Below are 72,089 nucleotides of genomic sequence, written 5' to 3' on the forward strand. Positions count from 1 at the left end.
ACCACACTTAAATTGTTGTATATACATCTTTTATAAATATAAATTGTTTTCAAAATTTATGAAAAAGCCTTCACTTTTTATGAGTCTGAAATAATTTAGTAACATTTCATTTTAAATACTATTCATATGTCATAAGATTTGCTCTCATAGGAATAGCACAGTAGTTCCACATATAAGATGCTGAAATAAGAAATGTTTAAAGGCATCTGAAATTTTGGTTTTCTTTTTCATTTCACTTTCTTTTAAAAAATCAAGTGATACCTGCAAATAGGTTCTTTGTGCTTGGAACATACTGCTGGATTTGTTGGGGTTAGTTTAGTGTTGTTTTCAGAGATAATTACGTTTGTTTATTTTATATTGTTAACAGATTTTAATGAAAACAGGACTGCAAAACACCATGATAAAATATAATCAATCATCCATTCCATAGTAAAATGGCTCTTTTTTGCTACTAATCTGTTTTGGAAGAATGCTAACTCTATTTTCCTTTTGTCTTTAAAGTTACGGTACAAATTATGTATTTGAAAGAGTAAAACTTGTATACTTCTAGTACTAATGTAAAACAATTACTTAATCAATGTGATTTTTATTTTGAATAAAGACTAGTCTATACTATTTCTGAAACTGGAAAGTAAACCTACATGAAGCATCTTTCACTTACACATTGAATGAAAATGTACATAGTCTCATTCAATAATTTTCAAAAGCATTTCAATGTTGCATTTAAAATAACAACAACCTTTTGACAAAAAAGGGGAGAAGAATGGGTTACCACTGTTAATCTTAATTTTTCCCATTAAAATATGAGAATATTCCTTCCATTTAAATATCCTCAGCCTTCAGAAATTTTAGATTATAAATTACTTTTAAAACATATCCCTATGCTATTTGAATATATTCACAAAATATCACTTGATTATTTATAGTTTAGGATCACAACTATTAATTACTTATACAATGAGAGTTTCCTGATAAATAAATTTAGCACTTTATATGACTTGTAAATAAAAAGAGTATATGGACCCAATCCTGAATAAAACAACAGGTACAATAGAGGAGGAGTGAATTATCCATTATGAAAATGTAAATATAAGGCCATTAAAGGAGAAAAGGGATGTATTATACAGTATAAAGTTATGCCAAATTACTGAATATGTTGAATAATATATCTTAAAATAGAAGATTAAATACTTTTGTTTTGATAAGCTGAAACTTTTTTACACGTATACTGCATAAAATGTGTATCTTGCAAGTACCTCTTTATATTCTGTGCTTGTATGTAACATACAACTATATGCTCTCCAAAAACAGTCTTTTAGTTTAAATAAGCTTCCTCAGATGATTTTTATCTTCTTAGTTATACATTGAGTCATATCATGAGTAAGATCCAGATAAAGAAAGTTGCATAAATAGATGTTTCATTTTAATGATCTAGAAGAATTATATTAAATAATGAACTCTGAATTGTCCTTTGTATGACATCTTTAGTCTTAAAATAAAATAATGTTGTTTAGGTTTTGGTTTTTTTTTTAGCTATTGTTATTCTGAAAAATAAGTACTCAAGAAACATAAGCCAACTATAAAATTAAAGGTGTTTACCAAGTAATAATAAAACATGTTCTTTCCCATTTCCCATCTTTTCTAGCCTCTGAATAGTAATTGTTCAGAAAAGAAAATTGACAACTGATTAAAGTGAAATAGATTTTAAGAGATTTATTTGACTTGGAGATCATGTTTTAGTGAAAAATTAAAATTACGTTAAAATATAGATTGATGAAATGACACCAATATGTAGTTACAGCTATATATGTTAACATAAAATACTTATATTATTTACTATTACAGTTCATTAACTACATGTATTTCTTTTAACAATATGTTTCTTTTGAAATTCCATGAGAAAGATAATTTAAAATACTCTGGAACTACAATTAACATTTCAAATATACTTGGCTGAATAACAAATTATTTAAGATTAAACAAAATAACCAAATAATAACTACAGTGTCTTAATGAAAAACATGTTCTAATTACATCATTTTTCCCACGTGAAGTAAACTTTCAGTTAGCACTTTGTATCTAAGGCACATAAAGAACCTGTGGTTTGAAATCTGAAATGATATATTGGGTTTCAATTGCTATTTTAATTTATTGTTTCTTCCTTTCAAAGCATGAAATACAAAGCATCAGTACAGCATTCATACTGAGCTAAGATGCAATCATTCTAGGCTCAAGTGAGGGTCTCATCATGCTATCACAAGATTGCAAACAGCTCATTATGCACTAGAGCAGTATGGACATCTTAAAAAAAGAAAGCTTTTAAATGGTAACCATGCTGAGCTTAAATGAGACAATTATAGGTTTAAATGGATCTTACTAGTAATAAGAAAAGTATGAACAGTGAAACCAAAAAGTCCTTCCAGGGACTAAAAATGTGGAGTATTTTATTGCTAAGATATTTATATAGCTTCGTTTTTTATTTTATTAGCATTTTAAAAATATTTGATAGGTCATTTCTCAAATATAGGAAAACAAATACATCATGAGATTTCAAAGATAGTATGAGAAAACGTGTTGTTGATTAACTGTTGGTTCTTTTTAAAATTTGAGCGTTTTGCACTTAATCTTCATACATCTGCAATTTTATAGGGAAGAATGGATTTTTCATTATTTGCTTTACTAGCGTGGTGAAAACTTTCAGGCCTCCACCCAGAGAAGGCTCTTTTGATTTCTCCACAGAGGAAAATGGAATGGCTTTCCCCTGATGCCCATGAATTTTCCATTTTTCCATTGTTTCGGTCATGTTGCATAGGATTTTTGTTGCTGTTTTCTGAAACATTAACTTCAGAATGCTATGCATGAACCTTGAATAGCATTCTTCAAGCATTTTTTGAGTATGCTCACCTCTGTGGGAATTTCATATGTAAATAGTTTCTAAATTTTACCAACCTGAGGATTTACATAGTCTACAGGATCCTAGAATTTTTTTAAATTAAATATAAAGAGATTTTTTTAATAGCATAGTCTTATCAAACATTTTTTCTTTTATTGAAGTATAGCTGATATACAATATTATATATTACAAGTATACAATATAGTGATTCAGAATTTTTAAAGGTTATACTCCATTTATAATTATCATAAAATATTGGCTATATTCGCAGTGTTTTACAATATACCCTTGTAACTTATTTTATACCTAATAGTTTGTACCTCTTGACCCCCTACCCCTATATTGCCCCTCCAACCTTCCCTCTGCCCACTGGAAACCACTATTGTGTTCTCTATATCTGTAGTCCTAGAAATTTTCAAGAGTCAGGGGAAAATATTGGTCCTGCAGTCAAAAAGACATAGATTTCAGGACTATCTCCTACTTTTCTGAGGAAGTTGGCCCCATTAGGTAGTCTTTTTTTTTTTTTTTTTTTTTTTTTTTTTGACTTAAAGTGATTAGACCAGACTGGATTTTCTCTGACTTCTCATATTGGTCTAACATACAAAATGCATTTGAATTGAGTTACTCTATCAGAAGAAAAATAATTCAACTTTGGGATTTCCTTCCTAACTTTTTCTTTTTCTGTTGTATCAAGTACATGTGAAATATTAGTACTTCATAAAAGTCTTTGGAAAAAAATTCTTAAGGTTTAGGCAAATATGAAAGGCATAGTGGAAGATTTGGGAAAAGAAAAAAGACATGATGTTTAGATGTTTCTCAGCAAAAGAGAAGAGGACATTCTGGAAAGGCTCAGGAGTCCCAGCCCACTCTGAACTTGGGTCTCTGGTAGGAGACTCCTGGGCAGGTTGGTTCCAGGAAGCTATAGCATGGTTAATGTGTCCAGGCAGAAATGCAGCCTAATTTGTTCCTTTTGGTCTGCTTCAACTCCTGTGTGGCCCAGATGGTGCATGGAGAGCCAATGGACTTACTGCCCAGGGAAGAAAAGAAGCAGAGCAAGAACCCAAGCTACACTGTTGTTGGGAATGTAGTTAGGTGCAGCCATTATGGAAAACAGTATGGAGATAACTTAAAAAACTGAAAATAGACTTCCCCTATGATCTAGCAATCCCATTCCAGGGCATATATCTGGAGGAAACTCTAATTTGAAAAGATACATGCACCCCAATGTTCATAGAAGCACTATTTACAATAGCCAAGACATAGAAGCAACCTAATTTTCTATTGACAGATAATTGGATAAAGATGCGATACACATACACACAGTGGAATGCTACTCAGCTATAAAAAAGAATGAAATAATGCCATTTGCAGCAACATGGATGGATCTGGAGATCATCATTCCAAATGAAGTAAGTCATAGAGAAATACAAATGCCATATGATATCACTTATATCTGGAATTTAAACATTTTTTCTTAAATGAACTTATTTACAAAACAGAAACAGACTTAAGACATAGAAAACAATTTATGGTTACCAGGGGAAACAGAGTGGGAAGGGATAAATTGGTAGTTTGAGATTTGCAGATACTAAGTACTATATATAAAATAAACAACAAGTTTCTACTGTATAGCACAGGGAACTATATTCAGTATCTTTTAGTAACTTATAATGGAAAAGATATCAAAAAATATGTGTGTATATACAGATGACAGAAGCATCATGCTATACACCAGAAATTGATGCAATACTGTAAACTGATTATACTTCAATTGAAAAAAAAAAAAAAAGATCCTAAGCTAAATGTAAAAGGAGGAGGATATGCTGTTTAAGAAAGTTCTGAAGCACCAGTGGTGCCCTGAGGGTCCGATGAAACTCTGACTTCGGAAACAGAGGCTGTAGTGTATCTAAAACTGCAGTGATGCTACGCGTGAGTAATAACTTAACTAAAATATACAGTCATAGAAAATGGCTCTAGAAGTCCCAATTTGTTAACTAGTCATGGTGTTAATTAGTCAAGCAAGGAAAAACATTGATTATGCCAGGAGTAGAATTTCCTAAGAAGGCCCCGCGGGCGGTCTGCACAACACTACATCTTCCGGGCTGCGGCTCACTGTCCCTAGCAGGGACGCTGAGATGGGTGGGGCTGTGACACTCCACAGGCACCGCAGGACCTAGTTCCCCAGCTGCACTGTAGCCCAAGTTCCCAGACAACTCCTGTGAATAGCAAGACATTCAGACTAAATGGCACCAAGGAGTCACGTGGGCCATTTTTTTCACACTGGAAGAAAGACACAGAGTGACCTGGTGTTCCTCAGGGCCAGCTGCACCTGAGACTCTGGTCCGCACACGCCACTTTGTTGGATGATGTGGTGACTGAGGAACTACACAATTCCTTGTCTTACTGATTCTGCGCTTGTGATTTTTCTCCCTGTATCAAAAAGTCCTGTTCCTTAACCCATGTTTTCTGACTCTGTAGAAGTCTCCCTGACTCCTGGTCCTCATGGCAGCTCTGAACAGACCTACTGAGAACAACATATTTTAAATCCTAACTAATAAAGTTTCTCTAAGTAGATGAATTACTGTTTCAGTCACTGAATTTTGCATAAACCTATTTGAAGAACATTTCTTTGCAACTTTGCATCTGTTAGGGCTTATTCAAAAATAAAAAGGAATTTAGAAAAGAGACGAATATTTAAAATTAGTTAATTCTACAGTTCATTCTATTCATTGTGTCAGTGCTTTCCAAAGAAAATATCTCTAAAGGTAATTATTGCCGAGTGGAAGGCGTATGTCAAAATGAACTTCATTTTATAAAATGTAGGGAGAACCACACACTGGGAGGACACGTATTTGATCACAAGCATAAAATAAACAATGTCCAACTGTCTTTTTCTCCCTTTTTAAATATAATTTTTCTCCACATGGTTTTCTTTGCATTTGCAGGTTCTGGACGTGAGAACAACATAATGTCTTAGCAGTCATTTTTACTTAAGAAATGAGACACTTTTTAGCTAGCGAAAAATCACACTATGTCCTCACACCAACCCTATGCTACCTCAGTTCTGAACCACACACCTCTAATCATTATTATACTAGATACGAAAGTTTAGGGCTGGAAATTCCAAGGAGTAATGGAAAAATCCTGAGGAATTAACGTTTTATTCAGGATATTTTAGACTTTTTAGATTAAACAGACACACTGCACTATTCCAAAAATGGCTTGAGCTTTTGGTGAAAGACGTGATATACTTGGATTTTTCTGATGTGAGTCTGGATGAAGTAACATTATGTATGGTGTTTTCATGATAACTACCCATCAGTATCTTACTTCAATCCTTCTGATACCTAGCTATATTTTTCAGAATCACATAAAGCACCTACAGAGCTTCAATCATAAACTTTAATTAAAGGTTATTTTAAAGATATTATCTATGTTGGTAACCATTACTAAAATTTAAAATCCACCTTGTTGATTAGGGAAGAAATGACAGTGAAAATATCTGATGGAGAACTCTTCTTTACAGTTTATCTCAAAACATCAACAATAAAAGAAGGTAAAATAAGTTGAATCTACAGAGTAATGTTGTATCACTTCACTTCAGTAACCCAATTTCAGCTGCATTTTATGACTAATTTTTTAAATTGTTATTTTCATGTCATACTATTAGATTTCCCATTTTAATATGTAAGGCTGTAAGATTAGAAATCAGGATTATAAGCAGGAAAAATAGCTTTTCTATTATGACATTTTGAAGAGAAGCAGTCTCATTGAACTGTAATTGTTTATTTGTATCATCTGCTTAATAAATAAAAAATATACACCCATCAATACAGGCAAAAACATATTCAGAGACAGTTTTAATGTCACAATTCAAATAAAATAAATTTCAAAAGGGAAATGAAATTTCTTTTCGTTGTTCATAGCACAGATAATAAATTTAATTTAATTACTGTAGATATTTCAGTGTCTTTTCCATCTATTTTCTTCCCAGACTATGGCTTGTCTGCCAATTTTCCTGTTAAAGTCTACTGACGAGAAGATGTTATTAATTTTAATTATATAATGCTTATTAGTTATTTATTTTATGGATCATGCTTTTGGTGTTATGTATTAGCCCTTTAGTAGTTTGAAGTAGTTTTCTGGTTTTTAAAATTTTTTTTTAACTTACCAAGGACTAGTGACATTAAATATAATTTTGTGTGTTTATTTTAAAGAAGAAATCAAAAAATAGCTAGAGAAAATCAAAATGAAAACATGATGATCCAAAACCTATGGGATACAGCAAAAGCAGTTCTAAGAGGGAAGTTTATAGTGATATAAGCTTACGTCAGGAAACAAGACCTAAGCTTACACACAGAGAAACTAGAGAAAGAACAACAAGCAAAATCCAATATGGATTGGTATTACGTATTATATACACATAATATCTATTTACTCAAAGTGTAATGAGTTATTCTAAGATAAAGTTAATAAAGATAAAATAGTAATAATCTTTCCTTCCTATAATTATAATGGAAAAGAATCTGAAAAAGAATATACATATATGTATATATATAACTGAATCACTTTACTGTACTCCTGAAACTAACACAACATTATAAATCAACTATACTTTAATTAAAAAAGATATGTTTTTGTATGTTTATTTACCATTCTTATATGGTCTTTGGTGAAATGTCTGTTCAAAACTTTCACCCATCCTTTCATTTAGTTGCTTATATTTGAGTTGAGAGTTTATATACTATGAAAACAATTATTTTCTCAGATATGTGTATTGTAAATAATCTCAGTCTGTAGCTTGTCTTTACATTTCCTTACCAGTGTCATTTGAAAAGTAGAAGTTTTAAATTTTGATAGCATCCAAAATGTATCTTTTTTATTTATGAATCATGCATTTGGTGTCATAACTAAGGAATTATAATCTAACCTAATGCCAATAACCAATTTTTCACAGGTATTTTCTGTTGAAATATGTAAGTTTTAGATTTTACATTTAGGTCTATTGTCAATTTTGAAGTATGGATCAGAGTTTTTTGCATATTAATATCCAATAATTACAGCATCATTTGTTGAAAAGACTATCTTTTCTGCATTGAATTGTCTTTGTGAATTTGTTGAGAATCAATTTTCTATATATATGTAGGTTCTATTTTTGGATGCTATAGTCTATTCCATTCACCTCCATGTCTATCTTTTCCTCTATACCACGTTGTCTTGGTCATAGAAAGTTTACAGAATAAAGTCCGGAAATCAAGCAGTTAGAATCCTTTAACTTTGCTATTTTCCAAAAAATTGTTGATCCATTGAGTTCTTTTGACGCTTGATATAATTTTAGAACTACCTTGTCTATTTCTAAAATGAAACAAACAAAACCTGGGGTGTTTATTGGAATTGCCTTGCATCTCTAGATCACTTTGGGAAGAATTAGCATTTTAACAAGAATTATGTCTTCTAATTATATACGTCCATTTTTCAGATCATGTTGGATTTGTTTTATTACTATTTATAAGGGTTTTCTTTTCACACATCTTTCACTTACTTTGTTAGATGTATAACTAAGTATTGTACATTTCTTGATGTTATTGTATATGTGTGACATCATGATACAGTAAGAAATATATTTTTGTCTTCATCTGTGGCTTCTGGCCAGAACTCCTAAAATCCTTATCATTTCCTGAGCAATAAAAGTGCCATGAGCATATTTTGTGTTAATAGTTAATCTTTGACCCTGGTTCCTGACACAGAGCTCTTAAAGTTCTTGGAATTTCCTGGGTGATGGAAGCATTTTCTTTTTCTAATGGGGCAACTCGTGGTGGGCTCCTGGATAGCTTCAGGACGGAGGCTGAAAGACCATACCACAATTAGAAATTTGGAACTTTCGGGGGGGGAAGGGTTGAAGATTAAATTAATAATTGATCATGCCTAGGTGAGGAAGCCTCCACAAAAATCCCTGAATGCATTGATGAGTACATCCATGTCCTGGCAGCATGGAACACCTCAACTCACAAGGACAGAAGCTCCTGCACTCAGAACACTCAGAACCCTTCCAGACTTTGTGCTATATATCTCTTTGGCTATTCGCTCATGCCCTTTATTACATCCTTTAACTATATAACAAACTGACAAGTCTAAGTAAATTTCCTCTGAGTTTCTGTAAGCCATTCTAGCAAATTACTGAACTCAAGAAAGCAGTTGTGGGAACTGAGATTTAGCCAGTCAGTTGAAAAGACAGGTGACAAACTGAGACTCTTGACTGGCATCTGAAGTAGGGGCAGTGTTGTGGGACTGAGCCATTCTTTAACTTGTGGGATCTGATGCTAACTTCAGGTAGATAAAAATCAGAACTGAAATAAACTGTAGGACACCTAGCTGGTGTCAGAGAATTGGTCAGTATGGGTAAAAACAAACAAACAAACAAACAAACACATGTCTGGTCACAGAAGTGTACTGCTATGGGTAGTAGAGGAGAAACAGCAGTTTTTTCTACATGATATGGTACCATTTTTAATTTCTAGTTGTGCATAGCTATTTTAGAAAAAGTAACTGATTTTTTTAATATTGACCTTCAATTCTGTGATATTGCTGAACTCACATTTTAGATCTAGTAACTCTTTTTGTAGATTCTTTGGAATTTCCAACATAAACAAGTATGTTATCTGAGGATATAGATATTTTAATTTCTTTTTTTGAATTTGTCTGCTATCTATCTATCTATCTTATCACAATGGCTAGAACCTCCATCACTGCTGAATAGAAACAAGGGGAGCAGGTTATACTTGCCTTGTTCCTAATCACAAGGAGAGCACTCAGCTATTTGCCATCAAAAGTAATGTTTTTTTAAGGATGCAAACAAAAATAGTATGCTTTAACTTTTTGCAGATGGTCCCTATCATATTAATGAAATCTCCTTCAATTCTTAGTTTTCTGACAGCTTTTTTTAAATCAAGAATGATATTTAAACTTTTCTACTTAATTTTCTGTATCAGCCCAGTTGTTTAGTCTGCTCATAATGGTGAATCACAGTGACTGTTTTCTGACTGTTGAAACAACATTAAGTTTCCAAGAAAATCCAACTTGATCATGATGAACTATTTTCATATACTTCTGAATTGTTACTGTTTTTAAAAAACATTTTTCATCTTATTCAAGAGGGCTTTTGGTCTCTAGTTTTCTTTTCCTGTAGCATCTTTGTATGACCTTTGTATCAAGATAAATAGTGTTCATTTCACAGAGGTGATACAGACCCTTGACACCCAAAATTTGGTTTGTATATTGCATCTGATGGTGTCACATACAGACCAATTCTAATACACGGTTATCCTACAAAATATCTAACCAGTATTCCTCACTAATGTCAACATTATCAAAAACAAGGAAAGTCTGAGAAACTGTCCTGGCCAAGAACTGTTGGCGTAAGGAGATATAATGACCTCAATTAATGAGGTGTCCTTGATGGGGTCTTAGACTAGAACAAGGATATTAGGCAAAATTAAAGGAAATATGGATAAAGCATGGCCTTCAGTTAATAATAATGTATCAATATTGGTTCAGTAATTGTAACAAATATGCTATACTAAGATGTTAATAATTGAGTATGAGGTAGATGGAAACTCTGTACTATCTTTTCCAATATTGTATAAATCTATGGATTTACAGAAATCTATAAACTGGGGGAGGGGGTGAGAAGAGATAAATTAGGAGTTCAAGATTTTCAGATACTACTATATATAAAATAAACAACAAGTTTATGCTGTATTGCATAGAGAACTATATTCAATATCTTATAGTAACTTAAAATGAAAACAAATATGCAATGAATATATGTATGCATATGTATGACTGAAACATTATGCCATACACCAGAAATTGACATAACATTATAAACTGACTATACTTTAAAAAAGAGAAATCTATAAACTAAAACTGTTATAAAAATAAATGTAAATCTATATATTTATAAATCTATAGATACATAAATCTAAAACTATTTTAAATAATAAAGTATATTTCAAACAAAGTGACTTTAACAATACACAGCAGAAATATTTGCTTAATAATAGTATGGTATATACATGCCTTTATAGGGATACAACCAGCATTCAACAATTAATTAAAACAAGGTGAGGTGAGAAGAGAGTGAGGAAGAAGATACGTATGTATCTCAAATGTAGACTGCAGACTGAAGTTACGAATTCTCCAAGTCTCTGCAGATACACTCAGTCTAGGACAAATGGAAGACCTAGGGTTTGGTGCCCTGCAGTCCATCAGATCATAGCTTTAGAATTGCAAGGGACTTCTATCTGTAATAAGTGTTTCCCCATCATCTTTTTTACTCTTTCCTTGGTAAATGTTCTCAATGACATTTGCCCTTAATAGTGGAAGCTGCATTTCCATCTCATTATATACATTTATCTTCTTTCTCACAGAAGACGATTATGGAGCTAAACTTTTGTTAAAGGCAACTTGTGCCACTCATTATGCCAAGAGTGAATTTGTTTTTGAAAATTTCTTTTGGGGTAGCAATGTGCTATAATTATTCTGGTCAGGCATCAATAATCACATTAATTTTGTATGAAATGAGAAATAAATATATATGCACAATTACAGGCTTGTTATACAACATAGCATACTCTACAAAACAACTCAGGTTAAATAATTTTAAATTAATCCCATTTTTGGTAGTTCTGGCAAGCTGTACTATTTCTACTATTATTCTTAAATATTACATAGATTCTAGTAGCTATAAAATAATCAAGTGTCAAAAAAGTTTTCTTTAAAGCTTGTTTATTTATGTTTTGCCTCAAAGGTATTAAAATGCAGATTTTTAGAATTTAATAAGAAAAGCTTTTTTCTAACGATCAAGTTAAAATATGCTATTTCTGAAACAAAATAGCCACCTTAAAAAACTCTTCTGCTTTCGAATGACCTCATTTAATTCCAAGACCCCATCTAGGGGTCTTGGAACAGAAAACCCTTGGAACAGAAGACCTTTGAAACACATTAACAGAGTATATTTGAACTAATATACAAAGATATTTGAAGACAGTAAAGAAATTTTTTTAAAACCTGTAATTTCTATCAATATACATCCCATTTTAAAATGATCCATTACATATATAAATCTCTGAAATTTCTCTGAAAATAATATCATGCAGTCCTTGTTATGAAGCTTGCTTTGGACAGACCATGGATCTTTATGGATGCATGTATCCTAGATTCATGCACAGGTAGAATATTGATTGGTTCCCACAAATATGCTCAAAGGAAGGTTGGTGGTTAAATTGGATCTAACTGTAATACAGGCAGAACTGGTATCCAATTAAATGATATTCTGTGATGGTTTTATAACTTTAATGCAATCATTTCCACATTTATCAATTTCACCAATAAATACCCAACCCAAATGGAAAACATTGTGAAATCAGTTATTTGGAAACATGTAGATGTAAAAAATATCTCACATTTATTTCAGTAATTTAAACTGTTTTATTTAATTCCGTTTAACAGTTTTGACTAGGTAAAATAAATGAAAGGAAAACAAACTAGACTATTTGCTGTGAAAAAAATTTATCAGTATAAAAATTGAGAGTTGGTCTGTATAAGTAAATCTGGGCAATTCAAGATAAACTCTTTTTTTTTGTCTTAGAATTTCTTATTTAACTTCTAAAATAGAAAAGATTTCCATGTAGATGCATTATCTTCTATCAAAATTAGTGAGTCTGAATCACTAAGGCAGACTTTTCTTCAAGTTTCCAAATGATTCTAGGAGCCTTTTTTATCTGCACTGAAAGAAACATTTGGATAAAACACTTTGTAAAACTGAACCAGTTTGTATGTTATGAAACTAACACCCACTTCCATATGTTCATGTTAATTAATTTCCAAAGTGTTAGTTTGCTGTCATGTAGACAGATCCATAAAAGAGCATACACTACTCTACCCCCAAGATGATGAATGACAAGGCCGTGGCAGCAGATGGTGACTAGGTCATTTCTTCTTCCATCTGGAATCATACCTGACTAGATTAGAAAACACTGAAATATTATTAAAAAAAGTATTATCTAGTCTTGATGCTTGGGGCTGCCCAACTCAGAGCAATACGTAGAAATGTCTACACAAAGTCACATACATGGCTAAAGACGGTGGTGGAAATCAATGCAATTGCTACTGAACTTTTTAATAACTTCTATTGAAGCTACCATTGACTTTTGTACCATATTTTAGTTGGGCCAACTGATGAAAATCAGATTTATTTTCTAATGTTGAGGAAAAAAATCACCTGAAGTCTTATAGCAAGTTAGATCAAAAATAACTTCTCCAGCTCTCTAATAAGAACTAACATGGTGAGAGTCAAAAGGGCAGAGACTTCCAGAAATTATTAACAAGTAATTAGCAACCTGATTCACAAAATAAATGAGAGTTCCATATGAACCTTGATCATCTAGATCAATGGTCAAAACTATTTATAAACACATAAAGCTAGCACAGCAAAGTGTTTATTTATACCTAATTTCCACTAAAATAAAGGGGCAAGTGAAGAAAATAATGGATACCATTCATATTGCATATAATAACTGAAGACAAAACAATTTTATGAACGAATCTCATTGAAATGTCATTGACTTAAATGTAGCATGCAATTAATATTTGCTGACTTGATTAAATGAGTTAGTTTCTACAAGTGGTTAACTGTTAATTCTTACAGCAAGCATTCATGCATCAGCTTTCCCCTTTCAGGTTTAAAAATATTTAATTACAGTTAAAATAGAAATTTAACTTGCTTTTACTTTTGTTGATAATTTTTTTAATTGAATTGCTTAAATATATCTACATTTTCTTCCTGTTGTCCTTCAGTATTTGCTTTATTGTTTGTTGTTTTATTACATGCAGATGTTTTGTTTGGTCTAGGTGAATTTGGATGTTAGAAGTCTAAGTTAGTAGTTTTCTAAGTAGAATGCCATTAAGCTCATTTATATTATTTAGCAAGAAAACTAAAGATTAGTGTATAAAAAAATAAATGAAGGAGATAATACTGACATGTGGAATAGAATAATCTATTTCCTAACAATTAAAATGTCCGTAAGCTTAAAATATGCACAGTATTTATTGATCAGATAAAACCCCTTAAGAATTATGTCTCTTTTTAGGGTTTTCATAATGAAAATATAGATCTAGGAAAGTGCCCTTGTGAATGGCATTTAAAAACAATCTAAATATATGAGTCTATAAGGAAACTACATGCTAAATCAAAGGTGCTAAATAAGGAAGACAACATTTACTTTATACTACACTATTACTTTATACTACACTATATAGTACTATGTTAATATTTATGATAAACATAAGATGAGTTTTAGATTTTATTAACCAACAAGTCTATTTTGTGTTATAACATTTATAAATATAACACAAAAGAAAGATTTTTGCAACTAAAATTAAAATTCAAGGCAAATAGCAATTACATAAGCATCATCAGTACATATTATCGCATGCAACTTTGCTGAATTGTGTTTTCACTTTGTTTGACAACAGTATCAAAAATTATAGTATTGAAAAATTTGCTTAAAAGTATGCTGAAACTTTACCTACACAAGTGTTGGTATTTGTGAGAATGTATTCATCAGTTATGTTAAATCTGTAAAAAAATCTTCCTAAGATATATACCTCAGTATTGGATTATAAATGTTCTAACATAGACAGTATGCTCAATTATAAGTACTTATGTAATAATAACAAGGATTTATTATTTATATATAGTGAAACTAAAAAATAAGGTATGTTAACTTTAAATTCTCACTTCAGAGCACAGAGATGTAAATGAGGCTGTAAATAAGAGATAATATAATTCTTAAGTACTATATTGGTCATTTTAGAAGAAATTCAGCAGGACACAAACCAGAAACATGTATATACAAATTAAGAGAATTTTTTTTTAAATGTCTTAAGACCTGGTCCACCTGTTTATATCCTATGTCAAGAGCTAGTTTTTAGTGGCATAAAGTATGCTTTTAATATATGAAAGGGTCTTTTTCTGTGATAAAACTATAGTTTTGCTTAATTTTACTTTTTATATAATTTTCAACAAATATCCAAATCGATTGCCTGTTAAATTTGTTTCTTGGTATATTTGTTATATATATGTATTTATTTAGTATGTTATAATTATAATTGCCTGGCTCAGTACCAATAATATAATCTTTAAAGCATAATTTAAATTTAAATAACTTCAAAATATCTCACTTATGCTGAGTGTATTAATTCATTATGCTTACATAAAATATAGTATTTTAGAATAAGGACTTTTAGAGTAGAAAAAAGTGAGCTATATCAATTCTATAAGATATTTAGTGTGATTTTACTATTCAGATCCATCATGGAGTTGATTTTGTTATTCAGAGCCATCATAGATGTAAAATGTTAATCAAAAGAGGGATTAATAATTATACAATGATAAAGAGGTCAAACCAACAAGAAGATATAATACTTGCAAAATTGTATGCATCCAACATAGGAGTACATAAATAAGTAAAGAAAATATTCACAGACCTAAAGAGAAAATTAGACAGGAATATAATATTAGTAAGGTACTTCAATCCCACTTTCAATAATGGATAGATCAGCCAGCCAGAAAATCAACATAACATTTGACTTAAACTACACATTGAATTAGATGGACTTCACACACATTTACAGAATATTCTATCCAATAGCAGCAGAACGTAGATTCTTCTGAAGCACACATTGTATATTCTCCATGACAGATTATATGTTAGGCCACAAAGAAATTCTTAATAAAGTTAAGAATATCAAAATATCAAAAATCTTTTCTGAGCATAATAGTATCAAACGAAAAATCAATTACAAGGAGAAAACTGAAAAATGCACAAATACATAGAGATTAAACAACATGCTACTAAACAACCAATAGTTCAAAGAAGAAATCAAAACAGAAGTTAAAAAGGATTTTGAGACAAAAGAAAATGGAAATACAACATACCTGGAGCTGGGTTGCAGCAAAAGCAGTTCTAGGAGTTCCTAGCAATAAATGACTACAGTAAGAAAAAAGTAAGAGCTCAAACAATCCAACTTTACATCCAAAGTAAGAAAAAGAACAATCTAAGCACAAATGTAGTAGAAAAATGAACATAACAAAATCAAACCAGATATAAATAAGATAAAGAATAGAAAACCAATAGCAAAGATCAATGAGACTAAGACCTCCTTTTTTGATAAGATAAAGAAAATAGACAAACCCTTAGCAATACTTACTAAGAAAAAAGAGAACTCAAGTAAATAATATTAGAAACTGAAAGGGAAGATACTACAACTGATACTACAGAAATACAAAAGAATACTGACTACTATGAACAATGATACACCAACAAATTAGACACCCTAGAAGAAATGAATAAATTCCTAGAAACAGATGACCCATCAAGATGTAATCATTAAGAATTAGAAAATCTGAGCACTAATTACCAATAAGGAGATTGAATCAGTAATCAGAAACCTTTCCAAAATGAAAATTTCAGTATCATAACTTCAGTGCTAAGTTCCACCAAATAGCTAAAGAAAAATTAACACCAAACATTTTAAAACTCTTCTAAAAATAGAAGAGGAAGGAAGACTTCCAGTTCCATTTATGAGGCTAGCATTATCCCAATACAAAAACTAGGCAAGCACAATACAAGAAAAGAAAATTACAGGTCAATATATCTGATAAATATAGATACAAAATCTTCCAAAAAAAAAAAAAAAACCCCACTAGCAAACCAAACTCAACAATACATTAAAAGAATCAGACACCAAAATCAAGTGGTATTTACTGCAAATCAACCAATGTAGTATACCACATTAACACAATGAAGAGTAAAAAAAAAATGATTATTTTAACAGATGCAGAGGAAATGTCTGACAAAATTCACCACTCTTTCATGATAAAAACCCTCAACAAACTGGGAACTGATGGAATATAACTCAACATAATATATGATCAACCCACAGCTAACATCATACTCAACAGTGAAAAGCTGAAAGCTTTTCCTGTAAGATCAGAAACAGAGCAAGGATGTCCACTCTCACCTCTTTTATTTCACATAGTACTTGCTAGCCAAAATAAACAAGAAAAAGAAATTACTCCAAATTGGAAAAAAAAAAACTGTTTATTTGCAAATGGCATATTATATACAGAAAATCCTAAAGATTCCACAAAAAAAGTGATAGAACTAATAAATAAATTTAGTACATTTTCAGGATATAAAATTAATATACAAAAATCAGTTGAAGTTCTAGATACTAACAACAAAGTATCAGAAAAAGAAACTAATTTATAACTGTATCAGAATAAAGTAACTAGGAATAAATTTAACCAGGAGATGCAAGATCTGTATATAGAGAACTATGACATTAATGAAAGAAATTGAGGAAGGTACAAACAAGTGGAAATACAACTGACCTTTGAACAACATGAGTTTGAACTGCACAGATCCACTTCTATGTGGCTTGTTTTTCAATAAATACATACTACAGTACTACACAATCTGTGGTTGGTTGAATTTGCAGATGCAGAATTGCAGATACCTAGGGCCAACTGTAATGTCACATGTGACTTTTCAACTGCACAGAAGTTGGTGTCTTTAATTCCTGTTTTAATCAAGGGTGAACTGTATATTCCATGCTCATTAATTGGAAGAATTAATATTGCTAAAATGTCCATGCTCCCCCAAACAATCTACAGATTCAATGCAATCCTTACCAAAATTCCAATGGCATTTTCACAGTAACAACAACAAAAAAAAAAACAAAAACAAAACACTAAAATTTACTTGGAACCACAAAGACTCCAAATAGCTAAAATAGTCTTGAGACAGAATAACAAAGCTGGAAATATCACAGATCTTGATTTCAAGCTGTATTACAAAGCTATAGTAATGAAAACAGTATAGTATTACTATAAAAAACAGACACATAGATCAAAATAACAGAATAGAGAGCCCAGAAATAAGCCCATGCATATATAGTCAATTAATTTCCAAAAAAGGAGCCAAGAATATACAATGAGGAAATGATAGGTTCTTCAATAAATAGTGTTAAAAACTGGACAGTCACATACAAAAATAATGAAATTGGACTTCTATCTTACACCAAACTCAACTCAAAATGCTTTAAGGCCTTGAACATAAGACCTGAAACCATAAAATTAGAAGAAAAATAGGTGGCAAGCACCTTGACATTGGTCTTGACAATGATATTTTGGATTTGAAACCAAAAGTAAAGTCAATGAAAGCAAAAATAAATAAGTAGGCCTACATCAAAATAAAAAGCTTCTGCACAACAAAGAAAAAAATCCAAAAAAATGTAAAGACAAACTACAGAATAAGAGAAAATATTTACAGATCACATTTCTGATAAGGGGTTAATTTACAGAATACACAAAGAACTCACAATTTAGTAGTAAAAGAACAAAGTGATGGAAAAAATACGCAGAGAAACTGAAGAGACATTTTTCAAAGACAACATACAAATAGCCAATGAAAAGATCCTCAACACCACTAATCAGAGAAATGAAAATCAAAACCACAGTGAGATAACCCCTTTACCTGTTAGAATGACAATCATTAAAAGGAAGCAAGATAACAAATATTTGGGAGGATATGGAGAAAAAGAAGCCCACACGCACTCTTTTTGGGAATGTAATTTAGTGCAGCCACTATAGAAAACAGTATAAAGCTTCCTCAAAAATTTAAAAATAGAGCTAACACATGAGCCAGCGATTTCACTTTTGGGTGTACATTCAAAGGAAATAAAAACAGGATATCAAGAATATCTGTATCTCTCATGCTTATTGCAGTATTACTCACAATAACCAAGATATGGAGACAACCTAAGTGTTCATCAATAGATGAGTGGATAAGAAAAACAGTAAAATAATAAATTCCTATTTCTTGACAGTAACAAAAGACTACAACCTAAAATTTGGCTATATTCTTTATCTTGGTTTTTTTTTCAATTGAAACAAAACTTATTTGATTTAACTTCATAATTCTAGCTTAATTTTAAATTGATGGCATTTGTTAATGTCTAATGTTTAGACATGTCAATCTCAGTGAAATCATAAGAAATTATATTTGTCCAGTTTTAATGAAAAATACTACCATTATAAACAAGCACTGATTACATTCATATTTTTTAAAAATGAAGTAACATGCATTAGTCTTGTTACTTTGGGCTGTAAAATAACCTGTAATAGATTTTTCCCCATTAACACAGATATGGCTTTTTGAATATGTCATATATCTCAAGGACATGTGATTCAGCTTTTGTTTTTAAATGATTTGATTCTATTTTCCTGAATTGAAGAGCAAGTCTTTTTTTGCCTCTGAAAATCTCCTGTAATATTCTAAGAAAGTTGCAATGATATTTTACATTAGTGATTGTACAAAAAATTAGAGGTACAATTGTGGCGGAGAAAACTAATTTTTTTGTATCACTTAATAGGGGTCACTAAGGTATAAGACAGCTCTTTAATTGCTAAAAATAGTAACATGATTTCAAATGATTTTTATACTTTTGGCAATAATACAGAACATGTTAAAAAAAATAGTAATTATTACAAGTGTTATTTTATAGCTTAATTCTTATACCTGGCTTTCAAAACATACTCCATATATATTCTGTTAATATGATAATTGCTTTTAATAATGTTATTTTGTCATTAGTATTTTGGGGAGGAACTAACTTCTTAATACAAATAAGTAATGTGTCATGACAATAATTTATTTACATAAATCCATCTTAGATTAGTTCTTCAAGATCACTTAATGATAAAAGCACAATAGCAATAAACTTTTTGACTTTGTGTTCTAAAAAATAGTTTGAGAAAATATTATGCAAACCTAAAATCTAAGTTCACTAAAATTAAAAATAAGATGGAAATTTTATGACAAAGCCACATGCTAACTTTTGGAAGTATTTCACTATTTTCATTTTTTCCCATTCACATATGCATCCTATTATTATGTATTTCTTTAGAAATATCTCACAGTTTTTCCTAAGAGAAATAAATGCTATAACTTTGTTAGTTATCCTTACTTCACATTATAAGGTAATATACTTCAAGAATTTTAGTGTTTTTCATTCATTTGATTAGAATCTCATCCTGTGAAGTTACATTACAAAGTTACACAAAAGAAAGCAACAAAAAATAATTTACATGACAAAATTTTGGGTTAATTCTGAAGTACTCTATATTATTTTTTTTTTTTCTTTGAATTTGCTATAACAAATGTTAGTCTTCCTACCAGAAAATCAAGTTGTCTTCAATTACATCAACCAATCAAATCAAGTATGTAAAGTAATGGACTAAAGAGTGATCCACCCAGAATCTGCATGGCATCTATTCTGTTACATAATACATGAATTCTTCCGGACTATTTCTAAATGTCTCTCAAATTAAGTTTTTGATTTGCATATGTACCTATTTATTTAAGAAAGGGTATGATGGCCTCTAGTGGTACAGACAAAAACACCAATGCTTACATTTTCAAAGCAATAACAATAAAAATATTTTTAATGAAAATAAAATTTAAGTTCATGCATGTGTTGTCCACAGTGTATTGCAATTTTTGAAATAATTACTTTCAATGCATTCATGCAGATAAACACTTGGTAAAATACACTCAATTGTCACATACATAAAGTGCATACTTACGTGTAAGTTATAAGGTTACTGAATATGTCTCAATGTAGGGGATATGAATTATTGATGAACCAATGAGAATTTAAGAATTTTAGGAAATTTATTCATATTTTAAAGTATGCATTGAATATAGCTGTATTTGTGAAAAATCACAATAACAATAACTGAGAATTTACTATGTACCAAGAACAGTGCTATTTTATATATAGTAGCATTTTTAACTTTACAACCAGATCAGTTCACACTGTTTTAACTCATGCTGATCTCTGTCTCTCTAGTTTTTCCTTTTCTAAAATATGTAACTTATATTTTACAACAAAGGAAACTAAGCCTTAATAATTTGTAGTTTAGGGCAACAGACCATACTGTAAGGGCAAAGGCAGTTTTCACATCAGGTTTTCTGTCTCCTGAGCATAAAACCTCAAAACTATTTTTCATAAGCACTCAATATAATGGGGTGACATTTAAATATAGAGTATAAATAACTAGCTCATCAATCAAAATTGTGGCATTTTATGAGAATTAATAAAATAATGTAGAATATTATAATGGCATGATTTTTAATGTAAAAGCACATGTAATTTTTGAAAGACTATAATTTTAAAAACTTATTTGTTGTGCTTATGACATCAATCTCAATTTCAAATTATTTTTATAAAATGCAAGACTCATTTTAATTTTTATACTGGACTTAATTGCTAACATACTTTAGGTCTCACCAAACATAAATAGTAAAAACAGAGATTTTGTTGCTATCTTATTTAGGAGACAATTATTTTAACCACTGGATATTGTAAATGAAACACTAGTTTCCATTTTCTTAGGAATAACTAAAGAAGGATTTCCACAATTTTGCCAAGTTAGCATGCAACAATGGTCCTTCCCATCCTCCCTTTGCCTCTTCTTCTCTTTCCTTTTCTCTTCTCCTTACCTCCACCCCTTCCTTCCTTTTTGTTATGTCTAATACTTTTATTATTTTTTAAAAATATACATGCATTAAAATTTACTGACCCTGGTGTACACATCTATGAGTTTAAGTACATACATAGGTTTGTCTAATGACCACAATGATCAGAAGACAGAAGAAATCTACCACCCCCAAAATTCATCTGTGCTGCCTCTGTAGTCAACACTCCCTGCAGATCTAACCTCTGATACCCCCTAATCTCTCTTTCTATAGTGTTTCCTTCTCTAAAATATCATATAAAATGGGATCACAGTATGTAACATTTTGAGAATGGTTTCTTTCACTCAGCAAAATGCCTTTGAGAGTCACCTCTGATACTGGGTTTATCAATAGTTTGTCCCTTTTTCTTGCTGGGTGTTTTGATACTGTATAGATGTACTACAGTTTGTTTATCCATTCACCTGTTACAGGACTTCTGTGTTGTTAGTAGTTTACAGTGACTTGACGATACATTCATGCCCAGTTTACGTGAACATGTTTTCATTTCTATAAGGTAAATAGCTAGCTGGTGATACAGTAATTGCATTTCACTTGATGAGTCAAACTGATCTGCTTTTAATTTCCTGATTCTCCTCTGAAAAAAATACTTCTCCAATCTATATTATTTTTCATTTTTGGTTCATTTTCTCTCAGCATCTCTACCAAAATTTCTAGCTTGTATTTAGGAGATTGCTTACTTCAGTGAAATTTCTAAATCTCCCTCTTGTCTTAATCATGGCTTTGAGATAGTCTCTATGTTCTTAGCTTTCTCTCGTATAAAGAGAAAATAGCATTGCTGGACAGGCTATTCTGTAACTTCTATACTTAATGTTTTCATTTATTTTGAAGAGCCACATAATCATTATCTTTTCACCTACACATAAAATAAATATTTTGGATATATAAATGCTTTCTTTTGATACATATAATTGGGCTGCTTTCTATATTGGATTTAGTTTTCATTAGTTTATTGGGTAGGGATAGACATGGGATATATAAAGAAGGGATACATACATTATTTTGAAATACTTACTTAGTGGTTCTTTTGATTATTCTCATAGGCTATTAAAGGGGTCACTGTAGGTTGGGGGAGGGAAGAGATGCTGTTAAACTGAATGGAATGACAGCCTTCATTGGAGAAGCTGTCTACAGCCTTCAGTATTGCAGTAATGATAATGAACAATATAATGTCTTAATAACCATCCCACTGGCTATTAAAATGTGGCATCGCACATTAAAATGACTGTACCACTCTACTCTTGCAGAAATACTCAGGAAATATGCAGCTCCTCAAAAGTTTTCTGCTGTTAGTGGTAACCCGTGATTTTCGTATGAGTTCTTACTTTTCAAACATCCTGCTTAAAAAATTCTCCCCATCTCTATGTTATCTCTCTGTTTATCTATCTTTATATATATGCAAATTCATATATGTGTGCATACATCAGTCATTTTAATAAGACTTTTTTTTTACTACGGATCCTGTTAGATGGCTTGAAGAGATAAATCAATAGCATAGTAGCATAGTAATCTGTGCTCATTGTGCTAGAATTCAGAATATTAAATTACCCTGAGAAAGTTGTTTTGCTCCTATAATGTGGAAAGATGTAGCCTATAGTTCTGAATTTTAATAGCCTACACAGACCAGCATGAATTTGCAGACACTACTAGACTATGATCATCTCCTTAGCTTCTGCCTCATTCAAATCTCTCATCCTCAAGGGCAACAATGTCTTGGAACTAGAATGATGCTTATTTTTCCTAATGTCTATTTAAATTCTTTTAAATATCTAAATGATACAGTGGCCTAAAATAAATAAACATTTAGGGTCTCCAAAATTCATATACTAGATTAAGTCATTGCTGAAAAAACAAAACAAGTCTATGCAAAAATTTAAAGTTCAAGTTTGGAACTATGGATGGATAAATGAAATCTTTTTATAATGTCTGAATTGTAGTTGTTAAAGGAAATTTGGATTAACACTTTGAAGAGGTCTACTTTCACACAGAATTGATACTCCACATAAAAAAATTAATAACTTTGACTAGATATAAAATCACACAAAATAAAAGTTAGACAGTACTATGGAGTGATCTGTGTTCCCCCAAAATTCATATGTTGAAGTTGTAACTCCCAAAGGGATTGTATTTGGAGATACGGATTCTAAGGAGATAGTTTAGGTTAAATGAGGTCATATAAGTGGGACTGTAAATGTAATAGGACTGATATCCTTATAAGAGGGAGAGACAGCAGTGGTGCGCATGCAGAGAGAGAGGTCATGTGAGGACACAGTAAGAAGATGACCACTTACAAGCCAGCAGAGAGGCCTGAGGAGAATCCAAATCTTCAGTTAACTTGATCTTGAACTTCTAGGCTCCAGAACTGTGAAAAAAATAAACTTCTGTTGGTTAAGCCACCCAATCTTCTGGTATGTTATTATGACAACCCTAGAAGACTAATACAGAAGGAATATCAGTATAGTGGATTTTAAACCGTGTCATGAACAAGTCTCAGTGTTAGGACATCGCTGTTTGAGACTCTGGCAGGATGAAAGTCTTTTGTAGAAGCTTAGGTAAAGGGGTTTCTGTCATTGACATAGGAACACTGTTGGTGTTCTAAGCAGACTTTCGTGGTTCCTTATTTTCTGCCAAAAGCTGTTTCTCAAGCCTTCTCTGTAATTTATTCTTTTCCAATACTTTATTTTCCAATTTAAGATAACACAATTTTGTTGAACAAAAGAAACTCTGACTAGGACAAAGGAAATTATCACAAATAATTTGCAAAATAAAAAGTAAAGATTGTTAAATTTGGAGTAATGACTTTTGGTTACTGCATGTAGCAAATATATGTATGTGTTTAGACATAGAGTAGTCATAGTTTATACTATTATTATTTCTTTGCATTTGTATTATCTCATGTAAATTAACTGGTCATTAACAATTTGTAAATTTATTCCATGATTATTTATTGATTGCTTATAAAAATTCAGGCACTGTGTCAGCTTCTATATTTCTGTAGTGAATAAGCATAGGTAAAGCCCTTACGGATCTCACAGCCCAATACAGAATTTACACTTGACAATTCATTATAAATAATACAAATACATTTTTCCTAGCAGACATTTATTTGTTTTTTAATATTTTGATTAAATATAGTATTATATATCTGTGTATACAAATTCAGATATACATTTTAATTAATTTCTAAGAATTTTCAAGAAAAAATATAGGAATGAAGGGTATGAAATGTTATAGTTCTTGGTAAATACTTGAAAATTATTAATGAGAAAGTACAATCTGGTAAATATAATGAGAACATCCATCTCACTGCATGCTAGACAAGAACGAAAGTTAACAAATTGTTTGCCAATTTGTGACCTTTTCATGATTTCTCTAATTATTTCTAGTGAGTTGAATTGCACTCATTTAAAAATAATTCTATTTCCTTTCACTGTCTACTTAGAAATTTCACACAATTTAATTGTAGTCTTCATAATTTTTAATTTTTATGTAAATTATTTAATAACAATGTCTTTAGTTGATATATTTGTGGCAAACAGAGTTCCCATTCACTCATCATTTTCAAGATTTTAGTTACCTTGCCTAACTCATTTATAACAAATTTGAATCAGTATTATAAAATAAGAATTTACTTTTATAACTATAATTAATCCTATATTTCCTAGTCTTTAAATTTGGGATTTACTTCCTAATTGAACAATATAATTTTCTCCTGCAATAATCGTTTCTTCAGTAAAAGTTATACAGTTTAACATAGTTTTTAACTAATATATATGTAAGTTGGGGTCTTCTAAGAAGTAGATACCAAGACAGGATTAAAATTAACAGATTTTAGGCCCCTTTTTGCTCCCTCCTCTTTGGAGACGGCCCGCACGCTGTTTGTAGAGTGTGCACCTACCTTTATTTTAACCTGAGTACCCAATTCCCACACCTCTTTCTTTGCCTTTCTCTTGCCTTACACTCTATGCAGTGTGTATCTCTCTAAATAAATCTACCTTTACTCAAAAAAAAAAAAAAAAAAAAGCACAGATTTGATATTAGGAGAAGTGCTTGTGTGAGGCAAATTAGGGAAAGAGCCAGGTAAGACTAGAAGAGCCTCAGACAGTGACAAAAGTATGATACTAAGTGAAGGAAAGACAGAGAGATGGTTGGGAAGAATCCTCCTAAACTTGCACAGTTTAAGAAGTTTTGGCAAAGCCCTCAGGGAGTTCTAGAACCCAAAAAAGACCTATCAGGCACTGTGCTTCAGTCTCTGTGCTGGGGGATGCAAGATTCAGCCCTTGTCTTTTACTTTGGAGGGAATATCTTAGCACACTCCTGGTCACTGGAACCTTAACAATTCCATGTAAATGACTTGATACTTTTTTTTTTTTTAATGTGCAAGGACTTTAGTAGGGAAAATGGCCATGTGAGAGCCACCAGTAAGACTGCAAAGCAAACCACACCCTGAGGAAAGAAGGAGAGAAGACCTGGAGAACGTGGCTGCTGTGCAGTCTAAGAAAGGTCCAACAAGGTGCTGGGGAATGTTCAAGCCAAGATCAGCCATCAAACCTGTGTCTCCTAGAAATGAATTTGCCTTGGTATCCCTGGAGTCGTCATACTTAGACTGGGAAGCCTGGCCTTAGTGCAAATATCTCAATGAGTTTCAGAGCACAGAGACTGGGGCCCTTGATCAATGACACTTCCTGTAATGGAGGTCTGCAAGGTGCATTCTCATGGACACCACAACACATCCTACAGTATTAGCATGTACATGTTTAATATCAAAATATGTATAACATGGTCTATGAAGTCAGACAGGTACAAGATTAAATCCTACTTCAACCAATTTTAGTGGTATGAACATAAATTAAGTAATTTACATCTCTAAGATCATTTCCCCAGATGAATAAATGGATATAACAGCACTGTACTACAAGAGGAATAAATAAATAATATGCAAAATATCTGGTTCAGAGTAGGTAAAAAAGATAAATATTATGCCATATTAGCTCTAAGACTGTCTCTATCTGGAGAGGAAGGCTAAGATTATGATCAAATGATTAATCGTGAATCCTGAATGTGGCTCAGATATTTTGAAAAATGGAACATTAGAAATCATATACATAAATTAAAAAAAATAAGAGCTTTGGTTTCTATAATTAGGAGTCAAAGTCTCAGATACAGAGGCATATTACTGTCTTTGTCTATGGATGGGAAGAATTAAATACTGATGACAAAGAGTTTTGGCTGTCGGGAGAGCTATAGGATGAAGAGCTAAATCACTCAGGGACAGACAAGGGAATTAACAGAAGTATCAAGGCATTTTTGAGCCTATTCAGATATTAAAGCATCTTTAAAATAATAAAATGGATAAAAAACATTTTTATATGCAACAAATACCAGCATACTTATCAATGATGTACAAATTAAGATAAGTTCAGTGTGTATATAGATATTTGTTATTTCAACCCTCTAAATTTTATTTTACAGTTAACTATGAATTTGTAATATTTTCTGTGCATTAATTCTAATTCAGTATATAAAATAACATACGGGAGTATATCTTGCACACTCACTTGTGTCTAGATCGACCCGGACTTATAGTAAAGAGAAAGAAAAAAGACTAGCCTCATCCATTACACATAACAGTTACAATAAAGGAAAGATTAGATGAAATAAAAATTACATTGCCCAAGTACCTGAAGTATAGGAGGAATTTATCAAGAGGATTAATTCCCTCTAATGAAAAAACACTTTTCTTGCACTAGCAGACTCTTAATGGTAACAAGTATGAATGGCTTAGAATAAAACATGTAGATACTCTGAGTGGAATATTTAGTAGCCTGCAGTGATTTGGTCAGTATAATTTTCAAATCATTTATCATTTAATATTGATACTCCTACTAAAACAATTCATGCTGTGAAAATGTCTGTGCTTTAGCTACAGTTGGATTATCAAAGCTAATATTAATTAAGTTATATAGAACTGAATCAGAGTTAATTATATTCATCGAGTTGTTTATTAAATGTTCTTTAATGTCTCTTGGCTTTAGTAAGCTCTTATTGGATGCAATAAGCTGGGTATTCTGAAAGCTGTTGGCACAGTGATTTTATGAAGAACAACAGAATTAAGGAGTTGAAGTTAAAAAGAGAAGGTAAAAAAGTGCTGCAAATCAATAATGCTTGAAGAAACCAGGAAAAGGGGTAGGATCTCTTTAGGAATGAAAGCCTTTCCCTGTTTGGGGACACAGAATTATGTCATATGCTCACTTTCAAGTCCATTCCTATTATGAGTTGTAATGGTTATCATCTGTGGATTATATTTTTAATAGTTTTCAATGTTTTATTTGTTCTTATTTTTCTTCACAAGAAGCATTATTTTTCATAGCAAGTTTTTATAAATACCTGAATTTTGTTCTCTAAATATTTAACTTTTTATACGTTGGTTGGTTGTGATCTTTATTTTCAAATATTTTTCAAAGTACACATACTGGATTCTCCTTTAAAGGAGAAAATCCAATAAATGATTTTTTTATCTTTGGTAAAAAAGATAGTATGTTTGAGGAGTGGGTTTTGACATTCTTGTATCCTATTGTCAGATTCCCTAAATTCACTTTTTAAAATGTATTTGACATATAACATTGTGTAAATATAAGGGGTAAAACATGTTAATTTGATATATTAATATATTGTAATGTGGTTGCCATTATAGTGATAATTCGTACCTCTATTGCATTACATAATTATCATTTCTTTTCAGTGGTTGAAATCAATTAAGTTCTAGTATTGGTGATTATAATACAGTACTGTTATCTATATCCATGATACAGTTTATTAGATCTCCAGGACCTATTTACTATCTGCTGCAATTCTGTACACTTAAAAAGCACCTGTCTTGTCCACCCATCCCCTGGTAACTACCATTTTACACTCTGTTTTTTATGAGTTTGGCATTTTTAGATTCCACAAATAAGTTATATCATAAAGTATTTATGTTTATTTGTTTGACTTATCTCACCATAAACTGCTCAAGATCCATCCATGGATCCATCCATCCATCCTTGGGAATGGCAAGATGTCTTTCTTTCTCATGGCTGAATAATATTCCCATGTATATGCAGTGGACCCTTGAACAACATGGGTTTGAACTGCCTGAGTCCACTTATAAGAGGATTTCTTTCACAAAACATGTCCATAATAATGTACTACATGATCCAAGTTTGAATATGGAACCATGAAAATGGAGGGCTGAAGTCATACTAGATTTTTCCACTGTGGGGAGAGTTGGAACCTCTAATCCCTATGTTGTTCATGGTCTAAGATAGATGTACACCACATCTTCTTTATCCACTCTGTTGATGGGCATTTAGGCTGTTTCCATATCTTAGCTATTGTCAAAAATGCTGCAATAAACATGGGAATTCATATCTCTACCCTGTTTTCATTTTCTTGAATATATATAGGCCCAGAAGTGAAACTGATGGATCATATGGTAGTTCTATTTTTAATTGTTTGAGGAACCTCCATATTGTTTTCCATAGTGGCTGCACCAATTTACATTCCCACCCACAGCGTACAAGTCTTCTCTTTTCCACGTTCTCACCAATATTTGTCATCTTGTCTTCTTAATGATAGCCATTCTAACAGGTATGAGGTGGTATCTCATTGTTTTAATGTGCATTTCCCTGATGACTGCAATGTTGAGCATCTTTTCATGTATCTGTTGGGCATTTGGATGTCATCTTTGGAAATATGTCTGTTTAGTTCTTCTGCTCATTTTTTAATTAGATTTTGTTGTTGTTGTTATTGAGCTGTATAAGTTCTTTACATATTTTGATTATCAACCCCTTAGATGAAATATGATTTGCAAAAGGTTTCTCCATTCTGCTGTTTGCTCTCTTATTTTGTTAATTGTCTATTTTCCTGTGCAGAAACTTTTAAGTTTGATATAGTCCCATTTTTTGATTGTTGCTTTTGTTGTTTTTACTTTTGGTGTCATATCCAAAAAAATAATTGCCAAGACCAATGTCAAGGAGCTTCTTGCCATTTCCTGTATTCTTAAACACAAGTCAGCTCTATGACTTTTGCCAAGACTGACTACACTTATGCAGACAGGAAAAATGGGGAAAAAAAAAAGGAGAAAAGAGGGTCCAGAAAACAATGTAAGACCCAAATGCACACTACAAAAAATAATTAGACTTCTAGCAGTATTTCATACTGTTTCAGTGAGGACAAACACTTGCTCCTTCAGTTTCTTACTGAGAAAAGGTAGATAAACTTGGTGAGAAGAGAAGTTGAAAAGACGGAGTTTCCATATAGTGTGTACTCATCCAACCAATCCCATGAGAGAAGCAAAGCTAGTGATAAATAGGCCAGCTTTGTGCTTTCAGGTTCAATCTAAGGAAAATAATCATAAACATCAATTGGATCAAAACTGTCATTCTCTAGGGTAGAACAGATGACTTTGCCACACCTGAACAGTCGGTGCTCCATGTGGATGGATCATCAGAATTATCAGAGATTCAGCTTTTTTTAACAAACAAGCAGCATCACTGAGCACACTGACTGTATGTGAGTAGTTCTTTTGTACTTTTTCAAGATATGATTTCTTCCAAAATAGGACCTGTAGAGTAGAAGCCACTTGTGAATAGTCATGGCAGGCCCAAAGAGTATCACACAAAGTAATAACTAAGACATATATACAAGAATGGCCACAGCATTTATCTTTTAAGAACTGACTCACAAAGAATACTGAAAATTAACTTAAACAGATAATCTGTTTATAAACAATAATATATTTAGTTTTAATTATTTAAATTGACATCCAGGAGAGTTGCAAGTTAACCATTTAATTTCAGATAATATCCCTTTAGGCTTAAATATATTCACTTTTCATTGATTACTTCTGTAACGGACTGAATGGAAATATTTACTTCTCTTGATTTCATTCGTATGGTCAGTTGCATTTGTAAAAATGAATCTTACCAAATCAAAAAATGCTGCACTGACAAGCTGTGAGCAATGACAATAATTCCACTAATGCAGTTGCCAAGTACACCAATTATCCTAATGATGATTCAGTCGTCTGATAATCACATCCCCCAAGGACCATATACAGTCAATCCACACAGCTGCAGAGTCCTCTCCAGGCTCATTTTGCTTATTCCTATCTTGGTAAAAACTACATAATATTACTTTATTAGCATAAAATAATCATCATAGGTGAAGATGAGCTGAACATACAGACAGCTAGACTGCTGAAGGGTAATCGGGGAGACTCCTACATGAGGTGCTTAGTCCTGTCATTCATTTCTCCAGTGCCTGATAGAGCCATAATTTAGACCACAGATCTGCTTCCATCTAAAGTAATGGTGTGGATTTTGAAGGAATAAAAATACTTCAGTGATCTATTTACATAAATCAGTGGGACACTGCTTGATAAACATATTTTGAAATCCTAACTAAGTGATATCTTCATAGATTTGCTGGCAAATATTTTTTTCTTTCCTTTCTGAATTTTCAAGTAGCAACCCAAAATTGCTTTCACAAGTCTGTCGAATTTTAAAGTATAATTTGCAATAAAAGAGTAATTGCCTTATCACAGAGGTAAGATAGCAAAACTTGTATTTGGGGAAAGGAGGTTTAATGGTTATTTATTCCACATTCAATCATTTTGCAACATATTTTTAAAATATTTCTTTAAATTTGTTGATTAGACTTTTTCAAGAATTGGAAAGGGTTTGAGATTTTGCCATTTGTATACTAAAAAGTTAGTCTGTCCCAGGTTCATGGCTGCAGAAGAAGAGGTGCCTGGGGCAGAGACAAAAGATTTTGTTCTTCGTGGCACAGCAGAGAGCATGAGCTGCATGTTTACATTAGTTCCTTTTGTTCTCTGTCTTAGGGGGTGATGTGGAGACACACAGGTAAATGCTGCCCACACAGGTGGTTTGTTACACAACTGAGAAATATAAACTAAGGAAACCCCCATCCTTTAAAGAATCTACTAGAAGCCTGCCTAAAGTTTGCCCTGGAGGGACAGATTATTTTACTATCTTGGACAGCAATCAGATCTGCTGTCTGCCCAACATGAAGAAACTGCTCCTATTTTCCACCTTGAAAATGTTGTTCTGAAAAATGTACCAGAGTAAAGTCTCTGTTTATAAGATGTATAGCAACACAAGAGACTAATGGAAATAATCTCCCAACAGATTTTCCAAGTTATAATCTGATAATGTTCAGACACTCTCACTCTCCACATATGCTTTAGTTTGATATTATTTATAACTTTCCTTTTGTTTTCATTTGTTCATTTGTTTTGAGTGCAATGATAACATATAACAAATGGAGACAGAGCAGGTATCTAAGCTTGAGTTCTCCAAAAATAGATGTCAAGACAGTATTACACAGGCAAGATATATATTGAGAGAAAAGGCTTCCGTAGATAAAGGGGAAAAGGAAGCAGGGCTAGGCAGAGAGAGCTCTCCAAAAACAATGTATGTCTGGCTCCTGTAAAAGGTCAGAGGGAGGTCAAGAGTGCTGGACAGGAAGAGACTGAGACTGCAATGAAATTCTGAAGAACATTCATCCAATCCCAAGAGGAGTCCCAGAGCAAAGATTATCTATAGAGGAGACCCACTGTAGTACCCAGGTAATTTCAGTCATTGACTGGGAGCAAGCCCAAGAGAGCCTGGGCTTGGCTTATACGCTGTGTTGGATCCCGAATATGTAGCACGTATAGTGCGTCAGCTAAAAATACACCTAGAAGCAAGTTCTCTCCTGAGAGATCTCATCAGAGCATTCACAGAGCTGCTACAGCAAGGCTAGTGAAACTTGCAAACATAATTAAGCAGCCACAGTTCACTCCTGTTTGGAATGTCTTCTGATTCATATATGCTTCAAAGGTTTCCATTCCTGGGAAGTTATTATTAAAGATAAGGTGATCCTATGTTTTCCCATTGGAATAATAAGATATAAATCCACAACTCTCTGTGATATAACATAAAAACTGACAGGTAGAAGCAAAATGAAGAACAAAAGAGATTTCAGAGTTACAGTGTAGAAGAGAGGCCAGCAAACATTTTCTTTAAAAGACTGGATAGTAAATATGTTCAGCTTTCATGCCACACTGTCTCTGTCACCACTACCCAAATCTGCTTTTGTAGTGCGGAAGTGTGAAAGCAGCTGTGGACAACATATAATCAAATGGGTGTGGCTATATCAAAATACTTCTTTTTTCAAAAACAGTGGCAGACCAGATTTGGTCCATACACCATAGTTTGCCAACTATTGATGTAGAATAATGTATTATGTGCTTTGCACATGTTTGTCATCTCTATATATGACCAATGACAAATTTGACCAACAGATGACAATTCCCACCTAAAAAGTACAGAAGCCAAATATTGGAAGTATATGTTTTCTTTGAAAAGTTACAACATTGCCTATTGAAGAAAGCATCTTTAGAATACCACAAACATGTCAGCCATTGTATGAAATTCTTCTGTGCTTTAAAGGCACAGAAGAAGGTTCAGATAAAGGCCATGTAACAATTATACTTCAATAGAACAAGCAAGCATATGGAAAGCTGGCAAAGGGGTGGAGAAATGAAGAGGGTATATATAAATGTATCCCAGTATTTTCTATTTTTAGCATGTCAAGTATTGAAATGAAGGATATTTAGTAGAAAAAATAATTTACATGTACTTACTGGTATATGAAGTTGAGATTAAAAACTAGAAAACAAAATTAGTGATAATAAGGTATAAAAGTTTTCATTTTGTTCTTGAACAAAAAATAAAATAAAAAATAAAAAGAGTCACTAGTTACCCTAGTAAACACACAATCCTTTGATTTAGTTCATGTTCTTCTAAAATAACGCCTAATTCAGGTATAGGTAGCTTTTTTTTTTTTTTTTTTTTTTGGTAAATAATCCCAAGGAGTAAGAATAAAGTGAGACAAACAGGAGAAATATTCCTTCCAAGGATGTAGTTGCCTTGGTAGATAACACAGATTCATTTCCTTTGCAACCTTCAGCAAGTGATGCCTGCCACCCAGAACTGTCTGATTATCTGGAAAAAAAAATATCACTTTCTGGGAATAGACATCATTGACTTGCTCATTTTCTTTTCCAGTCCTTTTAACACGTACAGAATAATTCCATAAACATTCCACCTCTTAAAAAAAAAAAACTCTTTCAACTTTTTTTTTCCCCACCAGAAACCTTCCTAATTTAAAAGTGATCATGGGGTACATCAGCTCCACCTAAAATCAATGACTAGAGAGCATTGTTTTAAAATATGAGAGCACTGATGCTCCTGCCCTTAGTCATGACCAAACTGACTTTCTTTCACCATTCCACACGCAGTCTGAATACAAAATCCCACCTGGAACTAGTCCAAATGCAGAGTATAAATGGGGTTGGCTAGATCTTGTGAGTTAGTTACTAGTTATACAATAGTGTTAATTAACAGAATTATATTCTTTTAGAGTAGTGGCTGTTCCTGAGCTAAATATTCACACTCCGTGCCTGGAGAAATTTTAATGAGGGCTTTCAGGGAACCCACTTACACCACTAAGTAGCTGTGTAAACTGGGCCAATTAACTCTGTTGTGCCTGTTTATTTATAATTTGGGGCTAATAGTAGTACCTACCTAGGAATTTTTGTTTGTTTTATTGAGAGGAGAGTGGATGCATCAAAGAAACTAACTTAGAGTTGCTTCAGAGAGTATCTGACAAAAGTTAAGGAATCAATAAACGCTAATTGTTATTATTATGATAACCATGACCAGGCAAGCCAGCATCACCATTCACCTGTGTCAGGTGCTGAGCTAAGAACTTCACATCTTTCTTTTCTTTCCTCATGACAATAATATAAAAGATATTTTTATTACAATTAGATACATGGAGGCAACTAACTGTTGAGAACTCTATGTTGCCTTACATAGGTCAAAATTTAGCTACAGGAACAGGAGTAAATTCAGATCTGTGATTTAGTGCCTACGGCAATCTATGTTATCCTGAGCATGTGTATATTTATTCTTGTAATAATAACTCATATTAGTGGTATAAGTAAGATCAATATATTTTTGTTTCAATAAGAATTTTCTGAACACTCTCTGTATTCATCTGAACTTGAGATTATTAGCAAAATGAATATAGGTATTGGCCTATGAGTGGAAATTTTCTTAGAAAAAAATTTAAAGGATATCTCTTTCAGGAAAAGGGGAAATAGAGTCATATTAACCATTTAGAGAGATAGATATTAAGTATGTGCACATTAAAATTTATATTTAGATGTCACAGACAACAATACAAATTATGATACAACAATTAAGCAAAAATGTTTCTCCCTGAAAGTGAATAAATAAGTATCTCTAATCTGTCTGAATGGATCTTGGGAGTGTTAGGTAGTTTAGATAGAAATAGCACTGGGCAGGGAGAGAGGAAGGGGAAAGGAACAATCCAGAACACAGGGAACCTGTGCTGTCAATTAACCAGAGCACAAGGAAACTGAGCTGTCAATCAATTAATCAATCATGAAACCAGGATATAAAAACAGGATAAATGAGGGAACAGCACCGTTTTCCCTCTCTCGGATTGGCCCGCTCCCAATTCTCGGGAGTGTACTATCTTTCATTATTTTTTTTTTTTACTTCACTAACAAAAATCTTGCTTATATCACGCTTTTTGTCTCTCATCAAAAATTCTTTTTTTTCAGGTGACTAAGAACTGAGGTACTTCTTATTTCCCTTTTCCCAGTAACAGGAGTAAATAAGCTAATGATATGAGAGCTCCTCCTGAAATTTCAAACTTCAAGAAGACACAAAATCAAATATGCCAATAAAATGTATAGGCTCTCCACTGTTAAAAGGAAATCCCCAAACCCACATTCTATTGGAGATAGACTAGACAGTCGTTCACCAAGGATGCCTTTGCACCACCATAGAAGGAGTACTCTTTCCAACATTGTTATCTACCTTGTGATTTACTCTGATCAATGACATGCAGGCAAAGGTAGCAGTGTGCATATTCTTGTGATTTAAGAAGAGTCAGTTTGGCAAGGTAGAGTAGTGGTGGAGACAGTGCCTGGAGAAGAGGTCATAGAACTAGAACTCACAGACAACTCTTTAACATTTGAAACTATCACTAATTACAACTGTCTTAACTATATTCTCTAGGGTTGAAATTTCTTTTGCTGCCATTTTTACAACCTTATTCCAGAATGTCATAACTAAAAGAATACATAATTTGGAAACACTAATCAAGTTTGAAAGTTCCTGAGTAGCTTCTCGGTGAATCTCTACCCACATTACTCAGGATAGAAATCAGAAATGTTTATTGGTGCTCAGGGAAGATTTATAATTATAAGACAATATCACTACCTTCGTCTCAATTGTCATGAGACTGCTTCCTTCCTTTTTTTTTTTTTTTAATGAAAGCCCATGTTTCTTTCAATACTTTTAAGGATATTCAGAGTACCTCTATTTCTCAGAGGGAATTCTACTTTAATTTTCCAATTCTGATGAATATCCCATACTTATTGTAGCTTACTTCCAGATCTACTAACTCTTTTGTCACTTCTCTGCACCACCGGAAACCACCCTAGATGCAGCCCTTTCAGAATAACTTCTTTCTTTTCTTCCTTTTTTTTTTTTTTTAAATTGAAGTATAGTCAGTTTACAATGTTGTGTCAATTTCTTGTGTACAGCATAATGTTTCAGTCATACATACACATACATAACTTCTAATGTTTATTCTCTGTGAAAGACTTTGCAGAGACTTAGGGCTGAATCAGATAATCATAAACAGCTGATTTTAAAAGTGTAAAATTCAATAATATATATCCTTGTTTTTAAAAGTCTGGTGGTCCTCCCAACTATAGAGTATGTTTAACTTGGAAATTCTTTTCATTGTTCTTTCAACCTATTTCACTTCCGTTGTGTCCAGAAGTAGAAAGTTCCTCCCAGATTTACTAATTTATTCTGGTCCCACTATCCCCTGTGGCAAACATAGTCTTGGACTTTCCTTTACATATCCCAAACATTATTAAGGATCTTAACTATGATTTATTTCCCTACTCATGATCATAAAGACTTTATCTATTAGTAATACAAAAAATGGCAGAAATTTTGAAATAAATGCCTTTCTCTTAGCAAATAGCAAGTTTGAAGGGTGTGGCTTCTTTTCCCATCATTCTTTATAAGCATAAGAGAGCACTTTATAGATTTATTTTGCCTGGTACAAAGCTATCTTTTTTCTCCTTTTATGAAAGCAGAAGTACCCACGGGAAAGTTTTGTTTATTTATTAATACTGTAATTTGCTTCTCCTTTTCTTGAATTTCAGGTTTGCAAGGAACCTTAGAGAGCTGATCTAAAGTAATGCCTTTTCTTTCTCTTTCCAAAAAGCATTGCTAAGTCTCGTAGAAGATGATGAATTTCAGAGTTTTGGGTTGTTCAGTTGCCTTACATGCTGACTTAACAATGTTCAAATATTTCCCATTTTAATAGATGTCTTAATTATATTTTTGGATTTTAGTTATATACATAAGTGACCTCTACTTATGTTTCCAAAGCTAAAAACAAGAGTTAACTAAGCACAATATGACTTTATTTCAGAGGTTATAAAAATCTGTTCAAGTTTTGTATGATTTTTGTTAGAAAAGCAATAGCTACATAAGTAGGGTAGGTGAAAAATAATTACAAAGAAGAAAAATGTGCATGTATAGTGTAAAATTACATTGAAGAGTGACAAAGATATAAATAAGCAGTATTCAGAAATGGTGTGAGTTGATTGGCAAAGATGTATTACAGTAGGATTAGTCACAGATGCAAACAATTTACAGGATAATTAGAATTACTCTTCGGCATATTGACTGACCATTAAAGATTAAATTCATTTTAATAAATCTGTAATTATGGTGCTGTGCTATGATGGATTTGTTTATAAGCCTCTCTCTCTTTCATCTGTACACCCACGTACACATGCCCTTCACAGATAAAAAAGCACAAAGGTCCTTCTAATTTTAGTGGCTTCTTGTTATTGACAATGTTGTTGATATTCTTATTGTCGACGTTCTAATCATGAGAAAAACTGGGTCAAGGTATGAATTCACAAGGGTATTGATGAACATTTTTGGGGAATAAGTAAAATTGCCCAAATATGTCAATAGGCCATTTAAAATTCATATCCATTTAAACATTTTTGCATAAGATGTGTTTAAATGACACAAAAATATGCAAAATTAGTCAAAACAGTCAAATATGCGGAGGTTTTTAATATCTTAACCTTAACTTACAATTTGCTGATCCTTTTGATAGGTCATGATAATATTTTTCCCTGCTTTAAGGTTAAGAATTAAGTTTACAATGTCCACCAGAAGACAGTCTTTCTTCCATCTTTTGGTATAGTTACTACTATATTTTATGAAATTTAAAAGAAGTAGTTGATCAGTTGACTATGCAATGCATCTAATATGGTCAGCACAATACCCAATTATATTCAGTTTCTATCTCTTTATAACAACATATGAATTTGTTGAATTTGTGTATCAGGAACATTTTGAAACTTCACTTAATGTTTTGACACTGACTTTAGAAACCAACATTAGTACTTTTTTGAAGAATATTCAGATATGGGGACACATGTCTGAAGCCATTATGCTAATTTACATTTTTGTTTAACTAGAAGTTCTAATTATTTTATCTGCATTTATAGACTCTGTATTCCCTAAATATAAAATATAGGCGAATTATTATACTATTTCTGGGGCTCAGATATATATGTGTACATTTAAGGACTTATTTGATATATTTGAAAGTAGGATTATATTTGGAGAGACATTGGGAAAATTACTAATTGAATATTGATATCAATATTCATTACATCTTCCAGTAAAGAGTTTCTTTCAGAAGTAAATTTTTTTTAATTTATAAATATCTTTAAGATTTTTTAAGGTATATTTTGTATGTTTATATATATTAGTATAGAAAGTAATTTTTAATTAAGTACAATATTGATCACATATTATAATTTTTAAAGTATATTATATATAAATTTTTATTGAAGTGAAAAAGAATATGTATACATATAATATGACCAAGTAATTGTATTTTAAATGGCAAAAAAGACTTAGATAAGATGACTGGATAATGAAAATATAAACATTCATAATACAAAGGGTTATGACTCAGAAATAGACACTGTGTTTTCTTGTGTGTACCGTTTACATTTCTAAACAATTTTCTATCTGACAACAATTTTCAGATATTAAAATGCTTATTGATGCCTAAATGCTGTCCAGATGTAGTAACCAAAAATTTAGAACATTCATTGTTATTTTAGTAAGGAGAATACAAATGAAATTGAAAAGATGACAATTTTGCTCAAAGCTATTGCACTAAGTCATAAAATAGCAAATATGCAAAAGAGCCTTTGAACTGGCTTAAGAAATGTTTTGGAAAAATACATTAATAAAACATTTCAGCTGGTAAAATTTTAAAAATGGTATTTGGTTGGAGGGACCTCATATCCATGGAAAATATTTTAGTACAGTGATCTTAATTGTAAACTGCATATGTTGTGTATGAAAATGTTTAATTATAAGCATTTGGTAGTTAAAGGCAAAATATTAGAATTTTGCAGCTGGAAGAAATCTTAGCAGTCTTTTAAAAAACATATACATTCACATCAGTATTACTAAACAGCAGCCACAAGTAGGGCACATCTATTCAAGAGATTTCTTTCCCTCCCTTTCTCTTCATAGCAATCCAACTGTGTTAAATCATGCAAAGAGAAAACGAACAAATAATTCACTCCAAGGCTGGAAATCAATGTTGCAGAATACCTGAGAGATAGAGGCCACTCATCAGCAAGCCCAATCAGGCATTAAGAAATTAATGCTGAATAACCAAGAGGATAGGAACCTGCTGTGGTTGTTTGGTTCAACGCTTCATGGGGCTTGGCTCACACAGAGCACATACACTTCAGAAATGTGAGGTGGATGATGCTTTCTTACTTAGTCTTCGTGGTGTCTTGAAAGCAGTAATTGGTTGTTGAAATGAGTTGCTCACAAGACACTTAGAATTTAATATCCCAAAGTGTAGGCTAGAGAGGACTGGCTGTTATTTTAGCTTTAAGATTGGTGGCTTTGTTTGCTCTGTTAACATTTAAACCACTATTTTGGAAAAACAGAAAATTCTGGGACAGGAACAAAGAATTACAGTTTCCCTAGAACAGTTTTGGATGAGGGGAGGAGGGATCTGAAACTTCAAACTTGAAAAAGATTGAAGTAGACAGTGTATCTGAAAAAGCTCAAATGAATTCTTTCGTTCTCTCTCCAAAATATCCTTTTGTTTTGATTGAGCTAAGAGTCCCAGATGGAAAGAAGCACAGTATCAACTCAAAAGAAACCACTGCTCTATTTACTTTTCAATCACTACACAGATGCTTTTGGATCTCTTCTGAGTATGAGCATCCTTCCACAGAGTGTGGAAATATTTTTAGTAAGATTGTGCACAATGTAAGCATCTAGAAAGAAATCCAAAGCCACAGTTATTTGCAAATTGTGTGTTCTTACTTATTTCAGCATGTCTAAATTAATTCACCATATATTATGCAACTTTCTTGCACAGATCACAAGATGAATATTATTAATTTGAAGATTTTTTTCTCCAATACCAAAAGGAATGATAATATATAAATGCCAGTCAATACATGGTATTTGTTCATTATCAGTATTTATTTTATCTAGCTGTATTTGGTTTCAAAAATGCAATCTTCATGATGGTAGATGTTTGACTGGGACAAAATTTGAGTTATGTAATACAAAGAATAAATTAAGAATAATTTCCTTTTTAGTGTTTAAGACATTAGAAATATCAATTTGGATCAGTATATAGTCAACATATTTGACTGTAGATGGTATTTAAATTATATTCAAACAGTCACTGAACACTTTTCAGACACACTGACCTCTTTGATGACACACAAACATCTAAACATGCTTCTGTCTTAAAACATTTGTGTCCTCTGCCTAGAATTCTCTTCTCCAGATGTCTGTGTGGTTTTCTCCCCTAACTCCTTCAGGTCTTTACCAGGGCACTACTGATGGCTGCAAAGCTTGTGGGCCTCACAACTCAGGAGGCATCATTCACATAGATTACAGTGTGAATGACACTCTTCTGGAGTTGTGTGATGCTACAACCTTTGTGTTTATATTATAGGTACCACCCTATGAAAGAGCCTTTCCCTAACTACTGTTTAAACGAAAACTCCCCTCTCCAATATTCCCTTCCCCCTTCCTTTCTTAGGATTTATCTTTGTAACACATGCAACACATTTTCCTTAATGCTTTTGTTTATCTCCTTTTTAGAATATAAATGCCATGAGATATGGGTTATGGCCTATTTTTCTACAGATGTATTTCTAGCATCTAGAACAGTGGTAAGCAGTCAGTAAAATATTTGGTGGATAAGGAAACAATCTTTGTTATATTTGTATTGACTGCTTAATTGAGAAAGATGGAGAGCAGGGACAGAGAGATGAGACAGAAGTTGGACAGAAAGAGCAAGAGAGTGAGAGAGCCAAAGAAATTTAACTTAAAATATCCGGTGGTACAGATAGGAAAATAGATGAAAAACCCTTCAGATTAGGAGGACAACGATATGGATGGAATGAGATAAATGGTATAGACGTAGAAATTGCTACTGATGTAGAACAGAAAGACAACAACATATGGGCTAATTCAGAGGTCACAAATAGAGACATGGTACAGAAAAAAAAAATGGGTATAATAATTTAGGGCATTCCCATCCTTTCAAACAAAGTCATTGCAAAAAGATTTTATTTTCTTAAAATTATTGTAAAAAAGCAGGTTTATAGTTGGACAAGGGTGGCAAGTACCTTCCTTGGTCAACAATCATGTGCTTAAAATCCATCTGAGCATAAGTATGTTTATCATAGGAAATTCTACAGTCATACTAGTATATGGGGAATCATTGGATAAGAATAAGTTTCAGAAATCATTAAAATTTTTATTTCACTGATAAAAAATTGTTTTAGATAAAATTGTCTGCCACGGATACATTAATGTTTAAATAATAATGCAACTTTCTGGTGATTTCCCTGACTTCTATTCACAGGGCACAAAGTAATAATATCTATGTCGTCATTTAAATTTTTCTACATTAAATGACTGACTAATAAGTATAAGAATTGCAAAAAATGCATTTTTTAAACTTCAAATAAAAAATATTCATACGTGGTAATTATTGGAAATTGCATAACTTGGGGATAGTAGGGCAATATAATAATGATTTTAAAAACTTTGATCCTATAATACCAAAATGCTGAGTATAACTAAAAGGCATCAGAACCCTGTTAAAGTAGAAGATTGCTTTTTAAAGCAATGAAGATAAAATAGACTCAAAATATAATCTAGTACTTCAGTAAAATTGTTTATTAGTTCTAAAATGATCATTTTAGTATTTTAATTAATTCTTGATCTTTTTTATGCACTTTCTAACAATGGCCTTGAATAATTTCAATATGCCATTCTGACAATTATTATAGTTAGTAATATACCAAAACCAGTAAACTGCTTTCATAAAACAAAGGGTTAAAATATAGCCTTATAAAAACTTCTACTTAAACAAAATGATCAGTAAGATTTTTAAGTTTTGTGGAGTAATTGACTCAATGATAAAAAGCTAACCTGACCATAATAATTTTACTTTTGCATTTTACTGGTTATTATGATAATTAGCTAGGACACATAATCATAGTTACTACAAATTGTCCATAGTAATTCTCTAAGAGGTCTAAAAATATTGAGGGGAAATGTTATCACTTACGTGAGATTTCATGTTTAAAAAATTAAATATGTCTTTTCCTACTTTTCTATGTCTTTTCCTAAATGCTCCTGTTTTTAATTTTCTAACATCTTCTCTTTGATATCAAAAGAAATCTGTGACTCCCAACTGCCTAAATAGTATAATTGTACCAAGATAATTCTAAATAAATAATCTTCTTATGCATTTTAATATGGATACATTTTATGTGTGCTTATTTGATTGTACAATTAATATTCCATTAATCACATAATTTCCCATTGTGTAATTTTATGAGTTGCATTTCCATCAAAAGCTTCTTTCTACAAATTCATTCAAATGGAAATCGTAACATATATTTGATTGTAGTTTAATATATTGAATCTATTTAAATTACTACAAAAGTCTTGCTTAGCTATTACCATTAGTTATTTATTTAATGATGCATGTCAGACAGCCTACAAATGTATCCACTATTAAAATGGTTTTTAAAAGTTAGCATACATCTGATTTTCTGAGAGATTTTATAAAATGGAAATTATGTGTGCTGTGCTTGACTCCCAAAGTCTAGGATGAGTCCCTTGATTTTGGATTTGGGTCATGAGTGCCAGATGATTCTGTAAATTGCAAGGCTGATACTTTGGGGACACAACTTAAGAAATACAGAAAAACAGAGTCAGTATTTGACCTTTTTGGGTTGTAATATCAACGTGTTCATAATCTATCAACTGCTCCTTAGAGAATTTCCTCTGCTTTACTACCATCATAGGACTGATGTATAGGTATTCCTAGGGGCTTCAGAAGATGTTTTTTTAATTAGATTATTACCTTTGTACTTAATAAACATTATCTTGTTGAACTAAGACATTTTGTAGGCCTTCAACTTTTAAAAATGTTTAAATATGTAAGAGCACAGGGAGAAAAAGAGACAAAATAGAAATAAACTTGTCTAACAAAATGCAAAGTAAAATTTAAAGGTGTAGTAAACATATTAATTAAAATCAATATTTTTCCAACAAATTGAAGCCTTATATATAATACCTATTTTAGCAAAGATTCAAGGAAATATACACTTTATAAACTTTTGGTGGCCCTTAAATTTATACTTTCTGCTGGGTAATAAACCAATATGAATTAAAGATCTTATAAATTCCAAATCCTTTATCAAAGTAATTCAACTGCTTTTTGACCAAATTCAACATTCATTTCTAATAATTTCTAATAATTTCCAACAAAGCAGGCATAGAGGGAACATAGCTTCAAATAAAGGTCATATATGACAAGCCCGCAACAAACATCATATTCAATGCTGAAAAGCTAAAAGCATTTCATCTAAGATCAGGAATAAGACAAGGATGCCCACTCGTGCCACTTTTATTCAACTCAGAAGTGCCAGCCCCTGCAACCATACAAGAAAAAGAAATAAAAGGAATTCAAATTGGAAAGGAAGAAGAAAAACTGTCACTGATTGCAGATGACATGATAGTATACATAGAAAATCCTAAAGAATAACTACTAGAACTCAATGAATTTGGTAAAGTTGCAGGATACAGAACTAATATATAGTAATCTGTTGTGTTTCTTTTTTATCAATTTTATTTTTTATTTTTTTTTTCAGGGGAGGTAATTAGGCTTATTTCTTTTAATGGAGGTACAAGGGATTGAACCCAGGACATTGTGTATGCTGGGTATGCACTCTACCACTGAGCTATACCCTCTTCACTTGCTGTGTTTCTGTAGACTAACAATGAACTATTATAAAGAAAAATTAAGGAAACAAATCCATTCACCATCACATCAAAAAGAATACAATACTTAGGAATAAATCTAACCAAGGAGGTAAAAGATCTGTACTCAGGAACTTATAAGACACTGATGAAAGAAACTGATGACGATACAAACATAAGCTGAAGATGGAAAGATATATTGTGCTTATGAGTTGGAATAATATTGTTAAAATGACCATACTACTCAGACAATGTACAGATTCAATGCAATCCCTATCAAAATACCAAAGCTTTTTTTTTTTTTTTTTTACAAAACAAGAATAATTCTAAAATTTGTATGGAAACACAAAATATCCCAAATTTCCAAATAATCTTAAGAAAAAAGAACAAAACAGAAAACATCAAGCTCCCTGATTACAAAGTATACTACAAAGCTACAGTAATCAAAACAGTACTGAATACTGAGTACTGGCACAAATACAGACACATGGATAAATGGAATTAGAGAGTCCAGAAATGAACCCATGTTTATACAGGCAATTAAACTAAGATAATGGAGGCAAGGATATTCAATGGGGAAAAGACAGTCTTTTAAATAAGTGGTGGTGGGAAAACTGGGCAGCTGGATGCACAAGAACTGAAGTGGACTACCTTCTTACACCATATACAAAAATAAACTCACAGTGGATTAAAGACTTAAGTATAAGACCTGAAACCATAAAAATCCTAGAAGAAAACATAGGCAGTATGTTCTGTGACATGCCTACTGACTGGGAGAAGATACTTGTAAATGATATTTCCAATAAGGGGTTAATATCCTAAATATACAAAGAATTCATATAACTCAATGTCAAAAAACAAAGAAATTGATTTTAAGATGGACAGAGGACCTGAGTACACATTTACGAAAGAAGACATACAGATGGCTAACAGACACGTGAAAAAAATGGTCAACATCACTAATCATCAGGGAAATGAAAATCGAAACCACAATATAACTTCACACCTGTCAGAATGGCTATTATCAAAAAGACAAGAAATACCATATGTTGGTGAGGATGTGGAGAAAAGGGACCCCTTATGCACTGTTGGTGGGAATGTAAATTGTTGCAACCACTAGGGAAAACAGTATGGAGATTCTTCAAAAAATTAAAGAGAACTACCACACAATCCAGCAATTCTACTCCTGGATATTTATCCCAAGAAAACAAAAACACTAATTCAAAAAGATACATTCACCCCTATATTAACTGTATCATTATTTACAATAGGCAATATATGGAAGCAACCTAAGTGCCCATCAACAGATAAATGGATAAAGAATATGTGATATTTTACATATATAAACATATATATACATTCACACAATGGAATATTAAACATAAAAAGAATGAAATATTGCCATTTGCAATATTGGACAAACCTAGAGGGTATTATGCTAAGTAAAATAAGTCAGACAGAAGAAGACAAATACTATATGCTTTCTTTTTATGTAGAATCTGAAAATCAAACAAAAAATGAACAAACATGTACAGAGAACAAACAGGTAGGTGCTAGAGAGGAAGGGGTTGGGGGGAGGAGGGAAATAGGTGAGGGAGATTAAGAGGTACAAACCTTCAGTTATAAAATAAATGAGTCACAGTTACAGTGTGGAGAATATAGTCAATAAGTATGTAATATCTTTGTGTGGTGCCAGATGGCAACTGGACTTATCCCACTGATGATTTTTAAGTCTACAGAAATATCAAATCAGTGTGTTGTGGACCAGGAACTAACTTAGTGTTGTAGGTAAATTGTACTTCAGAAACAAACTTACAGTAAAAATCATATTTGTGGCTACCAGAGGCATGGGGTTGTGGAAGAGTGAATTAGATGAAGGTAGTCAAAAGGTACAAACTTCCACTTGTAAGATAAATAAGTACTAGGGATGTACATGGTAAATAGAGTTAGCTGTATGTTATGTGCTCTATAAGTGAAAGTTGTTGAGAGAAATCCTAAGAATTCTCGTCACTAGGGAAAAATATATTTTTTTCTATTTCCTTAATGTTGCGCCTATACGGGATGATGAATGTTCACTAAATCTATTGTAATAATTTCATGAGCTATGTAAGTCAAAGCATTACATTGTACACCTTTAACTTATACAGTGCTGTATGCCAATTATATCTCAATAAAAACCATACAAAAAAAATTAATTTGAATAGTAAATTTAATACATGGTCCTTTAATACTGCGGACATCAGTGGAACTTTCTCAAAACCATACTTATTTTACTATACTGCACAAAAGGATATTTCTAATTAATGTGTCTATAAAAATGAACAGTTTGAAAATGATCTTAGAGACTTAGCATGCTCTATTAGATTAAATCCACTTTGAGGACATGGTAAATTTTCAGATAGAGAAGTCATTGTTAAGTGGCTTTATTAAATCGATTATATTAGTATTATGAGAAAGAAGTGTTCAGAATGCTGTAAAAGTTAGCAATGATCATAAAGTAAGAAATACCACAAAAATTCGTATGTCCTTTTTGGACGATACCACACTAAGAAGTAGCATTTGAAGGTGTCTAAATATATTCAACTTTTAAAACACAGTAACATATCTATGATAAAAATAGCACACAATACAAAATTAGAAGTAGCAATTTAAAAATCTAAACCTTATTAGACTAGAATGCAACAAATTACTTGTAAGATTGAAAGTATAGACTGTAGCTGAAAAAAAATTCTGAAGTACAAAATGTTTTTTGCCCACATTAAATACCAAATGTCTGACTCCATGATTGTTGTGAATTGTGAGTTGGTCCTTCCCCTTATTTTCAGTGTAAATGGTAAATAAAAATAATTTTTTGTTAAGTATTTGCAGGATTATTATTTTTTTCAGTTGAGGATATTGCAGTCATTGTACAAGAAATTCTGTTGTCTAAATCTTAAAGAGTCATGTTGCAATTTGGGGCTTCCACTATTCAATCTTACATTAAAGTAACATCTTTCAACATTTTTCCATTTTAAAATTAAAGATTTAGATAAGCCATGGAGGATTAATGAGAGTTTGACTGTAGTTAAGCCCAATCCTGGTACTGAGTGTGCTTTTTTTTTTAGCTGCTAGTAATTCACTTGGGAATGCTAGAAGGACCCTCAATATTTTTCTTAAACTTCCCCAGCAACTTAATTTCCTACCAAAACTTAATTCTATTTGATTAAGCAAGAAATTATGGAATGCCTATACTAAGTACTAGGCCAAATATTAAAAGAACACAAAATTAAGCAACTCTTTAAGACGCCTGTAGTACTGTGCCCTGAAGCTATCTGAAGGAGAAACTTCACAGGCCTCTCTATGAGAACTGGATTACTTTGTGTCTAGACTCAAAGACTAAATATGAGACACAGTCTAGGTTAATTTTAGTATAGGTATCCCTCCCTTTTCAAAGGTTCACCTTACAACACTTTTACGAAAGACTTGCATTAGTACCTGTTTTTGCTAACTATGAGAAATCTGAAGAGGATTTTCACTTTGGTGAAAAGGGAAAACAGTGTTCAGCATTTGTTTTGAAGGAGCCCTCACAGAAGTAGCGTCTGCTGAGCAGTGAGAATGACAGCACCAAGCTGCTTCCCTGGGAACCACACTCCGCATCTCAGCATCAAGCCTCCATGGCTTTGACCTGTGTCTGTGAGTGTCTGTGCTTTATCTGGATTTATTTTGTGTTATCTGTTACCAACATGTGGCTTAGATCATTGCTTCTTTGTTTTATTCCATTTGGGCTTATAAAGGTTTCACAGGAGAGCTCTGCTTTCTGAGAAGGGGGGAAATCTGTATATTAGACTTATGGGACTTCTCTATGCATCAGCCAAAAATGCTACTTTTTATTGTTTAATGACGATTTCCCCAAAGCTTCATAAAGTACTAGCTTAGTAAACAGGTGTAGCCAGCCTATGTGATGTATTTTTATGAGTTCTGGGAAGACCGCTGCCTAAAAAGTTAACTCAACTTCCTGTTTGATACTTACTTAAATTATATCAAAGGCTGAACTTTTAAATATTCTTCAAAAACAAAAACATAATGATAATAATGTATGATGGGCTGCAAATAGAATAAGGTAAGAGTAGAGCCATATGATTGTCTAACGAATACAGATTTCTTCATGGGTAGGTTAATTCTGAAAAATAGAACTTTATCTTAAGTGGTATCATGTCCTTCTTGTTCAAGAATGCTTAAGATTTTGCTGAATACAAAACAGTAAAGTCCTGCCATTCTGGAGCATATATCTCCTTTCTCAGATTCAACTATTCTGCTCAATGAGCCCTTTAGCTAAGTATAATGGCAGTATTCTAGTTTATGAGGGAATTAAAATTTATGCTAATCAAAGGAAATATGGACATATATATGTTGGCTCATTGCATGCACTCTCTTCAGGAAGTATGCATGAAGTCGCTGAGGGCACATAATTTCTGCACAGATTTTGCATTGTGAAATGTCAGTCAGCTGGTTCCATTACAGTTCAAAATTATTTGTAAACATTTTAGGCATTTAGTACTTTGCAAGCCATCTTCAGTGAATGAACATACCGTATGACTTATTCTGTCTTACAGTCTACAAATACTGACAGCGAAACTCTACATGAGTGTAAACTGTTTATAAATTTATAAGCTTGTATGATATGGTACTAGAACCAATCATTTTTAACAATTTAAATAATTCTGAATAAAAATTGACAGCAGCAGTCTATTTTGAAAATACTAATATACCCCCTGCTTTTTATTTTGGCCAGGGTAAATTGAGGGTTATCTTTGGAAACTGAATTTATTATAGTTTAATATAGTTGATCAAAAAGTTAGGGACATTTTATTCCATATAATATGTTAATTTTGGAGAGATGTTAAAAGTATAGGAAGTACATGGGAATATGTGAGGTCAATAAGTAAAATTAGAGCTTTGGACTGAATATTCAGAAATCTTAGGTAGCATCCTGTGCAATGTACTTAAAAATTAGATAGAAGCAAGAATAAAAATTTATCTTGAACAATGTGTCTGCTCTTTTACTTTTTAAAAGTGTTTTTTAAAAATATATCCATTTGTAGAGTAATACATGTTTCTCCCATTTTAGATATAAATTATTCTAATATGTTAAATAAGGATGTAAGTTTTTTAAACTCTCACCCTCACTTGAAGAAAACACCTGTACTTCTCTAAACCTCTCAAAAGACTTTAATCATAATGTTTGGTTAAATTACCCTTCAGTGTTTACACAGCCACAACTCTGCAGATACTCAGATTTGTACATGCACACACACAAGTTTTCCCCTAAGAAACACACTTGACCCTATTCTACTCTGAATTACTTTTTCTCTGAATCGTTTAAGTTCTTTTTTCTTGATCCTTTCAATAAACACATCCTTCAGTAGCTTTCAATGAACAGAAGCACAAAGCATTCTCTGTGGCTGAAAATATCTTCCCCTCATATTTGCAAGTAGCTTTCAATTATTATTGTGATTTTCCAAAAGTATTAATGTCACAATTAGTTTTCAAGAATTAGTTACTTCACTTTTCTATATGGCACGGTCTTTATTCATGGTTATACTATTTGCCCTTAACTCTGAGGATATTAATTATAGTTTTTTGAAGTTTATCTCTGAATTCAGAATTTATTTTTTAAACTCTGTAAATTCATGTTCAAATCCTCCTATTTTTTTCATTCATTTTTTAAATTATATTTTCAGTTGAGGGCTTTAAAAACTGTCTGGAATTATGAGAAGGATGCAATGACCTGAGGGCTGTTCCCTAATTTTTCAAATAAAGTAGTGACTGTTTCACTGGTGCTTGCTGGGGCAGTGTGTCCACCTAATTGGACAATTCTAACTGGCTGCTGGTTTCTGAGACCCCTGTTGTGGGCTTTAAAGGGAGTAAGAGTATGTAGATTTTCACTTACTAAAGAATATAGGAATACATCCTACAAGTGTTTAAAATGTTACTCAGATTTAGTTGCCACCATTTTCTTGGTATTCTTATGTCTAAAATGTTGTTTTGTTTTACTTTTTATGGATCAGTATCTCAAGAAAAGAAATCTCTTACCTTAAACCAGAATTGCAAAGGGGTTTTAGTCTTGACACAAAACAACAAAGAAGGGCATGTCTAAGTGTTCCTTGAATGATATTTCAATTCTGTTTTTAACTCCATAAATCACTTTTAAAGCTACTGTGTACCTTCAATTTCTGAGACTTCTGGCCATTTTTTGACTCCAATTTAGGCCTTGTTGACGTCTCTTTTATAGTAGATGAAGTCACTTTCTTCATTCTGCAAAATTACCATTTGTTCTTCCATTTCCAATGTTTGTTGATGTTGCTTATCTCCTATCATTTCCTCTTCCATTTTCTTTATACTTGTGGGTTTTATGCATTTTTATTCTTGCCCTATTTTTAGATGATTAATCAGGTAATAACCAATTCTATTCTACATGCTAAATGTCTTTTCCATATTTCATTGAATTCTATAGAGGAAGTAAAGATAAGCAAATGTATTCCACATTCCACATACCACATGACTTTTAAATATTCCTTTGGATTCTTTTTTGCAATGAGGCCTTTCCTTCTATTTTATGCATGTGTACATTTGTGTGCTATGTGTGTTTCTCTTTGGAAACCTGCAAGTTTGGTTTTCAAATAATCTAGTGCTCAATTTTTTGCCTTTAAATTGATATTTTAAGTCTCATGTTTTATTCACAAGTTTCAGAGTATCTACTGATGTATCTAAGAGTATCTATTGATGCCCTGTAATGACAAAAGGAGGCAATCAGCTTGTCGACATTCCTTTCACCTCTCTTTCTCCAGACTTGCATTCTGTTAGTTTTATTCTTTTAACTAAAAATTCAATCAATCTTTCTTTTTACTTCTCTTGCTCTTTCAACATTGGCTGATTATCATCTGTTTTTTTTTTTTTAAACTGTGGATTATTTGCATCTTTAAGAGCTTTTCTTTGTGACACAAGCAAGGTGGTCTCAAATACCCTCAAATGATTTAAATCAGAAACTTTGTACAATTGCTCAGTCCCTATACTTGCCATTCACACAGGTTTATAATTGACCTGACCTAGGTTACTTTTTTCCATTTATTTGACAGGAATAATGTTAGAGGCTGTTGTGAATGGTAAGTTCACACACATCACAAAGAGAGGGGGTCACCTTGATTCCCCAAAACAATGTGGTGTAGTCTCACAAATATTCTATGTGTTCACTGTTTTAATAATGGACTTTTTTTGTTACATTTTCAAGATCGATAACATCAGTAATCTACTAGGTAAACTGTAGTGTGCCCGAGGGCCTCAAAATCAGCTGGAGATTTGCTAAGTCACTGGAAGGAGTCTAAGGACTCAGCATATAGTCTTTCTCACAGTGATGACTCATTCCAGTCAAATGATACAAAGCCAAATGATGTGATGATCAAGAAACAATACAACACAAAGGTAGATGGGACAAAGTCCAGAGGAAATTAGCGCCAGCTCCTCCCAATTGAGTCACAAAGGAAGAGCTTAATTCTGCCAACAGGAAATAGTGACAACACATCTTAAATGTTTTCTTGTGGTCTGATCACATAGGCACTCTCTGCCTAGCAAGAACTAGAACTCAAGACTCTCGGAAGGAAAGCAGGTGCTCACCATTAAACCACATTGCGTCCACAAACAGGTTAGTCACAGTTCAAGTATACTCCTAGCTGTTTTGGAAACAAGTAGAATACTCCTGAAATGCAAGATTCCACATGCCAACTAGGCACCAAACTGGCAAGAAAACCATTCTACGATTAGCGGTCTTAAGCCTGCTATGGTAACTTTGTCTACACACATAGTTTTTAGTTATCAACCTTAGTTCTCTATACAAACAAATTCAGTACTATTGGTCATTTCAAATACCTTAGTCTCTCCAATCTTGAGCTCTGTTTTAATTCCATTTATTATTGGATGAATTTTATCAAGATATTTCATCAGAAAGAATTGATGAGCCTGTACAGAGCAGTGTGTTACAGCACTGGCCCTGGGGTTTCAACTTCACAAGAAAAATCCATACATTTTGTGTAACACTGGTTACCATATCAAAACTCAGTTTCCTCACTTTTAGAATGAGATTAGTAATGGGCTCAACAGGTTTTTCTTTCATTCCTTTTTTGACTGTACCTTTGCTAACAAAACACAATTATTTCTTTGAGAATACCAAGAATCTTTGTCTAAAAATTTTCCTGCATTTTAAGCCCTTCTTTTGTGTGCGTGGTGTGTTTTAACCAACACTGTTTGCTGTCTGCTTTTGTAACATTGTTTCTCTTTTCTAGTGTCTATGCACGTGGCCCTTGCTGTTTCTTCTCTAGCATTCATCCTTGTCTGAAGCCAAGTCTCCCTGGGCCTCTAGTTTTCTCATCATAAAGTGTAAGGAGCAGGCTCCCCAGGCATCTTTAACGTGGATATTTTCTAAATTTCCCTACCACAGCTGCTGAGACCTCTTCCAAGGAAATGAATCTATGCTCTTCTCAGTGTTTCTCCTGTCACTAATGATCACAACCTGCAGCCCACCTCCCCACAACTGACCAAGATAGCTTTAAAGTTCTCCTCAGCTTGACTAAACATTAGACAAGTTTCTTCCTGACTAGAGAGAGGCTCTGACCTCCGTTTTCTTTTGAGCATTTACTTTAGAAAACTTGCTATTGTAAATTCCTTCTCCACTCCTTTGAGTTGTTTTCGCCCAGCCTCTTGCTAGTTTTACAACCCAGGGATGTCCTTCTCAAGGACCTGGGAGCCATCCCTTTGAAATGTGATGATCAAGATAGGTAGTGCCTCTACCAGTCTCTGTGGGAGGGTAGTAGCCTAACTTCAATCAGTGCCAGTCATCAAAAACATATGGCTTAATCCCTTTGACCAACAGCCCTCCTAATATCCTCCAGCCCTTATCCACTAGCTCATCCCAGCACTTAAAAACTTTTTGTTTCCACACAGTTCAGTTCAGTGTCCCTCCACCATTAGGGATGTAATGCACAGCAACTGTCTTGAATAAAGTCTTCCCTGACCATTTAACACCGACAGGTGCAATTTCTCTTTGACAATTCTGGATAGGAATTTCCTATCCAGTTTTACTCTGCTATAATTTCCTCAATTTCACATCATTAATTACCTCTTTATATATTATATAATTTACTTATTTATAATGTTTATTGTTCATTGTCTAGTTTCTACTAAAATGCAAGCTTTCAAAGTATAAAAATCTTTATCTGCTATTATCTTCCCCCTCTAATATATCCCAAATGCTAATAAAAAGTACCTGAAACAAAGTAAGCATTGTACTGTTAAATCCAAATTACTGTATTTATTTATTTATTTATTTTTGGAGGGGTGTAATTAAGTTTGTGTGCTTGTTTATTTATTTTTAATAGAAGTACTTGGAATTGAACCTAGGACCTCCTGCATGCTAGGCACACACTCTACCACTGAGATTTACCCTCCCCACCATAAATCCAAATTACTGTATTTAAATTATTCTTCTTAGTTTCAAATTTGGAATCTGAGATGCTTTCTAGTTTCACTGAAATTAACATTATCTTTTACTTTTCCATGATATTCCTGTTTTCAATTGGTTTCAGAGAAGAGAGTGGATAAGAAATGTCTTTAATACTACATTCTCAAGCCAAAGACTGTTACTGTATTTTAAAACTAATTAACTTTTTAATTAAAATATATTTAAGGAAGATCTGTCTAATTTGCTTATTATTCATTCATTATTTACTTAATGTAATAGCACTTGCTCTAAATGAACATATATTTTTTCATTGTTCCTTTAAAGTTGGCATAAAATGTGTGTAGCAGGTCTTATTTATTCCTCTTCTTTGACTGAATCCAAGAAACTAAATATTCAAAATAATCAACAGAATATGTCACATTTATTTAGGTGATGATTGTTTATCCCTACCTTATAACCCTCACCAACAAATCAACGCCTAGGTTAACAGTGCCCAAGAAATCCCACTAAGAGCAGAGGACAACTAAGCAGAGGACAACTAAGACCACATACTCCAGACAAGACGTCACCCCAGGAACGCATTCAGCTAAAGCCCCAGCAGTGGCTATGCTTTACTTCTGCATGAAAAGCCTTTATTCCTCTTAGTGATGTAGACGCAGAATATTCCAGTCTTTGCGGTATTCAAGTCTGTTTATCAGTCACAGAAATATTTTTTTCATCATCAAACGTGATTTGGAGCTCCTAAACTGATATAATAAGGGAGACTCTTGTATGACTTAGTTCTGGGATTCACATCTTTCCAGAGGGAAAGCATGAAGTACCATGAGAGATTTGAAATCTTCTCTCCAAAGCACACATATAAGAATGACACATACCTGCTTATGGAACTAGGCTGCCACCCATCACCTCTAGAAAAAATTAAAATTTCAATTTATTTAAATTAAACGTTGCTATTTACCTACATACCTATCTATCTATCCCTTTACAAAGTATTCTTCTCATTCTTCTTTCTGTAAAAAATTTACCTCATGTAACAATTTTTAGGCCAAAGAATCCTTGAAGAAAAGATGGCACGCTTAGGCTTGGGAGAGCATATTAGCCCCCTTTCTTTACTGGTCTAAAGCTAAGTACAAGTCCACAGCTCTTTACCCTACATCCCTGGGGCAAAATTGGTTTTGGAATTCAGAACTTTTCAGATTTTAGAAAGGTAATACAGTACATGCAACATGCAGTATGTTGAATATTATCCAAGCAGAGACTGGGGCAGCGACCTTTAATCAAATACATAAATATTTCTGCAGTAAAACACATGACTATTCACACTGAATGAACCTGTACTAAACTTAAGGAGAAAAATGTTCATTTTTTTATAGTTTTCAGATTTGGGAATTAGGAATAAAAGATTATAGATATTTGTCTGCGAAAATAGGGTCATGGCTTTTATTAAGAAACACAGATGTATCTTTCTTTTTTTTTTCCCCCAAATAAAGCCACACATTTAAAAATAAGTAGTTTCCCTTTTTCATTTTGGGGGAAAGAAGTTTGCAGGATTCATCTTTTGTTTGTGGTTAAAATGAGCTGTATCATTCTTTTCACTGATTTTCTAAAAGATCATTAATCTGTCCCAAAAGAACCAAAGAAGGATACAAAAACTCAATTTGCTTTGATTTTGTTTAGCCAATTAAAAGGCTAACAATTAAACTTACAAAAAAAAAAAAGGAGATACTAAAAACGGAGGAAAAGGAGAATTCATAAATCTAAATTAATAAATCCACAAATCAAATGTTTCTAATGGGTTCTAGAGCTCCTAGATTTTAATAGTACCAGTGTTCTAGCTTAGTTTTAGATGTCACAGACATAACTCATGGTTCATTATTTTCTCTTCCAAAAATAACACAAACCATCACTAACGAAAATACTTAACAATCCAAGGCCAATATAACAAAAGCACGTTTTGAAATCTCTACCTTTCAGCTATTTATGCAAAATACCTGCATATATTACAAAAATTATATATTTTACTAGGCACACAGCACTGCAAAACTCAGGCATTGAATTTTTTTCCCAAAAACTTGTTTTTCTTTTTAAATTGTATTATTATGGTAAAATAGATACCATATGAAACTTGCCATTTTAACCATGCTTAAGAGTACAATTCAGTGTCATTAATAACATTCACAATATTGTACAACCACCTTCATTGTTTCCAAAGTTTTCTGTGACCTCTAACAGAAACTCTGTAACCATTAAGGAATAATTCCCCATTCTCCCTTCCCCCTAACTCCTGAAAACCTCAAATCTGTCTCTATGTATTTGACAATTCTAAATATTTCATGTAAGTGGAGTCATACAATATTTGTCCTTTTGTATCTGGCTTATCTCATTTAACACAATGTTTTCAAGGTTTATCCACATTGTAGCATGTATTAGAACTTCATTTTTTATGGCTGAAGAGTGTTCTATTCATTGCATGTATATACCACACTTTGTTACAACTTCATCTGATGGACACTTGGGTTGTTTCCTGTGAATAATGCTGCTGTGAACACAGGTGTACAAGTATCTGTTTCCCTGTCTTCAGTCTTTCTGGGTACACGTTGAGGAGCTGAACTATTAGGTCATAGGGTAATTCTCTGTTTAGCTTTTGAAGGAACTGCCAAACTATTAGAAACTGAGTTGTTGGGTTTTTTTGTTTTTTTTTTTAATTATTTTAAAAGAACTTTTTTTTCCTTACACACAATTTTAAACAACATGCATAGTATAAAAAATGTTATACCGTCAGCTTCACAGGAGTTGTCTGAGGAATCATCATGCTTGATCGCCTGAAGACAGCCACCTGCTTTTCCTCCCTCAGAGATTCCTCCGCAGCTCCATGTCCTTATTCTTGCTCACGTTCTCGAATGACCTCACTGACTTCTTCAGAATTGTAGCGACAGATACAATCCTGTCAGGAACTTCATCCAATTGACGAGGCTTGACACTTGGCACAGTCCCTTCTTCCACAAGGCTGGTATCACTCCAGAAAGGACAGGGCGTTTTCAAGGGTTTACTTTGTACTATCTAAAGTAATCAATTTTCAGAAGTTTCTGAAGTCTGGGGGAAAGCCTGTGGTTATTAAATCTATCAATGATTGCAATCTCACAGGTACAATCATCCCAGTAACCACTCACCTGGCAGAAGCACCCCTGCGCCGCTGGCTCAGACACGCGGGAGCTACCGGAGCCTCGGTAGCCGGAGCCCAGCAGCCCCACCGCGCCCAGGAAGCCCCAGCCATAGCCCTCAGCTGCTAGTCCCGCTGCGCCTCAGAGGCCCCAGCGCTGGGGCGCCTGCCTTCTGTCAGCAGAGGAAGCCGGTGGGGCTGGCCTGACAGGCCCCACATCGGAGGCCAAACCTGGGCTCTCCTGCTGGGCCCTCCTGCTGGGCCACGGCCGCCGCCTGCCTACGCAGCCGGCAGGCGGCACAGGGCGCCTGCGCAAGAGGCCCGCTTCCTTTCTGGGCACAGCTGTTTCTTATTCTCCGTAATTTGTCAAGACCCGATTCAAATGAAACTTCCTTTACTGTAGCCACATCCAGGTTCTTAATGTTACCGGGAAACAAAGTAAGAATCACCTCGGTTCTTTGTCACCTGAAAAAAGATTTTTGATGAGACAGAAAAGAGCATGATAACCAAAATTTTTATTAGTGAAAAAAAAAATAGTGAAAGATAGTACACTCCCGAGAACTGGGAGAGGGCCAATCCGAGAGAGGAAAAAATGGCGCCACTTTCTCCTTCCTACTGTTTTTATATCCTGGTTTGATGATTAATTAATTGATTAACTGATTAATTCCCTGCGCTCTGGTTAATGACAGCTCAGGTTCCCTGTGTTCTGGATTGTCCCTTTCCCCTTTCTCTCCCTCTGCCCAGTGCTCATTTCTATCTAAACTACCTAACATTAATGTCTCCCAAATATAATCAAACCCAGCAGGACCGGGTGGGGCCCTCTTGGGTACAAAAGCCTTTCCAAATTCCCCATTTCTTATTTTCAGGAGAAAGGCTTCAGCCTCCTAGACCACCCCTGGGTACAAAAGGGCAGATTCAAACAGTTGCTAATCAGGAAGTAAGGGGATGCAGAAACAAAGGAGGAGCAATCAAGAAAGATAGTGCAGCGATTAAAGCAGGATCCTGGTTCCTGCTCAGGGGAACATTATCTTTGAGTACTTCGCAGGAGCTAAGGCCCCCGCCCAGGTAGCAGCTACTGCCCTGTTACCTCACACCCCAGAAGAAAGTCACACACCCTGCAGCCCTCATCCCAAATTTTGCCCCTATAAAAAACGTCTTCCTGAAAACCATGGGGTGGGGTTTTTTGAGCCTGAGCCACCCATTCTCCGTGCTTGACCCTGGAACAAATGTTTCTCTGCTCCAAACTCTGATGTTTTTATTTGTTTGGCCTGTGTGTCAGGCACACAAACTTGTGATCGGTAACCCTTTTATGCTGTGCAGCTTCTATATCTGTCTGAAAACCAAGTGTCTCAGCCTACTACTCCTTAAAGATACAATTCAAATATCCACCTATCAGTAAAGACTTTTCTAATTCACTAAAGCTATTAGTTTGCCCCATTTTCTAAATTTCTCTGAAAATATCTCTTTCACCACCTGATACATTTCAATATAGTTAGATGTGCATGCATATATTTTTTTCACGTCAAATCTTTGAGGGCAGGTAATATGACTATTATTTTAGAACTCTCTGAGAACAGAAAGATTTATTTTCAAGATAAAGAATAGTGCCTTGCCCACAGAAAAATATGTTTTAAAAAGTAATATTTTTGGATGAAGAATGAATAAAGTGAACTATACTCATTTATTATTTGGATTATAGTAGGTGATAGAGTAAACAGTTATGAATTACTTAATGAGATTCATTTCTTTAAATGTAGTACATAAAGTTGTACTTGGACCTAAGCTATTGTAGTTGCACATACAGTTACCCAACATCAGAAAAAAGCCAAGAACAGTATCAATTTATCAGAATCCCATTTTATTTCTTGAGCATTTTTTGGCTCTAAAATAATTGGGTATGCTTTTTTTTAATCTTTTACACCTGCTTTTGAATTGCTAAATAACTTAAATTTGCAAATGCAAAAAACTCTTGAAGAATTAATATTAACCCCCTTCTTCATGGGAAAACATTACATGGACATTCATTACGAGATTCTACCAGTATTTTTTTGGTATGTGCTATAGACTGACTATTTATGTTCCCCCAAAATTCATATGTTGAAACCTAATCCCTAATGTGATCATATTTGGAGGTGGGGCCTTCAGGAGGTCATTAGTTCATGTGAGCAGAGCCCTCCTGAATGAGATTACAGCCCTTATCTATGTGGCCCCAAAGAGCTCCCTGTCCTTTCTACTAGGTGAGGACAAAATGAGAAGATGACAGTTTATGAACCAGGGTGTAGGACTTCATTAAACATTGGCTCTACCAGAAACTTGATCTTGGACTTCCCAGCCTACAGAAATGTGGTAAATACATTTCTGTTGTTTATAGGCTATCCAGTCTCTGGTTATAGCAGCCTAGATGGTTAAGACAGAATCTAAAAATATTTATTAAAAAAAAATACCACATTACAGTTAAGAGAAAGAATCCTAGATAAGATTACAGATAAAATATAGGCACCTTTACAATACTTGGAATAAACTTATACAATAAAACCACTAAGTGAAGTAAGCCAGAAAGAGAAAGAAAAATACCATATGATATCGCTCATATGTGGAATCTAACAAAAAAAGAAAAAAAAAAAGGACACAAGGAACTCATCTACAAAACAGAAACAGACTTGCAGACATAGTAAACAATCTTATGGTTACTAGGGGAAGGGGGTGGAAAAGGATAAATTTGGGAGTTTGAGATTTACAAGTGTTAGCCCCTATATATAAAAATAGATTAAAGAAAAGTTTCTTTTGTCTAGCACAGGGTACTATGTTAAATATCTTATAACAACCTTTAATGAAAAAAATATGAAAACGAATATATGTATGTATATGCATGACTGGGACATTGGGCTATACACTAGAAATTGACACATTGTAACTGATGGTACCTCAATTAAAACAAACAAACAAATGAACAAACAAAAGTTAATTCATCATTTATATGAAAATCAAATTAGCTAACATCCTGTAATTTTTATTTGCTGTATCTGACAACCCTAATTCTGGAGCCAGAGGCTTAGTTCAAATTTTAACTCTACAATTGGTAGTTTTTATGAACTTGAGTATGTTGGTTAAACTCCACACCTTAGATTTCTCATTTGTAAAACTTAGCTTATAATAGTATCTATCTCACTAATAGGTTGAAAGTGTATATAGTATACACATATATATACACACACACATACATATATGTTAAATATGTAATGTACTATGAAAAATATCTGGTTTATAGGAAGCATTATACATATGCATTATGGTATTTTTCAGCCTTTGCTGTGATAATGCCATGTAACTACCCCAAAACTCACTGGCTTACAACAACAGATATTTATTCCTTGTTCACTAGCCTATGGATCAGTGAAAACATCTTTTAGACCGGGCCAGACAACCATCTATTCACATTCTTTTGGCCAAAGCAAATCATGTCACTAAACACAACATCAAGAAATAAGGAAGAATAATCCTCCTATAGAGGATGTGCTGTTGGAAAAGGGAATACACACTGGAACCACTGTCTACCAGTTATTATTAATAACTATAACAATTACAGTGATTATTTCTATTGTTCAGTATACACTATTTCTAGGCACTAGAAACTCAGCAGGAAACAAAACAAAGCCCCTGTTTTAGAAAGCTTATATATCAGGGTAGAAGAGATAGACAATAAGGAAAAAGAATCAAGTGGTGTTCTTTACTCTGGGGAAAATTAATGGACACTAAAGGAGAAGGAGTCCTTAGATATTGGATACGTGGGAAAATACAGCATCCAAAGGGCAAACTCCACTGTGAAGCTACACACTACACTTACCTCCACAATGTGCGGTAATACCTGGTCATAATTCCGTCTCACAGAACTGCCCTTCCACTCAACTCTTTTTACTGTGACTTTGGAAATGTTCATTCTATAATAACTTTTTAAAAGCATACAAGTGCTCTAAATTTAGCTAAGTTTAGTGAAATTGAAGCATCAAATACACAACCAGAAAAAAAAAATTGATCCTTATATGCTTTGAACATAAACACATTTCTTTTCATGAACCACTGTAAGCCTTCATGTGAATAGTACAAAGAAAGTTTTGTTTATTTAGCAATGTATTACTAAACAAATTGAATATTTACTGAATGATACCACTTGGTGAACTGACTTTCAATGAATTGTAGTATTTTGGAAAATTGGCTTTAAGCCAGTTGACTGAGAGACACACTTACCATTCTTCTCCCAAGGGCACATGTACACACACACACACACAATTATATGGGGTTAAAACTGCCCAGAACACACTAAGGCAGGAAAAGTCGGGAGAGATGTTGGCAATGAATCATGTACTTTTGAAAGTGCAATGCTAACACACATAGTTCAATTAGGAAGAGTATTAATACAGTGACAAAAAATCTCTAATAAGACACATGCCAAGAATATGGAGCATTTCAAATAGTCTACCTATCCTGAATCTTCACAGAAACAGGGAGCTGAGGCAGGGCAGGAGCGAAATTTAACATAGCAGAACCAGAACAGATAAATGTTCCATATGCCCCAAATTATACTAGAACGTACACTACAGCCATGAAAAGAAAATTCAACCAGCACACACTGGTCAATGAACACACCCAGGAAAAATCCTTCATACCTTCTTGACACATATATATCAGTGCAAACATTACTGAAGGAAAAAAAGGATGAAGTAACCATTAAAATAGACTGATGGACAGGAGAAGTAGAGATCCCATTCTGAAAACTTAAAGGAAGAACAAACATTTTTAACCTGATTTTCCGTAAGAAATAAAACAAAACAAAAGATAAACACAAATCATGAATAGGAATGATTAATAATTGCAGGTTGTAGAGAAAGGGGGAAAATCAGGGAACAACAGAAAGAGATACAAAGACTAAAAACAAGTTTAATGGAGCAGAAGATAAAAAGGAAGTATTGAAATGTATCTAAATTTATAAAGCATAATTAAAGTTAATATTAAAGAAACTAAATTCACATATGTTATTTGAAGAAAAATCAAAGGACAAAAAGGCAAATTTTGAAAGATTGCTCAGAGTATAAGGGTAAGGATAAAGAGATTAAGGTGAGGAAGATAATGATAAAAATGAGGAGAGAAAATGAAAAACCATTTTATAATGTACAGATGGGTGACTTAGCATCCAAGGCTCCACGGGTCTGTCCCTGGTTCTCGGCCATGTAGAGATATACTGGGCCACAGATGGGATTTCTGGAAGGGTGGAGGGTGACCCCAAAGCTGTTAAGGTCCACCCTTCTACTATACAGAATTTTGCTCCCTGCAGCCAGAACTCAAGGGAGCTCCTTGGCCCTACCATCCAGGGCAGTGCCAGAGAGTCCACTGATTAGAGATACTTGGGAGAACTGACCCTTCAGAAGGCCCTGTGTATCTGGTTCAAAGGACCTACCAAGCTCTGCATCAGGAGTGCAGTTTGGGGAACCAATGTTCTAGAAAATGGCCTTCTGGGCTGGGGTGGCTCCTGTGCACAAATACCTAAAGCTCCTGGATGCCTGAGGGCAGGTGCTACAAGTGAACTGGGCATGCACACGCCCCCCCCCCAACCCCACCCCTAACCAGGCAGCCAGGCTGCCTGGGGTTTCTGGGTCTGACCATGCATGGCCTGACCACACATGGGGAATTCTGGGGGACATAAAATGTTAAAGAAATGATTTGTTAGATAACTTTATGGAAAGAATACAATCAAAATGGAAATTATATATACATTCAAACTGGAAGATTACTTCCTGTCAATGAAATAATAGCTAGTTATTCATATCTGACTAAAATCGTTCTTACTTACTATGAAGGCACATATAGTTTAAAAAGTTGACTGTTGACTTGTTGCAATGAAAAAAACGAACACAGTGGAGAATCATAGGGCTCCTTGATAAGAGGTATTTGATTTAGGGGAGGTTTAAAGAACGTGGTACTTTGCTCTAGAATGGATGTTGTCTGAAAATGGTATAATTCTATGCTTGAGCATCTTAAAATCTAGAAAATTGTAGGAATGAAGTGTGGGTAGTTATGTAAAGGAAACTAGACAGATGGACCTTTAACTAGTGAAGAAGCAGTGGCTGTTTATATTGGTCAGGATAGGTGAATCTTTGGTCATTGTGGTGTTTTATTTTTATATAAGTTCAGTTATTTTATATGAGTTCACTCTGTGACCATGGAATGGTCTTGGCTTTGTCTTAATTCATCAAGATCAGAGTGGTGTTATCCATTGTTTGTATTCTGGGAATTTTTATATTCAGTAGAACACAAAGACTAGCTATAATTACCTAGCTGTGAATGGCAGGTTAGCTATTGGCAACAAGAGGCCAGTTCCTGGCTATCAGAACCATATTTTTGCATCTCCTTCTCCCCATTTCCAACCAAAGACAGATGAAATCAGGTTGCAGGACACTAATTTATGATATAAAGATCTTCACTATTGCTAAAAATCCGCTGATCAGGAGACTATTCGGAAAATGCAGCCTGTAATTGTATTGATATTTGCTCCTTTTGTACCAGGATGAGTTGATGAATGCTCGGACTTGACAATGCATGTGTGGCAGCATGTAATATTCCAGGCAGGATATATCAGCCAACTTCAACACAGGCAATTATCAGAAACAGCAGTGTTGGCTTCTGGTAAACAGATCTTGATCGCTCAGTCTCTCTGGGTGAGCTTGATCTCTCCAAACACTGAGATGGCGGCTGGCCAGGCAACCTCAATTCTTGGATGAGTCTAAGAAAAACCATTGATTTTGAGTTTGTCCAAAATTTGCTAATGTCAGTTTCTCAACTCTGCACATCTTGGAGCTGAAAGTGAAAGCCCATTTAACTAATAATTTTTAACCTTAGGTATCTACAAGTTTTCCTAGCTTACAAGGCAATCTTGGAACTCTAGGAGGAACCTAATGTTTGATTTAATTTAATCTGATTTTTCAGCAAGACAATTACCAATAAATGATAATAATTTTACAAATATGTAAAGTACACCATAATTTGTCCCAAGTACAAATATTTGTGGTGTCATGATTTGGGTAACTTTTTTTATCTATTGTGTCAATTTCTATAACTCATTCATTTCCTTTCTCATATTTCTCTTCATTTTGATTCTCTATAGTTCCCTCCTTATTTCGTTGCTTTGATTTCTGTTGTGATTACCTCTCTTTTCTTTTTTTTCCTTAAATGTGTTTGAATTCTAATAAAACTTTGAAATATGTAAACATTAAACATTTATTTTACATTTTTTGTCTCCAAAGGTAGGATTAAGATAAATTAATAATTATGTTCCTAATTTCAGGATCCCATGTTTTGTGATCTAGATAAAGTCCACAAGAAATAAAATTAGCAAATGTTAATTTATCATTTTGAAGAGTAAATCATATCATTTTGTCTCCAAATATATCATTAATTTTTGAAGATTCAGCAATGATACTTTTTTTGTTTGTTTGTTTGTTTGTTTTTTGCTTCTTAAACAGGGATTTTAAAAAAAGCCACACAGTTTTCAAGTAAACCCATATATCTGTTGACAAACTGGTCTCTTACACAGAGGCAAGAAGACACTGAAGAAAGAGGCAGGCTTCAGATTGGTACCATGGCAGTTTTAATAAGCAAGGGGACCTACCTACGAGGCTTGCCTTGGGAGGCCACAAGATGAGTAGATCTCCGCACTTTCCTGCCAGAATCCTAAAAGCTTAGATAGAGACCTCAGTTGGATTCAATCATGAATTCAGCCCAGATGGTCTCAACAACACCTTATTATCCCTAGGCTTCACTTGTGGAACGACTCCCGGTATGGGAACAGTAGACAGAACGTACATTCCAAGGACAGAGGAGGGAGCCTCCAAATGCCTGGGTCCAGCTGGAGGGTCAACCAGAGGTCACATCCTCATGATCACCTCCTCTAATACCATATAGCACATTGCAAGAGAAAAATAAGATTCTGACTAATGTTTATGAAGAAAACATCTAGTTCAATGAGTAATATTAGGAGGCTATTTGTCAGGATGGTCAAAAACTCTGCCAAAGAATGTTTTATACAAATATATATATTTACAAATATATATATACAAATATATATTAATTTTTGTGACCTTTGCCACAATTTGGAGACTCCAAATTGTGGCAAAGGTCACAAAAATTAATTTGGATATGTAATAAGGATGATTTAACATCTTAATTTTAATACTGTTTAAGATATATTTAATCTAAAATTTTTGTATGAACTAGAATTTAGAGATAGATAAATTATCCCTTAGATCTTGGACTTTTTTTTGAAATCAAAGAAAGTTAATGGAACAAGCAAACAAACATATAAGTCATTTTAAAAGGGCCATATTTTACCACAATGTATTAAAATATAATCAATACATTTTAAAATGTCTTGGCTAGAATTATAACTTACAGAAAATCTTTCCATTATTATGTTCTATAAATATTATGCAGATGGACATAATCTTTCTGTGCCTCCCACAGTCATTTAAAATGTTTATCTTTAGTCAACAGTGGAGTAGACTGCTTTAATATCTAAAGAGTAAAACACAAGACACATGATTTAATTTTATCAGAAAGTCTTGCAATCTGTAGTTTATTACCGATAGCTGGTTTGCACAGATGACAATGCCAGAAGCTGACATATCTACATAATTAGGTAAGTCATGTTACTAAGTGAAAGTTTGCAATTAGCTAGTTTGATTCCCTTATTTCTGAGGTAAACATGTAAGATAAATACAAGTTTATGATATAGAGATAAAACTTACCACTCAAAGCCTTTTTATTAAAAACTAGCTATATATGTGTGGCTTACGCATTGCATATGCACACATATATACATATAAGCTTCCTTTAACTTGTGATTTAAAGTCTGATTCTTGGAATTTAGATCTTTAAGCTCTTCATATTGGTTTAGTTTAGGTGAAATTTACAGAGTTAGAAAATTATTGATGTGGAAATATTTGAAGATATCTTCATGGCAACTTATTTCAAACTTTAATTAAGTTATTAAGTGTATTGGTTTGTCTGTGGGGGTGCGTGCTGTATCTAATGCTTTCAGAGGAAACTGCTTTCTGAGTCAGGGCACATGAGTTAAAAAAAGCAACCTTCTGTGAATAAGGATGACCAGCTACAGGGTTCTGGTGACCAGTAATGACTGAATGAGGCCTGATGGAAGAAAAGGTTTCCAGAGTGTATTTCATGTCTTTAAAGGAATGTTGTAATTGGAGAAGGTCAGATAAATGGAAAACGTTTTAAAGATGATTTGGATTAATAGCTTTCAGTTAAAAATGAGGAAAACAAAACAAAAAATAATGAATTAAATGACTTATCCTAAGTTATAGAGACAAAGCAATCAAATTGAAGTCAAAAGTTGGTATTTGATCTTGTTGCCTATCCTAGTGAGGAACACTGTTAACTGTCTTCATATCATGTATTAGAACTCACAAGCAGATAGCAAGACTTCAGTGTTTAATCTTAGATTCCACACTCAGAGGAGGAATTTTGGAGGGGGTAGTTGTGGTGATTTGGCAAACAGTACACACAGTATCAGAAGGGAGACATAAGATTAGTAAGAAGGAAATTTGCTCAGCTACTGAGCAACACAAATTATTTTTGTCCCACCTAAAGCCACAGAAAACAATAAAAATCTTATACCCCATCTCAAGAATGCTTTGAGGGAGGTGAGCATATAGCAGTCTTTTTTCTTTCTTTCTTAATTTTGGCAAACCTTCTCTATTCTAATACTTTTACACATTACAGCAGAATTCAAAAATTTACATGGGGGAAGTACAGCTCAGTGGTAGAGTGCACGCTTGGCACACACAGGGTCTGGGTTCAATCCCCAGCACCTCTGTTAAAAAAGAAAGAAAGAAAATTCAAAGTCAAATAAAAATAAATATATAGTTTAAAAAATTTTTTAAAAATTTATTTTAATAACAAGCTAATAAGTCTCTATTAAGGATATCTGTATTTCAAGATCTCTTAATTACTGATATGAGAGCTATAAATTGTTTAGAATAAATATCTGAGGTAAGAATAAAGGAGAAGCCAGGTTTAGGGGTACAGAAATGCAAAAAGAAACACCATATTAGAGAACAACAACAACAACAACAAATGAGAGACTTTGGATTTCGATCAGAATGCAATTTAAATTATTCTTGAATATTACTTACACTAGTTATTGGATAGATAGTAACTAAGAATCAAATAAAGAGCCCACTTATAGTTATATTTGTACACTGACTTACACAATTGTACCACTGGTGGCTTACTGTGTTGTTTAGAATTCAGTCCCTAACACGTGCTCAGTAGTCATTCATTCAGCAAATATTTGTCAAGTAGCTACTATGAGCCAGACATTTTTCTATGTTGTAAACCTCAGTTGACAAAACTAAGTTACTTGACCCCAGGATGCATATATCCTAGAGGAGAGAGACAGGCAGGTAACAATAGAAATGATAAGTAAATTGTTTACTGAGAGCATACAGTTATATGATGAGGAAAGGTGTTAAAAGCATAAAATGGAAACGGTGGTAGGGTAAAGCAAACTGGGACCCCTGGAGTGGGTGGTGAGCAGCTTGCAGTATTCTACAGGGAAGTCAACATGAAGATGGGATATGAGCTTGGAGACTTGAAAGCAGAGTAAAACTGAACTGACAGCTCTATGGGAGGGAAGAATTCTCCAGGCACGGAAACAGCCACTGTAAAGCCATAAGGCTAAAGTGTGACTGTCATGTTTGAGAAACAGAGGGAGCTGAGCATGGCTGGCATGGAGTGAGCAAGGGCTAGAAGAACAGGTTATTCATTAACACCTGGTCCAGCCTCACTTCCTGATTTTGGGGTTCTTAATTCCTTCTCAGCTGAGTTACCTTCAGGGTCACGGAAGCATCCTGGAACTGCCACTTCTCCATGCTAACAATGGCATATGGAAGTTCTGCTATACTACTTCCAGGGCAGTGTCTGTGGTGCCATTCAAATCAAGGAGCCCCTTCCCCTACTTAGGAATTTCTTCACAACTTTTGAAATGATTACTTCCTCAATACTGAAATTTGAGGTGTCAAAATTGGACTTCCTTCTGTAAAGAAGTATAAATAAACATGCTTCTCAGTTCAAATAAACACAGTATTTCCAACTAAATAAACACATATGTATTATATAATACATACAAGGCTCGGGTACCTTAAGTTATTCACTATGATATCCAAATTGTTTTGAAAATGGGTTGATTTTGTCACATTCCCGACACTTCATTTTTCCATAAGGGTGATATCTTTGTTACATGTTTTTTGAATTAGTTTTCTTGTTCATGTATATTTTTAAATGAGTGTTTTCTTTCTAAAATTACTCTATTTTGAAAACATATTTTTAAAAACCTAAGTAATAGGGTTTGCTTTATATTTATTTTTCTCACTGAGGTCCTAATGGTCTCCCTGTGGGAATCTGCCAAATACAATACATTTTTAAAGGTTTTGAAAATTAAACCCCCTATGAAAAACTTAATTCTTGCATGCCCTTCACTCTTGTGTTTTTTTTTTTTTTCTTATGTAAAATATCAGCATACACACCAGAATGGAGAAAGAACATATTCTGAATTATCTTTCAACATCACCTTATGGTTTCCTCAGCATCATTGGCCGTGTACTCCTGGCAGTGGGGAATATTTTGGCAATGTCTAAGCATGATTTCCTACTTGCTCTCACATATGAGCCAAATGGGTAAACAGCCGGGAGCTTCTAGCCTTGGAGAAGCCTATTCACAAGAGACCAAATCACTGACATAGTCAGGGCATATACTTAATAGCTCCTTTCCTTTTGCTGTGTGGCATAGATCAAGATAATAGTAAGTAAAACATTATAAAATTAAGAAAATTAAAAATGCTTTTCAAAATTTCACCAATTTAATTTGTACATCTCTTTGTAAATCATAAATCTACAGTGAATAGATAAAATAACTAAAAATGTATGCATCTGAGACATATTCTCAGACTAAGTATCTGATTATCTTTGTGTTTTATTAATGTGTACATTGGTTTGGGGGTTGAGAAAAGAATAAAAATTCTTATGACATTTTGTTGTCTTAGAGAAATCATTACTAAATCATCCATTAGGACCTTTTTTCCTGCTTACTACATATATCAAAAAGGAGTATGGAAGTCTCCCATATAGGTAATGATTCTATTTCTATTTTCATTTCTAAATAGCTTTGATTTTCATGTTTAGATATACCACTGTGGACACAAAATCTTTATAAAAGCCCTCTTTTTTTTTTTGGTATTGTAACTTTATTCATATAAGTACCTTATATTGCTTAATGCTTATTGCTTGAAGCTTTTAAAATATTGTTCCCACTGGTCATTTCTGTTTTGGTTATATATTTCTGAGTTTACATTTCACTTTTAGATGTAATTCTTATGTTGTGCAATTACATGTGTTATAGACAACTGAAGTTTTTTTAGAAAGTAGAAATCTATAATATTTTCTTTCATTATCTTTTAACTTCTCTGCTGTGCTTTAACGTAACCTATTTCACTGCTATCCCCCAAATTTCCAGTTAAATTATACCCTGCCTGGCTGACCACTAAAATAGGCACCCCACCCAAGGACATTTCTGGGGACACCAGACCCAAATGATGAACTTAGTAGACAAGACTTCAAAGCAGTAAATTTAAGTATGTTCAAAGAAAATAAGAGATATTTTTAAAGAATTAAAGGAGAATATGATGATGATTTATCAAATTTAAAAATCTCAATAAAGAGATAGAAATTATATAATTTTAATACATTAACCTCTAGAGTTTACAAGTACAATGACAAAAATGAAAAAAATTTTTTAGTAGATTTAGCTGGCATAAGAAAGCCTCAGAAGATTTGAAGATAGATCCATAGAGATTATGTAATCCGAAGAAGAGAAAGAACAATGGTGAAATGGTGACTCAGACACCCATGAAGTACCATGAAGCAGATCATCATAGACGCAAAGGGAGTGAGAAAAAAAAGAAAGAAACAGACAGGAAAAAAAAAAATGTTTGAAGAAATAATGGCTAAAAACTTTCCAAATTTTATTAAACACATTAACCTACATATTATAAAAGCCCAATAAATTCTAAGTGGAATAAAACAAAGATATTTACACTTAGACACACAGGGTCAATCTATTGAAACACGATGACAAAAAGAAAACCTTCAAAGCAGCAAGTAAAAATTGATGTGTCACATACAAGTCAATTGCATAAAGTATAAAAGCTGACTTCTTTTCAAAAACGATGAAGGCCAGAAGGCAGTTTGATGATATATTCACAATGCTACAAGTAAAACGGTAACTACCAATAAAACCCAAAGAAAACCAACCAAACAAAAAAACCCATCAACAAAGTATCTTATATATGGAAAATCTATCCTTCTAAAATGAAAGTGAATTGAAGACAGACACAAATAACAAAGACTCAGAAAAATCATTGCTATAAGAGGTGAATTATGAGTATGTGTTTTTTTTAAGTTACATAGTTTGAAATAAAGTGAGAGCAGAAATAATTCAAATCTGCATGAAGAAATAATGGTATTTATTGGTAAAAAAACAAATAGGTAGGTAACTATAAAATATAGTATGATTATTAATTTTTCTCCATTCTTTTAATTGTCTTTTAAAAACTACAGAAAAAAACAATTACAAAATTATATTCTTGGAGATATATATACACACACATACATGATAAGCGGGCAAAGGAAGAGTCGGGTAATAAAACTGAAGTGAGGAAATGATACTAAGTTGTTACTCAAATCCAAAAGAAGAAATTTAAAATCCAGGAAATAATAAATAAGTAGTTTAATATACAAAACTCTGTAAATATATTCTATTTTTTCTTTGTTCTTTTAGTTTCTTTAAAAGGTACAGGATTATATAGAGCATTAATTATAATACTGTTTTTGGGTTTAGAACATACACAGATGCAATATATATCATTTAAGACAAAGAAAGGGAGAAAAAATGTAGTTATATTGGAACAATGTCTATATTTCACTGGAATTAAATTAATATAAATCTGAGACAGATTTAGATAAGATTTATAATGTCATCTCTAGAGCTACTACTAAGAAGAAAGAGCAAAAATACAAAGTATTTAAATAGTACACATGTACTTATCACAATAGATGGCAATAAAGGAAGACCAACAAACATAGAGTCATGATTAACATATAGAAAAAAAAAAACAACATAGAAGATATAAATTCAAGCAGAACAATAATAATATAAAATATGAATAATAAAAAACTCAAATCAAAAACTTCAGGTTTTATCTAAGGCAAAATAAATGGAGGAGAAAACTAAATCCAAAGCAAGAAAAATAAACTTCAAAAAGGAATTAATAAAGTGAGAACATAAATTAATAAAGCACAAAATTTAAAAAGCAATAGAGAAAATTTATAGCACTAGAATTTTGTTCTTTTTGAAAATTTAAAAAAAAAAAACCCCGACAATATTTAACTAGATTGACAAAGAAAAATACAGAGAAAACATAAATTATTAACATCAGGAATGAAAGACAGGAGAATACTACCAACTGACCTAACAGATTTAAAACAATTAAGGAATACTATGAACAAATTTATGTCACAAATTACACAACTTAGATAAATTTAAAAATTCTTATATACACAAATTTAGCTGAATAGACTCAAGAAAAAACAGAAAATTGAGTACACCTATTTTAAAAATGAAATTAAGTTAGTAAATAAAAATTGTCCCCCCACAAAAAAATATCCTGCCCCAGATGGCTGCAGTGTAATTTCTACCAAACATTTTCACAAAAAGTAATACTGATACTCCCCAGGCTATGCCATATAATAGAGCACGAGGGACTACTTCTTAGCTCATTCTCTAAGGCCAGTGCTACCCAGATTCCAAAGCTAGACAAAGATGTCACAAATCAAGAAACCTACAGACAAAGATATCATAAATCAAGAAAACTATAGACCAAATCCCTCATAGTTACAGATAGAAAAATCTTCAACAAAATACTAGCAAAACAAATCCAGCAACATATAAAAAGTGATTATATACCATGACAAGAGGGGTTTATCACAAGAAGGGAAAGTTGGCTTACTATGCCCCAAAATCAATTAGGTAATATACCATGCAAGAGCATAAAAGACAAAAACCAAATTTTATCTCCAAAGATACAAAAAATCAACTTACAAAATTCAAAATCCACTATGAATTTAAAAAAAAAAATTCAGTGCACTAGAAATAGATGGGAAATACCTCCACTTGATACTGAACATTTACCAAAACAAAACAAAACAAAAAACCCCCCAAAACA

The sequence above is a fragment of the Camelus ferus genome, chromosome 2 (genome assembly GCF_009834535.1).
Source record: "Camelus ferus isolate YT-003-E chromosome 2, BCGSAC_Cfer_1.0, whole genome shotgun sequence".
In the NCBI taxonomy this organism is placed as follows: Eukaryota; Metazoa; Chordata; class Mammalia; order Artiodactyla; family Camelidae; genus Camelus; species Camelus ferus.